This window comes from Arvicanthis niloticus, chromosome 3 (genome assembly GCF_011762505.2).
Source record: "Arvicanthis niloticus isolate mArvNil1 chromosome 3, mArvNil1.pat.X, whole genome shotgun sequence".
Taxonomy (NCBI): domain Eukaryota; kingdom Metazoa; phylum Chordata; class Mammalia; order Rodentia; family Muridae; genus Arvicanthis; species Arvicanthis niloticus.
The window spans coordinates 21,941,654-22,013,742 of record NC_047660.1 but is presented as its reverse complement, the minus strand read 5'-3'; the positions used below and the strand labels follow the sequence as shown (position 1 = coordinate 22,013,742).

Genomic DNA, 72,089 nt, shown 5'->3' with positions numbered 1-72,089 from the left:
CACGTGTTTGCTATTATGTATCATCACTATTAAAATCAAACTTGAGTGGAAAATGAAAAAAAATATGAATGGCAAATCATACATAGAAATCAAATTGGTTCAGCGCATAAAAATATTCCATTTTCAAATGCCTGGCATTATAAATGAAATAGATTGAGTAGTGCTATTTTAGGGTTATCTTCTGCTCAGCATTTGTGATGAGCTTTGTAGAAATCAGGGCAACATTCAGCTTTCATTCAAATGCTCCTGAAACTTCTTATTGAGAGGACTTTAAGACATTTCTTAAGAAATTAATACTAAAGAAATCCATGTCAGAATTATCATTGTGTTTAGGTAACTTATATCTTGAAGAGTTGAAATCAGAGCCTTGATTTTTAAAATTGTACTCATGAACTGCAGGATAATAGTACATTTGTTTGTTTGTTTGTTTATTGGCAAAAAGGAGTTTGGACATTTAGGTGGATCTATTACATGGCAAGCAATATATTCAACCAAATATTAGATAAACTCATTGTTTCATTTCCAGTCTCATCACAAATAGTTTACATTACTAAATTGATGAATAAGGTAGTCAAAAGATGACTCAGTGGTTTAAGGGCACTTTTTGCTCTTACAGAGGAGCCAGATTCAATTTCCAGCACCCACATAGTGGTTCACGACGATCTCTAACTCCAATTTCAGGGGACCTGATGACCCCTTCTCACCTTTGCAAGCACCAAACATGCATGTGATTCACATACATACATGAGCCAAACCACTCTCATATAAAATACAATGGATAAATCTAAAAGTTCATTAATTCAGAACTGAACTAACTTGTATTTGTTGAGTATGTGCCAGGTGCTATAAAATTCAGTATATAAGTCTATTATAGATTGCAATCCTTGTCAGCTGAGAGCCTTTTGCCACATTGGGAAAACAAACATGAGAGAACACATTGAATAAAATCTTTTGTGCTGAAGGTCAAATTATAAAATCCATAATACACGAGGTTTGGGTAGCACACCGAAATCTCTAGGGGCCCTAGAAAATGTGCTTGATTCGAGTCTTATAAAGGATATAGTTTGAAAGGAGAGTGTGGCATTCTAGAATCCACAGAGAAAACCATAGTTTTCATGTGATAACCTAGAAAGGAGTAAAAGAGGTGTGTCATCTTCTTTATATAGTCATGCACTTAATTGCGTCTTAATAAAGGCTTATTTTCACTATAATTATGATAAGTTGCATATTAATAGTTAACAACAGTTCACTGTGTAGTACAGTTGACAACTAGTTGAGTACTAAAATTGCTGAAATAACTTATAAGTGATGTGTTAAATCCAAATGCTTCTGAAGAAATACATTTGGTTAGGACGAGAATCTCAACTCTGCCTCTTATGAGCCCTCATAGAAAATTATTGAACCTGTTTGAATTTTAGTTTCATCTGTACATGGATCCAAGTTCCTTCCATCCCAGAGTCATCCAGAAAACTAGACTATTCACCATTCCTGATTACTCTTGAGCCCATTGAGGACAGCCTGATAGAGTTGTACTGTGTAGATACATGTCAGTGATGATAGGATTTCAATGCCCTTTTATAATCTCCCTCTTTAACACTGACTCATTCTTTGAGTCTTACCTGAACTTGGTGCCTTCATGTTTTTACAGTTAAAAATACTCTTTTGATATGCACAGGACTGTGTAGGGTATTCATATGCTGTGTGGGCAAACAGTTTATGATTATTACAGTAATAATTTAGGACATCTAAAGATGATTCAAAGAAGCAAAGTTTTCAAACTGAAGAAGACATAAATGCACTGTGTCAGGAACAAACAAGGCCTTCCTGCTTAGTTCTTGTAAAAACTTGTGTTATAAAGGATATAATTTGTTCAAAACAACATTTTGCATCTAGAGATAGAATTTTGCTTATACTGTGTAACAAGCCAAATGAGACTTGTAGAAACAAGAGCATAATATGTTGGTAAATCACAATCAGGCACAATTTGGGAAATTAAGAATTTGAAATTAAAAGCCATGAATATTCAAAAAGAGAATTTCATACAGTTATATTAAAAAAGAGTGCTGACATGAATTTTTTTTTTTAACAGAGAAATAGTCTCATCTATGTCCAAAAGGGAAAAACTTATATAATGACTCCATGTTGCTGGCATTATGGTCAACCTATGATGTTTAAGGGAGTGGTAGGAAAAGACAATGTCTTAGGGTTTTACTACTGTGAACAGATAACATGACCAAAGCAAGTTGTATAAAGGACAACATTTAATTGGGGTTGCCTTACAGGTTCAGAGTTTCAGTTCATTACCATCAAGGCAGTGTCCAAGCAGGCATGATACAGGAGGAGCTGAGAGTTCTATATCTTCAACTGAAGGCTGCTGGCTGAATACTGACTTCCAGTCAGCTAGGACGAGGGTCTTAAAACCCATACCCACAGTGACACACCTACTCCAACAAGGCCACACCTACTCCAACAGGGTCACACCTTCTAATAGTGCCACTCACTGGGCCAAGCATACACAAATCATCACAGCCAACATCCTCTGATGTGAGGAACCCATAATAATTCTGCTTTGTAAGTGATCAAATGTGTGTTACAAAGGGGATTTCCACTTACACCCTAGCTATGAGGCAATGGCTGCAATTTACAGTATAAGCAATGACTCAGGACATAGGAGTCATTGCTTCAGGACATATCCCCTGAAGTCAATTTTATTCTCTCAGTCTCAACCCTGATGAAATTTACTGTTCTGCACAGTTCTTGTATTCTCTTGTACATTTTGACGTGTATCAGGCCTTACGGCTGTATAGTAAGTAATCTTGTTTCATTGCTTCCTTTCCTCTCAGAGTGACTTTGTGACTACTTGTTTAAGGAAATCTAGCAGTTTTTATTGCCACACTCCTCAATACTCCAGTTTTTCATATTTTAATTTTTCATATTAGAAAATAGCCATATCCTAGGCCTGGGAAGACTTACATGCCATGATACAGAAGTCAGAAAGAACCTGATTCTGTGAATGACCATAGAGCCAAGCTGCCTAACAAGTTTGCAATGGTCTACATGCTGGGTGGGGAATAAATTCAAGCTGTACTTATGCCTATGAATTGCTTGTCCTTTTGTTCAGTCCATTTGGGCTTTACACTAATTATTAAATGTTTTGTTTGTGACTGATTATTAGAAGGTCCAGCCAACTGGCAATCAGAACAATCTAATGGGAACTTCTTAACATCAGTATTTTCTAAAAGACATATATAGTAAATTATGAACTTGTGTCTCTTTTGTAATTTGTTGGCAGTCAAGTTTGTTTATTTACTTATTTTATGTATGTGAGTATTTTGCCTGCACGTATATATGTGCACATGCATGCTTGGTATCTGTGAAAATCAGAAAAGTATATTGAATTCCCTGGAACTGGAGTTAAAGAGGCTTTTGAGCCACCATGTAGGTGTTGGGAAGTAAACTCAGTTCTCTGCAAGGGCAACAATGTTGTTAATTATTGAGCTACCCCTTCAGCCTCTGTTAACTTACCAGTAAATTATAAAAAATATTTGAATAATTTCTGTGGCTAGAATTTTTCATAAGAAATGCTAGTCTACTAATATTTGTGCATAATTTTCTTATCCCCAATCATATATACTGTAGTAATGTATAAATGAATATATTTGAATATAAATATATTATATAACTATATGTATTTTATATATACACAGAGAGAAGACACTAAAGGAAAAATTAAAATAAAGTTTTTGATTTTGGTAAACACACCTTGAAATAACCCCTAATGAGTCATATCACCATATAACCCATGCCTACCTTGAGTATGGGAAAAGTTTGAGTGAAGATATTGACTATGGGAAATAGGGGACCTCAGGTCATGTTTGTGTTACATTAGACTTGTCTAGGTAGTCTGCAGTAGAAATTATCCAGCTGGCTTTGTAAATATAAAAGTTTGTGATCAAAGTACTCTATAATGAGGAAGATCTAACAAGGACCTTCTGTAAAGACTTTCTAGATGTAAGAATGGTCTTTGTCTGATAGGTAGTAAGAAGTTAAACTTTGCTATTCAGCTTTAGGAAAATGAATTCTCTGTATTGGATTACTTATTAGGGGACTCTTCCATGGCAGAGGCTAATTCTCCATTCTTCAGCAGTTACTAGCTACCTGTAGTACTTTGTTTACAGATGGAAGCGTGTAAAACTTCTTCCTTCCCCATTAGCACATATATTGGCATTGGCATTGTTTGGGTTTTGTTTTGACAGTCATATTGCTGAATTAACATAAGTGTAACTTCCCTGTCATTTCAAGGAAACACAATCTTACAACAGACGTCATGGTCATCCAGCCCTCACAGTCTTTCCGTTCTTCTTCCAAGATGTTCCCTGAGTCTTAGGTACAGGAATTCTCTTGTGCTACAATCATATACACCCAAGCCACATTAAATGGACTCAGCAAGTTATATGTATATATTTACACAAGTATGTTTAAAAACAGTAATAAAAAATACACTGTCAATTTGAGAAGAAGTAGTTGAAGCTGGAGAACAGAAAGGGAAGGGAAATAAAAATGAATTCTCTCAACAATCAGAATGGGTGTGACTTTAATTTTTCCCTACTCAGGTTTTCTAAGGAAAGCAGGTGTAGTCAGTGCCTTGAATACAGCTTCATGGAAAACTGACACTACCACAGACCCTACGATGCAATGAATAGCTGCATGTGGCTTACAGTTGCCAGCACTGTGGTAAAATTTTACACAGCAGTGAAAAACAATGTACCCACGGTGATGTCTTTTATGAGAACAAAGACAAAAGGATAAAAAATATAAAACCAAAACCCCTGCTTCCTAACAAATTCATTTTGAATCTAGATACCTAGAATTTCTACCATGACATTGCGTTTATTGTCCTAAAGTGTCAAGATAAAAACAATGAAAATAGCCACTAAAATAACTGAACTATACTGCAGAGATAATAACTAACAGCTCATCTCCTGTTACCTCTCCATCTGGATAGCTAATTTTAATGATGAGATTTCTTCTATTTTACTCTTTAAACAATAGTCATCTGTAAACCAAAATTATTTTGACCTGTTTTTGCTTCCTCTTTTAAATTATCTGTTGCTCTTTGATGTAGCTAATTGTAGTAATGACAGAGAGAAAGGAACTATTTTAACCTTGGGAAAATGCTTTTAACATTTTTTTAGAAGCTACAGTTTTTTTGTAGTTATTAGTTCATTAGTGGAAAATTTATTCTCCCCTCCCTTTGACTTTTTTAAAAAATTTTTTATTAAATTATTTTATTTATTTATGCTCTAAATGTTGGCCCTTTTCCAGGTACCCCCCTCAGAGTTTTTCACCCATCCTCCTCCCCTTTGCCTCTGACACAGTGCTCTCCCAGCCCCTCATCCACCCTCCGACCTCAAGTCTCCCAGTTTCCCAGTTCTTTGAGATATCAAGTCTCTACAGAATTTGGCACATCTCCCACTGAGGCCAGACGAGGCAATCCTCTGCTACATACATGCCAGGGACCATGGACCAACCCACATGTGATCTTTGGTTGCTGGCTGAGTCTATGGGAGCTCTGAGAAGTCCAGGTTAGTTGATACTGTTGGTCTTCCATGAAGAACATCTCCTTCAGCTCCTTCCCCTAACTCCTCCATAGGGGTCCCAGACGTCAGACCAATGATTGTCTGAAAGTATCTGCATCTGTCTCAGGCAGCTGCTGGTAGAGCCTCTCAGAGGACAGCCATGCTAGGCTCCAGTCTACAAGCACAACATGGCATCAGTAATAGGGTCAGAGTTTTTTGTCTGTGCATGGATGGATCCCAAGTTGGGTCAGTCACTGGATGGCCTTTTCTTCAGTCTCTGCTCCATTTTTGTCCCTGCATTTTCTTTGGACAGGAACAATTTTGGGTCAAAAAATGAAAGCAGGTGGGTGGCCATGTCTATCTACTGGAGGTCGTCTCTTGAGGTTCCATCTTCCCACTGGTGGTCATTTTGGTTACCATTTTTTATGTTTAAAAGAGGCATTTGTCTTAAGAAACCATGGATACAAAATATTTATAATTAGATAGACTTAAACTTTGAAAATATTACTAAATTAACAATCCGTAGCTTTGAGGCTTAGAACATTATTAATTTGGTAACATTTAGTAAATATCAAAACTCATTATTCTCCAAAGTCATGTCTAATAATAGCAAAATTTTGTTCTGACAAAATGTAAACGGAAATATATACGGGTATAAATTTTTAACAGGATGGCTATTAACTCAGATGGTGTACTCTGTCTCTCAGTTCTTCAATTCCATCTCTGTTATCAGAGGTTTCAGTTTAGCAGGTCCCTATGGCTTCAGAAATGAAGGCAGAGAAAGACAAGTTGCTCAGACCCCTGAGGTTTTAGTAAGCCTCCCTGCAGATTCTGAGGAACTCTTCAGTCTGAGAGCCCCTGTCTTATTTAATCTCAGCTCAGTAGGTCTTCTGTAAAATCCAAAGATTCCTGGTGCCTCTGGAGTGGCAAGAACTCATTTCCTGTTACCAACTTTCAAAAGAAATGTTGCTGCTTCACTTTTCTAGAATTCTCAGTAATCAATATAAATCATGTCTCTCATTAGTAGGTCATCTGTCTCCTGTATCAATAATTGGAGTCCCTTGAAAATAGAAGGAAGAGAATGAGAAGGGGCAGGTAAATTCTCCAGTGTGTGAGTGCCTTACTGTCTAGCCTGTACTCAGCTTTCCAGACTCAGGTCTCTAATCAGATCCCTGAGAAACACTCTCCTTCCTTGGGACAGCCATGGGACACTAGATCTCCACTTTTATACTACCCTAATAATACTGCTTCAATGTGCTTCTTTACCATTTAGAATTGAGTTTTCCTTTCACTGGCGTGAGGCATGGGGTTGTTGAGATTTCACCTGTGGTGCTTTAGTGCAACAGAGTGTGTGGTTTGGACTCATTCTCAATACATGCCAGAAACAGGAATGTGTCAGTTATAGAGACAATTTAATTTGAAAAGTGTGTAAGAGCAAAGAAAAGGCCTATGGGTGATATAATAAACCCAAATGTTTTATCTGTACTCTTTATTTATTTACAGTTGGCTTCCGATGGCAGTTTATGAAACCACTCATTTTTCCATTCTTCTTGTTTATCTTTTTAATATTAATCATGAGGCATCCCTTTGATGTTGCTTCATAGTGATATAGCGGTCAATATTCTTCTTGATGTTGGAAAAAATGGTTGAAATATGAGTATGATCATAATTATATTTCTTGGTCCCTTATTTGATAATAAAAGTCAGGCATGGTGGTATGTACCTTACATCTCAGCATTCAAGGAACAAAGACAGATAGATCTCTGTGAGTTTGAAGTCAGCTTGGTCTACATAGTGAGTTTCAGGCTAGCCAGGCATGCATAGAGAGACCTTTAAAAAAACAGATTTAATTACTTTTCTAAGGTGGACATAGCTATATAAAAGAATGAATCATTCTAAGAAATCGAGGAAATTCATCAGTTTGGGAGCTTCTATTAGGTCTTGTACACTAGAGTAGAAACCCATCTTTAGGTTATTTGCTGTAATTCTCTTATCAACATTTGGGATAGGCATAGTCACCTACAAAGGTATAACCAGTGCCAGTGAATAAAAATTATCTAGGAAATTACAGTTGCTGAACATTTGCATTAAAATTTGAAAGCAGACATTCACTACCAAATTCTTGTGACCTGACCCATTAAAATCCTGCACTAACTTTATTTGAAATGGTTAGAGCAGCCCATGCAAAGTGATATAAACAGTATATGTGTGTGTAAGAATGACCTTGACTGCTGTTCCTCAGGTGACACGTCTCTTACTGGTCTGGAATTTACCAAATAGGCTAATATCAGTGGTCAGCAAGTTTCAGGGCTCTGTTTTTCTCTGTCTCCCCTCACCTCACCTGGCCTTTTTAAATTTGGGGCTTGGTGAGTGAGCTACAAATATCATGCCTGTCTCCCTACTCCCCTTACCAGTCTTTTAACTTGTCAGCACTTGCACCTGCTGCAGGAAAGATTTTTGCATAACTCATATATTTGGTTTCACAACATTTTGAGTATTCCAACACATTTTTAAATAGCAGACACCACATTACATCCAGTAATCATCCCAAGTCCTTGAGACCAAGAATGTCTAAATATTAAATAGCAACTATTACAATATTTTTGCCAACTTTCTAAGTTATACCAATACAGCGAGGCATCATTATTTCATATATACAGTAATTTGTATTAATATATGTGATTTCTCTACATATGAAAATTTAGTTTATGCACCATCATCTGTTTTCATTTCCTTTCATCATTGATTTTAATTTCTGAGGTGAACCTCACTCTAAGCTGGTCTAGTTTCTACTCCTACAACTAGAGAAGGTGGTTTGGTTTCCTTAGCCTTGATCATTTCCTTTACTGAAACAACCTATGTCTGTGTCTATGTATATCTAAACACCATTTTCTTCCTAGGGCCATGTGGACACACTACTGTGCATTGTGTAAACATTGGTGAGAGGAAGATGATGAAACCTGGTAGTAATCTCACTTTGTAAAGTATAAAAGTGAAAGGAGGTATTGACCAGGCAGGCAAGCAGTGATACCCAAAAGCTTATTGTCTGAAGAACATGTTAAAACTTAGTATGTTTTAACTAAGGTGCAGGAAGTTCTACACACATGATAGGTGATTTCTATCTTTGAAGTCTAATGGGATTACAGTCTACTGGTGACGTAGAGCAAGATCCTTGCCAAAAGCATGGAAATAGAGATATAACTCATCCTTGTGAAAATTTGCTTGCTAATACTTAATTTTCTTTCAGCTCAAGAGTTAACAGACAATGTTAAGGATAGTGTCTTAGATCTATAAAGGGACTGAAATGCAAGCAGTATAGCCAAGAGACAAATGATCATGAAAATTGGGATGCAAATCCAGCTCTGATGGCAAGAACAATGGATGAATGCTGGAACTGAAGGATCAAACTAACCACTATCAAATTTGCAATCTATTAAACACTTACTGAGTCATATTTGTATATAAGAAGTTATCCTAGACAAAATAAATATATTATTGTTCTTTTGAGCAAGGAAGAAGGATGGCTTCCAAAACTTAAGTTGAACACTATTACCCGATATTATTCAACAAAAGTAGTTGAATGAACATTTGTATTTCTATCTTACAAAGCCTCAGATCACATGGACCATGACATTGTAAAGGACCAAGAAAACTACATCTTCCTATGTCTGCTTTTTGGAGAATAGTTTTTGCTGTGAAGAAATTGGCACCAAGATGCCTCCCGGGGTTATGCACTAGTGTGTCATTCGTGTGAGTTATAGTCATAGATTTGTATGAATAAATGCAGCTTAAAAAGAATGGAGGACAATGAGCATACTGTAGAAATGAAGTAAGACTTAATCCATTAGTTAACTGGTTTTGATATCTAGCTTCTTGTGTATTTCTTTCCTGGATTAATCTAATTCCCACATTAATAAGTAGCCACTAACATTGAAGAAGCAGGTGTAGACGTGAGGGTCTCTGTGGTGACGGAACTGAAGGAACAACAGGAGAAAGGAGAGCAATCAGTCTGTTTCTCCAGAGTATTTTTATAATAATGTTTTAAAAGTACTCATTTCACCATTCTTCCCTTTTCTTTACTCCCTCCAACCCTTTCTTGTACCTCCTTTCTTTCAATTCATGACATCCTTTTGGTTTCATTGTTGTTACAATATATATATTCCTTAGAATGACTATATATTCATGTATATTATGTAACAACTATATATATATATATATATATATATATATATATATATATATATATATATATTCTAAAGAGATAAATACAACGTGATCCATGCACTCTAATATAAATGGTGTTTGGAATCATTTATCACATTTCTCATTCTCCTTTGAACTAACACTGCTTGGGCCTCAGCATCATGGAATTAAGAGAATGAAGGATTTAGTGGGAAATAACAACAACTGGTCCCCATTTAGGGAAACACATGCAACAACTAATCTGAGTTTGTAGAATCAGCCGGTCTAGACTAGGAGCTGATGGAGACAAATTGAGATTAAAAAAATGTCAATAGATGCAGCCTCTATAGGATGGGGCATGGAAACTAGGTAAGGAAGAGACTCACTCAATATAGCAGAATTCTCAGTGGCACATTGTAACTCAAAAAAAGAGAAAACACTAGTTCATTAGTTATTTTGGTCCTATTCGCTCCTTTAATCTATGCAGATTTGATTTTAAAGAATGCTGTGTTGATTGATTGAGCATGTATTTTTAGAACATACTTCTCTCCAATGCTTACTTCACCACTTTGACACCAGATTTGAGATGGAGAAAGCAGATGCCCTACAGAACTGAAGTTAAAGGAAAACTGAATCATAGTGTTATTTCTTAAGCTGTAAGTCGGTATTCCTTTTTAGAATACTTATCTAGGTTTCTTCAGTTTTTAGAGATTCTGGGGGCCAACAGGATCTCATGTCACCTTGATCTTGCTCATCTCCATCGGCTTTGCATAATGTTTCCTTCCTTTGCATAATGTTAACCACAGCTTCCAAACAGGTAAGCCACCTTCCCATTAAGGCCTTTGGTGTTTCTTTTGCTCATAAAGTATGTCCTTCAAAGTACTTCCCACCATTTGCATTTTTACTTCACCAAGATCTTTCTCGGAGAGGAGGAACTCTGCTGTTTTGGTCACTTTAATTTTCTCAGCATTTATAATTATGCCTGGAAAATAAAAGGTATTCCACAAATTCCTACTGAATATTTGCATGGTTACCAAGGCCTGAGATACATCTGTCTACCAAGACTTGCCAAGGGCAAACGGAGCTCCCTGCCATTTGGTGTTTTTTAGTATCTAACAAGTCTGAGTCTGTTTTTGCTCCGGAGTGTGTCTGGAGCAATTGAGATCATTAAAGGAAGGAGAAACAAAGTTGCATGCTGCATAATTTTTATGTTACCCATTCAACTTTATTTCTCCTCCTCCCCCTCCCCCCTGCAAACTGGGGAATGTATGCACTTCCCAATTTTTATTTTATTTTTTATTGGATATTTTATTTACATTTCAGATGTTGTACCTTACCCCATTTTCCCAGCCCCTGTCCCCAGGAACTCACTATCCCATACCCCCTCTTCCTGCTATGAGGATGTGCCCCTACTTACACCCCCAACTCCCACCTCCCCACACTCAAATTCCCTTACACTCGGTGTCCAGTCTTCACGGGACCAAGGATCTCCTTACACACCTATGCTTACAAGGCCATCCTCCCCTACATATACAGCTGTAGTCATGGGTCCCTCCCAATGTGCTCCCAGGCTTGTGGTTTAGACCCTGGGGAACTCTGGTTGGTTAGTATTGTTGCTCTCCTCATGGGGCCACAAACCCTTTCAGCTCCTTCAACCTCTTCTCTCTAACTCCTCCACTGGGATCCCCTTCATCAGATCAATGGTTAACTGTGAGCATCCACCTCTGAATATGTCAGACTCTGGCAGACCTCTAAGGAGACAGCTATATTAGGCTCCTGTCAGCATGCACTTCCTGACACCCACATCAGTGTCTGCCTTTGGTGACTGCACATGGGATGGATACCCAGGTGGAATAGTCTCCTGGTGGCCACTGCTCCAGTCTCTGCTCAACACTTTGTCTCCTTGTTTGCTCTAATGAATATTTTGTTACTCCTTCTAAGAAGGACCAAAGCAACCACACTTGGTTTTCCTTCTTCATGAGCTTTATGTGGTCTGTGAGTTGAATCTTAGGTATTTCAAGCTTCTGGGCTAATATCTAATTATCAGTGAGTGAATACCATGTGTATTCTTTTGTGACTGGGTTACCTCACTCAGGATGATATTTTCTAGTTCCATCCATTTACCTAAGAATTTCTCAAATTCATTGTTTTTAATAGCTGAGTAATACTCCATTGTATAAATGTACCACGGCCTGGGCTATACAGAGAAACCCTGTCTCAAAAAAACAAAGAAAAAACAAAAACAAAAGAAGAGATATTAAAAAAAATGATTGTTGCTTTCTGTTATTTTTGTTATTAGTGGTGGAATTATGTTTGTGTAGCTATCTTCTTTTGGGGTTGTTGGAAGATACTTCCTTGCTTTTTCTAGGTTGTAGTTTCCCTCCTTGTATTGGAGTTTTCCATCAATTATCCTCTAAAGTGCCTGATTTGTCAGAAGATATTGTGTAAATTTGGTTTTGTCATGGAATATCTTGGTTTCTCCATCTATAGTAATTGAGAGTTTTGCTGGGTATAGTAGTCTGGGCTGGCATTTGTGTTTTCTTAGTGTCTGTATGATATCAGTTCAGGATTTTCTGGCTTTTATGGTCTCTGGTGAGAAGTCTGGTATAATTCTGATAGGTCTGCCTTTATATGTTACTTTGCCTTTTTCCGTTACTGCTTTTAGTATTTTTTTCTTCATTTTGTTCATTTGATGTTTTGATTATTGTGTGACAGGAGGAATTTCTTTTCTGGTATAGTCTATTTGGAGTTCTGTAGGCTTCTTGCATGTTCATGGACATTTCTTTCTTTACATTAGGGAAGTTTTCCTCTATAATTTTGTTGAGGATATTTACTGGCCCTTTAATTTGGGAATCTTCACTCTCATCTATACCTATTATCCTTAGGTTTGGTCTTCTCATTGTGTCCTAAATGTTTTGGCTTAGGAGCTTTTTGCATTTTGCATTTTCTTTGACAGTTGTGTCAATGTTTTCTATGGTATCTTCTGCACATGAGATTCTCTCTTCTATCTCTTGTATTCTGTTGGTGATGTTTGCATCTATGATTCCTATCCCTTTCCTAGGTTTTCTATGTCCAGGGTAGTCTCCCTTTGAAATTTCTTTATTCTTTCTACTTCCTTTTTTAGATCCTGGATGGTTTTGTTTAATTCCTTCACCTGTTTGGTTGTGTTTTCTTGTAATTCTTTAAGGGATTTTTGTGTGTCTTCTTTAAGGGCTTCTACCTGTTTACCTGTGTTCTCTTTAAGGCATTATTTCTTTACTTCTTTAAGGGAGTTATTTATGTCCTTCTTAAAGTTCTCTATCATAATCATGAGAAGGGATTTTAATTCTGAATCCTGCTTTTCGGGTGTGATGGGGTGTCCAGGGCTTGCTATGGTGGGAGAACTGGGTTCTGATGATGCCAAGTAACCTTGGTTTCTGTTGCTCATGTTCTTGCACTTGCCTCTTGCCATCTGGTTAACTCTAGTGCTACCTGTACTCACTGTCTCTGACTGGAGCCTGTTTTTCCAGTTATCTTGCTTGTGTCAGAACTCCTCAGGGTCCAGATATCTCTGTGATCCTATGATCCTGAACTCCTGGGTGGAAGAACTCCTGTGACCCAAGTCACCTCTGGGATCCTGAAATCCTGCTGCTCTGAGTGCAGTGGTTCCTCTAGGATAGCTCAGGATATGGTGTCTTCATGGGGGTAGACTAGCTAGGTGTTCACTGCTCTGAGTGTAGTGGCTCCTCTAGAATGGCTCAGGATATGGTGTCTTCATGGCAGTAGACCAGCTAGGTGTCTGCCCCAGCCAAAAAGATCAAGCCAGGCATGGAAGGGAAGTGATATTCCGGAGGAACGAGGTTTGGGTGGCTGATGGGTCCTGAGAACCCCAGGCTCCCAGTTGTACCTCTGGGGTGTAGGGTAGTGGGAGGGGATTCTTACCTGTTGCTTTGAGTGCAATGGCTCCTCTAGAATGTCTCAGGATATGTTGCCTTCATGGGAGCAGACCAGCTAGGTGTCTGCCCCAGCCAAAATGACCAAGTGAGGGGCCTCAACTTTATTTCTAACATTGTTAGATCATAAACTTATTGAAATTGCTTTACCCCAGACCATAATAGAAACTAGGCAAAAGCTGGCCATGTATAGATATTCAATGTCATTTATCAACAAATGGCTGATTTTCTATTGGAATGCCATAGCACATGGTTGAAAGAATTTTAAAATTAATTGTCCATATTGACTTCTGTACAACACAATTTAAATTCTTATTAATTATAAAAGGAAGTATTGTGTTATTTCTGAAATTAAAAAAATCTTAACATTATTCTGAAACAGAAAACACCATGATTTTCATTTATATAATTGAAATGACCTATCACAGGTTTATGAAGATGAAAAGAGTTAACACATGCCATGCTCTTAAAACTACTGGGTGAGGTAAGAGTTCTGAGCAGCCATTGCTATCAACAGTACCAGAACGGAATTTTATCTTCCCTTTCTTTCTCTCAGTCACACACACACACACACACACACACACACACACACACACACTCACACACATTATTTATTATTATTATTATTATTAAATTAAAAAATTTTTTCTTTGATACATTATATCCCAACCACAGTTTGCTCTCCACTCACTCCTCTCCTCTCTTCTCCTCTCCTCTCCTCCCCTTCCCTCCCCTCTCCTCCCCTCCCCTCTCCTCTTCTCCCCTTCCCTCCCCTCCCCTCTCTTCTCATTTCCTCCTCTCCTCCCCTCTCCTCTTCTCTCCTCCCCTCTCCTCCTCTCTTCTCCTCCCCTCCCCTTTCCTCTCCTCTCCTTTCCTCCCCTTTCCTCTCCTCTCCTTTCCTCCCCTCCCCTCCCCTCTTCCCCTCTCCTCTCCTCTCCTCTCCTCTCCTCTCCTCTCCTCTCCTCTCCTCTCCTCTCCTCTCCTCTCCTCTCCTCTCCTCTCCTCTCCTCTCCTCTCCTTCCCTCCCCTGCCCTCCCCTTCTCCCCTCCCTTCCCCTCCCCTCTCCTCTCCTCTTCTCCCCTCCCCTCTCCTCTTCTCCCCTCCCCTCTCCTCTCCTTTCCTCCCCTCCCCTTCTCCCCTCCCCTCCCCTCTCCTCCCCTCTCCTCTCCTCTTCTACTCTCCTCTCCTCCCCTCCCCTTTCCTCTCCTCTCCTTTCCTCCCCTCCTCTCCCCTCTTCCCCTCTCCTTCCCTCTCCTCACCTCTCCTCTCCTCCTCTCCTCTCCTCCTCTCCCCTCTCCTCCTCTCCTCCCCTCTCCTCTCTTCTTCTCCCCTCCCCTCTCCTCTCCTTTCCTCCCCTCCCCTCCTCCCCTCTCCTCCCCTCTCCTCTCCTTCTATCCTCCCCTCCCCTCTCCTTCCCTCCCCTCCCCTCTTCTCTCCTCTCCTACTCCCCTCCCCTCCTCTCCTACTCCCCTCCCCTCCCTTCCCCTCCCCTCCCCTCCCCTCCCCTCCCCTCTCCTCTCCTCTCCTCTCCTCTCCTCTCCTCTCCTCTCCTCTCCTCTCCTCTCCTCTCCTCTTCTTTCTTCTTCTCTCCTTTATATCCACTCCCATTCCATTTCCAGAAAAAAATCAGGCCTCCCAAGGATACCAACTGAACATAGCATAACAAATTCAATAAGATTAGGCACAAATTCTCATATCTAGGCTGGGTAAATCCAGTAAGAGGAAAAGGGTCCTAAGAACAGGTAAAGGAGTCAGAGATACCCCTACTCACACCACTAGGAGTCCCACAGGAAGACCACACAATCACAGCACGTATTCAGAGGACCTTGTTCAGACCCACAAAGGCTCTGTGTTTGCCACTTCAATCTCTATGAGCCCCTAAGAGGCCTGCTTAGTTAATTCTGTGGACCATATTCTCCTGGTGCCCTTGACATCTCTGCCTCCTACAATTCTTCTTCTCTCTTGTTTTCTCTTAATCATTCTCCTTTTTCTCCATTGTCCTCTCAAATAAAAAGTGATGTTTTAGCAGCATGATCCCTATGATATATTTTTATGTACAAACAGGAAACATGATATAAATCTGTCAGATAAATAAATTATTGCATTGAAATACATTTTTTATTTGTTTGCAGAACATGAAACAGAAACTTTTTCATGCTTTGGAAAGTTGCTGGTTGGTACTCTACTTGGCATAGAGAGTGAAGGACGGTAAAGCAGCTTTGGCCAAGGAATATGAGCCTTAGGATATGACAGTGCTGGACTTCAGTCCTGCTTACTAACTATACTTGTATAGAGTGGCTTTTTTATTTCCAGTTCTCAGATTGACCCTCTATAAAATAGTTTATCTCAAGGATTGAGAAAGAACCACCTAAAACAAACAGCACCTAATTTATACTTTGTACTACCAACCATACCTGGCCAGTCACAGTAAGTGTTAGTTACTTCCCACAATACTGTGACAAATGCCTGATGAAAAGCAGTTTAACGGAAGAGGGACTTATTATTGCTTATAGTTTGAGAATAGCATTCAATCATGGCAGGAAAGTGTGAAAGGTACCGTGATGAGAGAGAGTAGACAGCTAGCTGAGCATAGTAAGTCCACAGTCAGGAAGCAGAAAGAAGTGAATATTGGTGCTCATCTCCCTCTTCCTCTTCCATTCCCTCTCCCTCCCCCATTCCTCTCTCTTTCTTTTCAGTCCATAATTCCAGCACATGAAATGGTGCTGCCTACAATTAGGATGGGGGTCTTTTCGCTTCAATTAACCTAATCTAGAAAATTCCTCAGAGACATGCTCCAGTCTTTTTAGATCTTGTTACTTTGACTATTAGTAAACCATCATTGTAGGTATTATTATCATTCAAGAATCCATAACTGTATCTTGTAGGAAGTATAAAAATTTAACAAATGTCACATGCAGTGCATTTCCCCTTTTAATGTGGTTCTTGGATTTAAGAACATTGACAATAAAACAGCAAAAACTATTTCACATTTCTTCTTCATTTTTCTAGTTCATCGTGCTTTACGTTAAGATTCCTGAAAGCCTATCTTGCATTATTTTGAGGAATTTGACTGGTTTGACTTGTAACCCACAAAGCAGATTTGGCATTAGTGAGAGACTGGCCTTGTCATATTAATTCCTAGCTGTGTCAGCGACTCTTCTTTACTTTGTCCATCCTTGTACTATACAAGCACTGAATGGCAGGCTGTAGATTCCAGAGTCTAGTCTCACTCTACACATGCCTGTTAGCAGTGGAATCACAGAGAGGGCTGGAGGCTATCGGTGGAGCAATTTCCTTCTACATAGCATGAACACAATAATCTAAGTGCTCTCGAAGGCCTGTTGTGAGATGAAAATGGGGTAATGCATGTATAAGTGATTTGTAAGCTGTCAAATGTTGTACAATTATGAGGTGATACATGAGTCATAAATCAACAACGATTTATTGATTAAAGCTGCAGTGAGCGACTAATTCCATCACTACCTGAGGCATTTAGCAAGTTATCTTTGGATAGTAATTTCACAATTGACACTGCCTGACTTAGAATACTTTTACAAATAATTATTTTGGGAAAATGATCTCTAAGATCCCCTTTATCTATCTATCTCAAGTCTTACATTTAGACTTTTTTGTTTTATTTATGATCTTTGGGGTTTCTTCTTATGTCAGAGTATCATTAAGGACAAACAGCCAGTTTGTGGTTTAGGTCTATATCTTACTTGAGAGTTCTGAGAGAGGACTTACTACTCGGGCCAGGGAAGAATGGAGAAAAACTACATTTTGATTCTTGTTTTGTTTTTTTCTTTTTTTCTCGAGACAGGGTTTCTCTGTGTAGCCCTGGCTGTCCCGGAACTCATTCTGTAGACCAGGCTGGCCTCGAACTCAGAAATTCACCTGCCTCTGTCTCCCAAGTGCTGGGATTAAAGACGTGCGCCACCACCACCAGGCTTACATTTTGATTCTTTATTAGACCTTTTAAAAGCCAATGTCAACTAAGTGATCTGTGGCAACCATCTGAGTCACAGTCACTTCAGAGAAATTAGACTGTCACAAAGTCTGCCTCCACAGTGACACACTTCCTCCAACAATCTACACCTACTCCAGCCAGGCCACACCTCCTAATAGTGTCACTGTCTATGACCAAACAGTCAAACCCATATGTCACCACAGATGAGGAGCTCAGGTAGCAGAGAACTCAGATGGAATGGAGTGAATTTGTTATCCACAAATTTTAAAACTATCATGGAGGAAATAAAAATGACCAAACTCTGGTACAACAAGACAGGAACCAAGGCAATTTTGAGTTGATAAGCATGGAGTAACTGATAACGTTTTAGGGCTGATGTCTCCTCCTCTTGTCTCCTTCCCTTCCCTCCCCTTTTGCTTCTCTTGCTCTGTCTTTTCTCTTTGATGTACATTGTCTTGAATACCATTCTTCCACACCCTCCTAGGTGTTGGGACAACAGATCTGCACCACCATACCTTGCTTTGCACATGTATTTTTATGTCCACTGACTTATCTCATTTATGAAGTTCCCTCTATAACTCTTTTTAAGAGTTAGTATATACTAACTTACATACTTGATCAATATTAAATAGAATTTCTTTTTATACTAGTTCTATAGAATTACATTCAACTATATGTGTAATTTTTATATGTTTTTCAAAATTTACTTTACATCCAATTACATCTTATCCCCCATCCTCTCCTTCCATTCCCTCCCTTTCATCTCCCCTCCCCGTAATCCTCCTGCCCCTCTTTATCACCAAAAGAAGGCAGGCCTTCCATGGATATCAACCTGCCTTGGCATATCAAGTTGCTCTAGGAATAGGTATGTCTTCACCTATTATGGTTGGGCAAGACAGTGCAGAAGTGGAAAAGAACTCCAAAAGCAGGCAACAAAGTAAGATACAGTCCCTGTTCCTGCTATTATAGGAGTCCCACATGAAGACCAAGCTACACTTTGTTACATATGTGCTGAGGGTCTATGACCATACCATGCATGTTATTTGTTTGGCAGTTTAATCTCTCTGGGACCTTATGGGCCCATAGTTGATTCTGTATCTTTTCTTGTGGTGTTCTTGACTCCTCTGACTCCTTCAACCCTCCTCCCCTGCCCCATCAATAAGATTCCCAATGCTCTGCCTAATGTTTGGTTGTGGGTTTCTGCATCTGTTTCCATCAGTTGCTGTGTAAAGCCTCTCAGATGACAGTTATGCTAGGTGGCTATTTGCAAGTATAACAGAATATCCTTAATAATGTCAGGGGTAGGCTGTCTCTCGTGGTGTGGATCTCAAGCTGGGCCTGTTATTGGTTGGACATTCCGGAAAATTCTTCTCCATCTTTATCCTTGTACTTCTTATAAGCAAGGACAAATTGTGTGTCTAGGTTTTGCGGCTAGGTTGGTGTCCCTGTTCCTCTATTAGAAGTCTTTTCTCATTACAAGAGATGGCTGTTTCAGATTCCATATTCTCCATTGCTAGGAGTCCTAGCTAGGGTTATCATCATAGATTCCTGGGAGTTTCCATTGTTCTACGTTTCTGGCTGGTCCCAGAGATGCCTTTCCCCCATTCTAGTTCTCTTTCCCCACCCTTACTCTCTGTTACCTTCCCTGACTTGATCCTCCTGCTTCCCTCTTCACCTTATCCCTTACCGAGTTCACTCCTTTCATGTGCCCCCAGTGTCTATTTTCTCTTCACAGTCAGATTTAAACAACCCCCATTGGGCCCTCATTATTACGTATTGTCTTTGGATCTGTGGATTGTAGCATGGCTATTCTGCACTTTATGGCTATTATCCACTTACAAGTGAGTTTATACCATGTTTGTCTTTCTGGATCTGGGTTACTTCACTCAGGATATTTTCTAGTCCCATTCATTTGCATGCGAATTTCATGATGTCATTCTTTGTATGTCCTGAGAACTATTCCATTGTGTAAATGTACCACTTATTTATCCATTTTTCAGATGAGGAACATCTCAGTCGTTTCTAGTTCCTGGCTATATGAACATCATTGAGCAAGAGTGTTTGCGGTACACTGGAACATCTTTTGGGTATATTCCCGGGACTGATATAGCTGGGACTTGTGGTAAAATTATTTGCAGTTTTCTGAGAAACTACCAAATTGATTTCCAATGTGGTTGTACAAGTTTGCAGTCTCACAAACAATGGAGTAGCCTACTTACTCCATAGTCTTGCCAAATGTCATGTTGCTTGAGTTTTAATCTTCATCATTCTGATAGTATAAGATAAAAATCTCAGAGTTTTTTCAATTTGCATTTTCTTGATGATTAAGGATGTTGAACATATCTTTAAGTGCTTCTCAGCCATTCGAATTCCTCTGTTGAGAATTCTCTGTGTAAATTTATATCCTGTTTTCAAATTGGGTTATTTCATTTATTGATATTTAAATTCTTGAGTTCTTTATGCATATATTTGATATCAGTCCTAGGTTATATGTAGGTTTAGTAAAGATCTTTTCCCATTTTTTAGGCTGCTGGTTTGTCCTTTTGATGGTGTCTTTCACTTTACAGAAACTTTTCAGCACAGTTATTAATTGTTGATCTTAGTGCCTAAGCTTTTGGTGTTCTGTTAAGAAAGTTGTTCCTGTGACAAGACATTCAAGGTTATTCCCCACTTTTCTTCTATCATATTTAGTGTATCTGTTTTTATTTTGAGGTCTTTGATCCACTTGAACTTGAGTTTTGTACAGAGTGATACATATGGCTCTGCTAGCATTCTTCTACATGTAGACATCCAGTTAGGTAGATATTTCCATCTTCTGATATTTTCTTCAACTTTGTTCTTTAGAGACTTGAAGTTCTTGCCACAAAGGTCTTTTTTTTTTTTTTTTTTTTTAACTTGGTTAGAGGTATACCAAGATATTTTATATTATTCGTGGCTATTGTGAAGGGTGTTGTTTCCCTTATTTCTTTCTCAGCCCATTTAACATTTGTATATAGGAGGGCTACTGATTTTTTTTTCTGATTAATTTTGTAACCAGTCACTTTGCTGAAGGTGTTTTTCGGCTGTGTGAGTTCTCTGGTAGAGGTTTTGGGTCACTTATATAACTATCATATCATCTCTGAATAACAATACTTTGACTTCTTTCTTTCCAATTTGTATCCTCTTGGTATCCTTTCATTGTCTTATTGCTCTAGCTAAAACTTCAAGCACTATGCTGAATAGATATGGAGAGCTTAAACAGCCTTGTTTTGTCCCTGATTTCAGTGGGATTGTTTTAAATATCTCTCCATTTATTTTGATGTTGGCTATCTGCTTGCTGAGTATTGCCTTTATTGTGTTTAGATATGTGCGTTATACCCCTGATATCCATAGACTTTTATCATGGAGGCATGTTGGATTTTGTCAAAGGTATTTTCAGCATCTAATGAGATGATCATGTGTTTCTTTTCTTACAGGTTGTTTATATGGCAGATTATATTGATGGCTTTTCATATGCTGAACCATTTCTGCATCTCCAGAATATATTTTCAACAAAATCATAAAAAATTTCCAAACCTAAAGAAAAAGATGCTTTAAACATATAAGAAGCATGAAGAACATCAACCATATTGGATCAGAAAAGAAAATCCTCCAACCACATGATAATCAAATCTCTAAATGTATAGAACAAAGAAAGAATATTAAAAGTTCCAAGGGAAAAAGGCCAAGGAATATATAAAGGAAGACCTATCAGAATTATGCCAATATTTTCAACAATGACCCCAAAAGTCAAAGGACCTGGGCAGTTGTTTTGCAGTCTCTAAGAGAATACATATGCCATCCCAGACTACTATATGAGGAAAAATTTTCAATCACCATAGAGGGAGAAACCAAGATATATTCTATGACAAAACCAAATTTAAATAATATCTACTCACAAATCCTGCCCTACAGAAGATAATAGAAGAAAAAAACTCCAACCCAAAGAATTTAACTACACTCAAGAAGACATAGGAAATAATTACACACCAGTAAAACTAAAAGAGAGGAATGACACACACGTAGACTACCAACAGCAACAACAACGTAACAGGAATTACAGATCATTTGTCATTAATATCTCTCAACATCAATGGACTCAATTCCCCAATAAAAGGACACAGGCAAATAGAATAGATGCAAAAATAGGATCTATCCCTCTGCTGCATACAAGAACTACATCTCAACAACAAGGATAGACATTACCTCAGAATAAAAGGCTAGAAAAAGATTTCCCAAGCAAACTTACACAAGAAAAAAGCTGGAATAGCCACACTAATATCTAATAAAATAGACTATCAGTTAAATTCATCAAAAGAGATGGGAAGGACACTCTATACTCAAAGGAAAAATTCACCAATTTGACATCTCAGTTCTGAATATATATGCCCCAAATGCAAGGACACCCACATCCATAAAAGAAATATTACTAAAGTTTAAATCACACATCAAACCCTATACCTTAATATTAGGAGACTTCAGCACCCCACTATAAACTATGGAAACAATGACTTTTGGAGTCATTGTTGAGAATATTGGCATAATTGTGATAGGTCTTCCTTTATATGTTCCTTGGCCTTTTTCCCTTGGAACTTTTAATATTCTTTCTTTGTTTTATACATTTAGAGATTTGATTATCATGTGGTTGGAGGATTTTCTTTTCTGATCCAATATGGTTGATGTTCTGCATGCTTCTTATATGTTTAAAGCATCTTTTTCTTTAGGTTTGGAAATTTTCTATGATTTTGTTGAAAATAGATTCTGGATCTTTAAGCTGGGAATTTTCTCCTTCTTCTACACCTATATTCTTAGATTTGGTGTTTTCATAGTAATCAGATTCTCTGGATGTTTTCTGTCAGGAACTTTCTGGATTTAGTATTTTCTTTGACCTATGTATTGATTTTTTTCTATTGTATCTTCTGTCTGAGATTCTCCCTTCATCTCTTATATTTTGTTAGTGGTTTTGAGTCTGTAGTTCTTCTCTTACCTGGGTTTTTCATCTCCAGGATTGTCTCAGATTGTGGTTTCTTTATTGTTTCTATTTCCATTTTCAGGTCTTAAACAGTCTTACTCATTTCCTACACCTGTTTGATTGTATTTCCCTGTATTTCTTTAAGGGATTTACTCAATTCCTCTTTAAAGGCCTCTGTCATCTTTATAAGATTGTATTTAAGGTCATTTTATTTTGCTTCTCTTGTGTTAGGATATCCAGGACTGGATGCAGTAGGATAGCTGATCTTTGGTGATTCCATATTGAGCTGCCTGTCATTGATTATGTTTTTAATGCTGGCCTTTAGGCATCTGGGTTTCGTAGTTATTATAGGCTTCGATTCTGATTTCTGAGTTTATATTTGTTGGATGGGTCTTTTGGAGTTTTTTTTTTTTCCACTTGTTTTTTTCTGTTTCCTCTCTATCTACTGACCTGAGTGGCCTGTGGGTCCAGTGATTAGCTAGTCTTCACATCTAGCAAGATGTCTCCTCTGTAATGTCACCTTTGTGGCCTGCAAAGTCTCTATGGATTTTGGTGCTAACCTTCCTTCTGGGGTCCCTAGTACCAGTGTGGCCTGGGGTACTTGTTGCCAGTGGGGCCTCCAGGAAAGCAGGTGGCATTGTGGAGTGTAATATTGAGCACATGGCATGTGTTTTATGGCTGTTGGGTGTGCTTTCAGGTGATTTGATGGGCAGGGGTTTGTGGGAAGGCGCTTACCTGGTGCCAGACAGGCCTCTGGGAAAGCAGAGTTGGGGACAGGAAAAAAAATCTAAATCAGATTCCTTTTTTTTCTTGGTAGCACTGAGGTTTATGGGAGCACCGTAATACAGCTGGGACTTACTCATGGTGCTCTTGATGTACAAAGCCTGGATATTTTGCCAGGTTTTCTTGATCAAGGACACCAAGATATTGATAGCCAGGTGGATGTTGTAAACCAGAGCATCATCAGTCATCTTTACGTGGCCGAGAGTAACAGCCAGACACACCACCTCCTTCATCTGGAACTTGATTGTAGATTTCATCTCATCTGTTGTAGCTCTCATGTTTCTATTGTGTGTCTGCAGGGAGTCGAACTTGCCTTCCTTGTTTGGTCCTAAGCCCATGCTTGGTCAGAGACTCAGAGGACAAAAAGGCATCCTATTTCTTGGCCAGCTTTTGGACCATCTTCTTGTTCTTATTAAGCTTCTTAACCTCCTCCATGTCCATGTGAGGGATCCCATGACCTTGGCTTTAGCACAGTGCTGCTGGTCCCCAGGACGCACACCCAGAACTTGGGGCAAGGGGTGGACTTAGGTTTACAGTGACAGAGAATTGTTTGTCCTTTGGAGGGTCATAGTTCCTCAGGGTGATCTACATCTCCACCGTTTCCAGGAACTTGTAACACTTGTGCTGGTTCCCGTGCAGGACTTCCTGCACTGCAGCGTACACTGTGTTTGTTGTGTGAGGCTTTGCTGCTAGTGGGCTGTTGCTACCACGGAAACTGGAAAAGCTAAATCAGATTTCGCTGGGGTGGGGGTGGTGAGGCAGGGGATGCATGAGGGCAGTACAAGGGAGCACCCTCTCAGAGGCAAAGGGGAGGGGAGGAAGTAGGGGTGAAGAACTCCGGAAGAGTGTATCACTAAGGGCAACATTTGGAACGTAAATAAATAAAATAAATAAATAATAAATAAAATAAAATAATTTAATAAAAAACGTAATTTCAGTGCAAAGAATCATATCCTAGTAGAAAAAAATATGTTCCATGAAAATACAAGTACATTCATTTATAAACATGAGAATTAGGTAACTAAGTGAGATGAACAACTTGAGGAATATGAAAAATATCGAATTACAAAATGAACTTCAATGTAACTATTACTCAGGTTCCAAAATTACTGGAGAATTTCCATTTAGTCTCTGACCTTCCCTTCCTATACCATATTACAGTTAAAATTCTACTAGGATATCTCTCTACTAGGATAGTTAAACAATCAAGAATTAGGAAAGAATCAATATTAATTAATATATATTTGTATTAATTATTTGAACATCTTATACATGGATATAATGCTTGAATTTAAAGCTCTTCTTCATATAACTTTTCCCATACCTATCACTCACTCATATTTTTTTCCCAACTTCATGACCCTTTTCTGTTTTTATAATCCAATGAATCCAATTTGTGTGACCCACATATGCATGGAGCATGATAGCATACTTCTGATGCAAAGAAGGGAAAAATTAGTAAGTACCTTTCATTATTAAACCTAATCACAAACAATCTGCACTTTCCAATAAAAAATGTGGATTGGCTTAATGAATAAGAAAAATTAAGGCCAACTCTTTGCTGTTTGCAAGAAGTCTATATTATTTGGAGAGGGGAGTGTGAACAAAAGAGGGTAGTGTGGACATGAATAAGCTCAAACTGCCTTATACACATGTATTTATTTCTCCTCCAGTCATTAGGGAAGTCTCCTTTCAATTTAAGATTATTACCTGGTATTAGCTTTTCTTTTCAATGTTTTCAGCAAATTTTAGATACTGTGCGTTAAAAAAGTCTCAAAGCTCCATATCCTTATAGGCAGAAGGTACTTATTTCCTTGATTTAGTGAAAAGCATTTTCTTGTATTTGTGCTATAGTTTGGTCAACCAATCCTCTCCCTGGATGTCTGCATTGTCTCCATGTTTTGCCATTATAAATAATGTCACAAGGAATAACTGCATACATTTGTCACTGTTTTTTTTTTTTTTTTTTTTTTTTTTGCTAGGATATTGTTCTCCTTTATAAAGTAAGAAAAATAAAAAGTCTCTCTAGATTTGTTTGGAGTAGAAAATGTGATAAGGTATCTGATATGTTTGGTGTTATGTCTGGCATATAATCATCTTGGCCGCAAGTAACTAATAATGTCAACATGAGACAATTTATTGCAGTGTCTTACGGAAAGACCACAGTGCTGTGGGTGCTCATGTGGGCTGGATACAGTAAATGAGAGTGAACGAGGTTAGGAAAAGTGATATTTTACCTAAGGTTAGTTAGAGTCCAAAAGGAGTTTTGGTTAATGGGAGCTTTTCTGAAGATCAGATTGTGAAAGAGAAGAATGATTTTAAGTGCAATAAGTAGAACTTGGGGCATAAAAGACACCAGCCAGGATGGTGATCTGATTTGGGAAGCAAGTGTTGGATCCTGAAAGGATTTTTCTGTTATTCCAGTGTCCAGTTTCGGAGAGTTGGCAAAGGACTTACAGCAAAGAGGGACTTGAACACAATTTAAAAAAGAATAAACAACTTTTGCTATGGTTTCCTCTGGCATAAGGCGAATTCAGGCAAGAAATAGGAGGAACCAACTATGACTCTGACTGAGCATTTTAAACACTGGTGGCCTAGCGTGTCCTCCATTTTATCAAAGAGGAAATAAGATGTAAAAAGCCACTTAAATTGCCTGAATCATAAGCCAATAAAGGAAGAGCAAAGATATTAATCCAGTTAAAAGTCTGTGTCTTTGACACTTTACATTTTCTCAGATTCAAATGTGTTAAATATCAAACTGGTGTGAGGCGCAATTTGAGGACATCACTGTGCATGAATAACTTGACCTGGTGTTGGTGGGAGTCAGGTTATATTACCCTCAAATGAGCCACTGGGGCATCGAGGAAATAGTAGAGACTGGAAGGCCATGCCCACCTTTCCCTGCCATCTCTCCTAAAGCAGGCCACGAAACTTATTCTAAAGTATCCTCCAAATACCTGAAAAACCCAGGGACATAAAGAACACAGAGGGATGCTGAAGAGAACCTCACTGAGTATGTCTCCTCAGGTCCCTGTGGTTTAGTTACCATTAGGCCATTCTCTCTGTGGTGGCCTTCTTCATCAGACCCACCACAAAAAACATGCCTGTTTCCTTCTCCCTTTAGGACCTCGGATATGTGAAGGCTCTAGTGTCACATAAAAAGGTACACACAGTCAGGTTGTCTTTTGCTAATCTGCCTTTTGATCTGGGGCCCCTCCTACAGATTCAGTGGCAGTTAATCTGTAGTTTGATCTAGGGTTCTTCCCCTAGACTCAGTGGCTCAGTGATATGCTAGAGGTACCAGGGATTTTCTAGTAGCTTTTAAAACAAGATTTTTTTTTTTTTAAAGATAAAAGCACTTAAAAGGAGAAGTCATAGTTTCCAGAGGGAAACTATTGCAGGCTTTAATTTTGACATATTTTTTCCAGTACATTTATTAATGACTTCCTGTTTTGTTTTAGTTGCATGAGAAGATAAAAGTGGTTTGACGTGTCTACATTCTATTCATAATCTAATAGACATGACAGGAAGTACAAACAGAGTTGACAAAAGCTGGTGGTAACCCACCACTGTTAGAGGAAGCCTTGCGATCCAGCTGTGGGTTGGAGAAAAATCTGTGGAGAGAGAAAAAAATGTTACTTCTATCTATCTACCTATCTATCCATCTATCCAAATGTTACTACTATTTACCTACCTATCTATCCATCCATCCATCCAAGTTTGTTCCATTTGTTTACTCTATGGGAAAAATCAGATTTAAATCAAATTTGTGGTACTCCTTTTTAAACAAAACAAAACAAAAAAAAACAAAACAAAACTTTCTATTGATTCTTCACGAATTTCACATCATGCACCCCAATCCCATTCATCTTTCCCTTCTCTCGTTCGGCCCTCCACTTTTACAGCCCCTCCCCTAACAGAAAAAAAAAAACTCATTGTGGAAGCTGCAGTGGATCACTGCGTTTCCCACAGTACACCCTTTCCTTCATTCTTCTTTGCTTGCAAATCTTCGTTGTGTTGAGTCATTGGTCTGGTACCAGGCATCTGGTTTCTGCTACACTGTCAATACTGGATCCTAACTGAGACTCCTCTTGGATATCCTGTTGTTGCCTTGTGTCATGGAAATCCTATATGATCTATAGGATCTGTAGGAACTGCCCCTTCATGTACTCCAGCGGTTCATCAGTGGGGTAAATGTTGGGTGGACCAATTCAAAGTCCTGAATCTGGGTTTGAGAGGTACTTGAGCTGGCTATCCCATTTGTTCTCCCACTCTCATGCCCTTGGGACCAGCTTACCAGAACTGCTCCCCTCGACACACACACACACCACCATGGCCAGCTCTACCCAGTTGCATAAGCGAGGTGCAGAGCCTGCTTTCCCCAAGTGCTGTAGCTTGTGAGAAGCATGATCAGCTTTCCTGCCTGCCATAGACGGTTAGAAAGGAGGGAGGGGAAGAAGGTATCTACCTCTCATCTGAACCACCACCCAGAAGACAAGAGGTAGGGCCAGATCTCCTGAGCACACTCTCTGGTTTTGCTGAACTGCAACCCCCACATCCAGGGACAGCTCTACTGATCTGTCCAGACAAGGTGCAGGGCCAGATCTTCAACACTTACGACCCCACAGCCAGTTCTCCCATGATGCACAGGTGAGGAGTGCGGCCAGTTCTTTACAGCTTGTAGACATTAACATGTCCCCGGGTGGCAATCCAGATGGGAAAACTGTATGGTTTTTGATAGAAACAGATCCCTGCTGCTAGAGGGTCATGGACCCAAACATGGCCCCTTATGGCAGCACAGGCCTGGATCCCGTTATGGTCCCAGGTGGCATCACAGGTTACTCACATCGGGCTGTTCCTCACTACCCTGGAGTCTCCAGTTCTACCTCTCTTCATTGTGCCCGCATCCTTCTGTTTCTCCTTCTCTTTCGTTTTATCACCACTTACTTGCTGTTCTTAGTGGTTCCCAGAGTCTCTGAATATCTGGGGTCATTTCAGAAGTGGTCTGAGGAATGCTATGCCCCATTCATGCATTGTAGAGACAATGAGGGCCATTTATGGAATTATCTGCCCTCAAGATTTACATGGCAAAAGACTGGTGGTCATCTCAGTCTAGCTCCTTGTGCAATCCCCATGGAACTGGTCTGGTGGTCATCTTAGGACCACTTCTCACTTCTTCTCATCTGTCCCCACCAGCCAGTGGCCCCTTGCAAGAGTTGTCTCTGCTAAGTTTTCCTTCCCCCCCAGGGACCTGTGGTCCAAGGTGGGGTTCTCCTAGACTCTGGCTTGCCACTTATCCTGGAAGCCTGTGCAAGCTTGCCTGGCACCAGAATAACTCCCCTTTCTGGGCCCCCTGGTGCCAGACTAGTGGTCTTCTCAGACCTGCTTTTTATTTTTCAGGGAATTTTAAGCTACTGGTCATTCAGATGTTCATAGGTCAGAATATTGAAGGTAGACAGAACCTCTCTCCTCTGCCACTTCTGGATACACATGTGACACAGCAGCCACACCTACCAGACTCTATGGGTAGGAGGTTTATGTTTTAAATAATTACTTTAAGACTCCTTAAAAATTCCTGTTGTAACCTTTAAGCTCAGTCAAATAATGAATGTGCTCAGTTTGGTTGAAATTGTATATAAAAGTCATACATTTTAAAATTTCACTATTCCAATAAAATTGCACTTGATGTGTTCTGACACTTGTCTGCAAAATAAAAGCTTCAACCAGTTTGAATTTGCAGGTGCGCTCTGAGGTAGTGTGGCTACTGGCTTGTGTTTTCTGAAAGGACCAAACAGCCTCTGGCCGGAGAACAAGTTTTTCTGCCTTCCGCTCTGCCAAGAACTGGGTGTTCTCAAGTTGTCCCATAGATCACTTAATTTCTTATTTAAATTGAAGGGCTAAATTAGTTGTAAAGTCTCCTCGGTTCATTACATTATTTGGATTTAATATCATTTTTGTGAAGCCCTTGTTAGTGGAGAAGACAGTGGCAGCATCTTCATTGTACCTTTATAGAAAACTTTACTGGATTAAAAAAAAATGGTAATGTTCTAATTTTAAAAGTCAGGTCATAGTGTCCTGATGCTAAATTTGGCTGAGGGCAGCCAATTTTTAAAAAGAGGAGAAAGACAATGAGACAAAGGGAGGAGGATAAAGAGAAAGGAGGAGGGGAGGAGGAATGATAATTATTTATTCCATACTGAGTATAGTCAGGAGCTTTAAGACTATCCCTCCAAGGACTTGACATGTAGCATTTGAGTCTTGAAGGTGGGGGACTGCTGATAAATTCTGTCAGAGACTACAGGTAGGGCAGTCTCCATCTAATGGGAAAGAGAACAAGGTCGTTCTAGAATACTGGTTCACAACCTGTGGGTAACGAGCCCTCCAGGGGTCGAATGACCCTTCCACAGGGGCCACTTAAGACCAGTGAAGAGCACAGATGTTTGCATTACAATTCAAAACAGTAACCAAATTACAATTATGAAGTAGCAACAAAAATAATTTTATGGTTAGAGGTCACCACAACACCAGGTACTGTATTAAAGGGTTATAGCATTAGGAAGGTTGAGAATCACTGTTCTAGAAGATTGACAACAAAGTCTTGAAAAGGAAGGGTGTGCTTTTATGCAGTCAGTGACTACCTGAAACAGAGCTCCAACACGGTGGCTGGAAAAACAGGACCAGTGGGAGGAGGCTGAACTTTTGGCTGACCACAGCGGAGATCAGAGAGTCCATGGTCAGCAGAAGTAACACACAAGTCTTGGAGAGCTACAGGTAGAATTCTGCATTTCTGTCCTCTTAAAAATGGCTCCCCAAAGCCAGCCAATGACATAGGGAAGATTGTACCAAACCCTTCTGTCTAAGACAAAGGATTGATGCCTCATGACTCCTTCTGAGGCCAGAGCTTGTGATGTTTCTCTAGGGAGTCTTGCCTGCTTGTTCTGATGCAGACTAGTGAAGGTGATGTAGCTGCAGTTTCCCGGGAAAGTAATAATATTATGTTCATATGTGAAGATATATTCATAATCTTATGAGTGACAATATTCTAGCACACTTTTTATACCAGAAATAACCTGAGTTGCAAAATGCTTTAACTTGATGGCTAACAAAAATTAAACTTGTTTCCCTGGTCTGGCTATTATCACACCTAACGTGAAACTTCTCTACTGAGAGAAGGGGACAGGAAAAGCTGTAAGATGCACATATGGTTTAATGTAAGAGGAAGACTCACAAACACACAGAGAAGGATTAGAAGGATTTTCTTAGAAGGATAAACCCCACAAATCTTGGTCGTTTAAGTATGATTATTTCATACCAACCACAGGCACAGATTTATTATCCATTATCAGAAACCATAATAAAATATGATGATACATGAAAATGGGGATGTAATCTGAGACATACAAACTACCTCACAACTAAACTAAATATCACAAAGACACCGAATGTTTCTCTATCCCTTCACTTCAATTGCACCTCTCTTTATTTATGTATAGACTGTCCAGCACTTGGGATGCTTTTTATGTAGTTCGGGTGTATGAAATCAAGTCCATAGTAGGGCTGAATAGAGGAAAATGTATCTGTGAGTCAGAAGTCTCACAACTACCTCCATTGCTATCACATTTCTGCCACACTGATCCAACAGAAAGTAGAGAAATTTCCAGTTAAAGTGCATCTCTCATTTGTCACAGCATTTCGTGCTTCATCTTCAGTAACATCCGTTATTTTGTGGAAGTAGATATTTATTTGATAACAGATGAAAATGAGTATAGTGTAAAATTAAATAGTAATTACCTTTTAAATAATTTTCAGCAGGACATAAGAGTGCTTACATGTCAGTGTTTTCATATATGTTGAAGTGTTACACCAATCACTCAATTTCTTAAAACATTTAAAAATAAGAATATTCAACGACTGCCATGATTATAATGTTTATTTTAATTCTTAAAATTCTCAACTTTGTTTAGATTTTTATATATTCATCTTTGCTTTCTTCATCCTTTTCATTCAGAGAAATCCATGTTTTTCTTATAATTTAGATCACGCCTTCTCACTGACCTTAGGTTCCTTCCCATGACTTTTTGGTGAGAAGGACTTACTTTCTCTTCTACTTGTTTGTCATTCTCTCTTATGACTTCTACTCAGCCTGGCAAAAATAAAGACCACACCACCTTCATGCTTTTGTATTAGGACAAAAGTGTATCTTGACTTTTGCATTCATAAGTTGTTACTGTCTGATCATCAGCACTGGCAATTGTTTCCAAGGGGTCAAATTCAGTGGATGATTCTTAGTTCTTGTTGTGCTCATGATGATAGGGCTACCTTAACAATAGGGGGTTCAATTTTTTTTGCTTTTAGGAGAATAATTTTCTCTCTCTCTCTCTCTCTCTCTCTCTCTCTCTCTCTCTCTCTCTCTCTCTCTCTCTCTCTCTCTCCATGGTCTCATGGGCCTGTATTCAGCTGAGGGTCTCATTTCTTCCCATGGTGACTTGTGGCCACTGGCTCCTTCTTTATTGATACTCTACCATCAGTTGAGTCTATGGAATCAACAGTGTCTACACAAGAAAATATAAGTAGGAGATATACTATCCCGTTCTCTGTAATATTGGCACAGAAAGTCTGATAAGAACTAACAAAATCAAGGCACTAACATGTACACATAGGGAATCCAGTTCTGGCAGAACCATTGACTGAGATGAGGCTTTTCACTCTCTCACACTCCAGAATTAAATGGCATTTAGCTTCTCTATTAGCTACTGAATGCCACTGCAAATAGTGAAATCCTGTTGACAATCTTTCTTTCCCTCATTAAAAAAATTCAACCTCTAGATCTCAGAGACCATGACTGAGATGACCCCCCAGACTAGCATCATGTGGCCCAGATGGGAAGAGCATGCCCCAGATGAACCTCAGCCCAGTGCCATGAAATCCTAGGCCAGCAGACCATAAATAAGACAACTTCTACCCAGTGCCAAATGGCAGAGATAGGGCATAGCACTCCTGAGGTAACCCCAGGCACTCAGTGGCACTGGTGCTACTAAGATGAGCAAATAAGCCGTGAAGAGACTGGAAAGAAAAAGAAGCAGAAGGATGTGTACACAGTGAAAAGAGGCAGGAGGGGAGGGTAGTGAAGAACAACTTGAAGTGAGTGACCAGCGATAGGACCTAAGGCTCTGTTGATGTCCTGGCCAATGATGACAACGGGGGCAATGTCTGAGTTTGCAGACCTTCAGAAGTTGGGTTCTGTTACAACTAAAGGCCAGGTGGATGTTCCTGGGCACTCTGGCAGAGCTAGCTCCAAGTCATGAGAGCAGGAGACCTGGCTCAGCTTCTTGTTAGCTGAAGTGTTCTGGAGAGCAGATTGTACCTTTCTCAGGAATCTGGCCCTGATTGTGAAGATTTTGGGTGAGCAGGTCCCAAGGGAAGGTGTTGGAGAGTTGGCCCTGCCCCTTACAGGTTGCAGCACTTTAGAGAGTGGGCCCTTTAGAGTCACTTTAGAGCACTTTAGAGAGCTGACCCTGGTGGCAGGGATACAGGTGAACCAGATCCAAGGGTGTGAATGTGGGAGAGCCAGGCACACCACTTTCATGCTGTACAATGGCACAGGCAAGAGAGAGATTACCCCACCTTGCCCATTGCCATTTATGGCAGGATGGAGAGCTGTTCTTGAGCTCTTGAGAGTGAGAGAGATGGCCTTGCCTCTCACCTGTTGCAGCACTTGGGAGCAGCAGGCTCTGCACTTCACTTGGACAGTGAAATAGAGCTGACCCTGCTGGCATGGGCTTGGGTAAGCCAGGTCCAGGACGTGAGAGTTGGAAATCTGGGTCTGCCTCTTATAAGCTTAGTTGGCTTACACTTCCTGTTCACAGTGCATCAGTGAGGTAAGTCAAGTGCAAACCTGGAGTCAGGAACCAAGGAGAATGCTTGATGGCTCTCATTCCCCACCCCACCCCCTGACTTGCTCACTAGCTAATCTATACATGCTAACACTACCTGCATAAGAAATGGTAACAACCACACTGGTTTGTGCTTTCCTACATCAAATAATAATGGTATTATTCTTCGTAGACATGACCACAGATCAACATGGTATGGATAGCTATAGATAGAGTCTTTTCAAATGAGTTCTAGTTTGAGTTAAATTGACAGTTAATGCTAATATGGGCAGCTGGCAAAGCAATATATGTGAATATATATGTGAATATATACGTGTATGTGTATGTGTGTGTATGTGTGTATATATATATATACACACACATATATATACATATACACACACATATACATATACACACACATACACATATACATATATGCTTCTGGAGGATATTATTATTTAATGTCAGAGGGCTGAATGAGGAAGGTGTTCTTATCCACTGCGAGTGGGAATCATCCAGTTGTAGAAGACCCAGGGAGAAAGGCAGAGAAGAGGAAAGGTATGTGTTCTTTCTTATATTTTCTCTCTTTCTCTCCCTCTGTCCCAGAATTAGAATGTGCTTTTATCCTTATAGCCATCAGGACTTTAGAATCTCTGTGTGCTGGGTGTTGGGACTCTGGGAATCCAGAATCACTATCTCCTGGAGATTTCATGTTTTTACCTTTGAACACAATGATACCTGGTTTCGAAGCTTTGGGCTTTTGCCTGAGCCATGTTACTAGCTTCATTAGGTTTTCGGTATAGAGGACTTCTAATGCTCTGCAATCATGTGTGTTTACCCTTTGATAATTTTATTTTAATATTATCTGTATCTTTACACAGTCATGCACTTCTAAACAAATTTACACTTCTGCCACATAAAAGTATATAATATAAATTATGTATAACATATGATATTTAATAATGTTAACAAATAATTACAATATTGGCTTTTATAATTATTATTCTATAAATCTTATCGTTATTTTAAAAGTCCATGACTACTCACAAAAAGATTTTAGTAGTGTGTCTTTTGATCCTGAATCACAGAGAAATTTATTTTAAAACAGTTCTTTGCTATATTCATACTGTTGCCACTTATTTAAGGCAGGAAATGTGTATACTAATGAGGTGGGTGTTCATGTTTATTTCTGTATGAAAAATAGTAATTTTAAAAATTCTTTGAGTGTTTGATACATGTAAATGATGTGTTTTAGTCAATTTTTATTCCCCTCTCTTCAGTATTATTATACCTTATGCTGGCAGAGGCCACATCTATATGACGTTTATAGTGTCTCTTGACTGTATCAATATACCATGAGTGAGTGACTGACCATCCCATTTAGGCTTATATGAATATACATATTGGTGATTGTTGCACAATGATTAAATTGCCCAGTGACACATTTCCAGGATTTCCCATCATTAATAGCACAAAACTATATGTCCTATTTGTTCCGTCTATCCAGATACTCCAGAATATATATGTACAATATAGCTTAAAGTACTTTAAAGTAAAATAAATTGCTTAGAGTTTTAAGAATGTAAGATTGCCTAAATGAGAAATTAACATTAATGAATGCAATTATTAATTAGCTAATACGGTTACAGAAGCTGAAGACTTCCATCATTAGCAGTCAGAAAGCTAGATACTTGAGTTGACCCTAAAGGCATGAAAAATAAAGAGTTATGAACAGCAAGCTAGAGACGCCAAATTCTTCATCATTCTCAGTATTTGTTCCAGGTAGTCCTTCCACAGATTGATGAAACCCACTCATGCTGGAAAAGACCATCTGTTTAATTCATTCTACCGATTCAAATGCTAGTCCTATGTGGAAACATCCTCACCGAAGGATCCAGAATGTTTGACCAGATATCTGAGCACTCTTCAGCCTTGTAATGTTGATATAAAATTAGCCATCATATTAGTATATCAGGAACATTTAGTATATAATGAAATGTTTTATTGCTTGTATTTCCTCAAATCTTATTGACATTCTACTAGTCACGTAAATTATTTTTCAACAAGAAATTGTGACTATTTTCTAATGTAGGCAATATTATAATGAACATCTGCATAAAAACTGTGGTTATATAAATATATGTGGGAATATATCTACATATGCAGACACAGTGGAGAACTGTATTGGTGCTCCTTGCACACCCTCCCCTTACATTGTCTAATGTGATGTAGTCTAATTTACCCTTCACTTCAACTCCATTCCCCCAGAATAGAAACCAGACCAAGCTGGCCAACCAGAGGAATTCAGCTCAGAGCTCAGGGATGGTTCAGAAATGGTCCTGGGCACCATGAGTAGTGACTTGAGGGTGACCTGAGACTTTGTTGATGCACCTGTCACGAAAGTCAGACATTTTACGTTGTGATTGCTGAATGGTGGGGATGTGGCATAGCTTGTAATGGTTCTCAAGCCTTGTGGATGGAATGTTTCCACAGAATGAGGTCAGGATATAGAGGAAGTAAAGTTAAAAGATGCTAATAAAGATAGCTGTCCCACAACTTTATTGATTCCTTAAACAATGGTGCCCATTTCAAAATTAATCCTCAAATTATCACTCAAGCTAATAGGTCTACTTAACTTCCATAAATTATGTCAAATCATAGAGAATTTCTTTATAGACTGTAAGAAATTTTATAACTGACTAAATGATATAATCATGTCCATTTTGAGAATTATATTCATTCACCTGTTTTATAGCAAAGCACTGGAATGCTTTGATTAAAATAAAAATATCCATAATAATACTAACAAAATACCATTTAAATAACATTTAAGTGAACACTACTTTGTGCCAGGCACTAAGGTTAAATATATATTTTCCAGAATTAATCATACATGTATTTATTTTCCATCCCTACATGCGTTTTTTAGCTAGGAGTACTGACATAGGTATTATAGAATGGGTATAATCTTATATGTACATAATAAATTATGGACATGGGTTTGTGCTTAGTCTTACTGTAACTTCTTGTGTTGTAGTTGCTTGATATTCATGGCATTCTGGAGGGAAATGGAGTAGAAGTGGATCTGAAGGAGAGTGAAGGTAGGAGGTACTGGGAGAACTGGAGGAAGGGGAAACTATAGTCAGAATGTAATGTAAGAGAGAAGAATAATTAAAAAGCAAAGCACAGACTGCAGGTTATTTTATATGTCTTTTCTTTTGAACTTTTAAGATAAAAATAACTTGCTTACTTGCTGCCCACTAAAGAAAATGAACAACATAAAATGAAGCAAACATGATGTCTTAGTAAACCTATTATTATTTGCCTTCATATATAAATATCCTAGTACTTCAGAGACAGTGTATATCATCCACATGAGTGCAATGCGATGATGCTGAGTGCTTTGCAGACACGGAGACAGTGGTATTACAGGGCTGCTCTCTGTGGAGAGGGACGGTTGGTCATTCCAACTCATGTGACAGATGTCCGTTTCTTCTGTAAGATGGGGGGCATGTGCAGACATTTTGAACCCTAATCCACGTCATTATTTGTGAGTTTAGGCTCACAGAGTCTTCTTATCTTCAGCACTTGGCACCCAGGGGCATGGGTGAGGCCATGCAGAAAATCTGTGGACCATGCCTGGAAATGAGGCAATTATGTTCCTCCACATCCCACTGGCAAGGGCTCAGTGGCTCGGCCACATCTAAATACAATGGTGACTTCAAATTGTAGCCCAGTGAGCATTCAAGAGGAATGGGAAAATGATACAGCAGCAGGCAGCCACTTGTATTCTATAGCTAAGAGCTAAAACAGATACACTACTGCTTACATATTCATAGAAACATGAGAATACTGACTTAGAAATAAAATTATAGATTGCTATTGTGTTTTGTCTCATCTTTTGAACATGGTATTCTGGTACTTCTAAATTAGTCTTAAAGAAAATCAAATATGTTCAATAAAACCTGTTACTACTTAGAAATTTAAAGTTATTGCTAACATTTTTCATCGCATTATTTTCTCAGGACCCTTGTGCCTAACCTCACTTCATTTGACAGCTTTCTATAATGATGATGATGATGATGATGATGATGATGATGATGATGATGATGATGATGATGGTGATAATAATATTAAAAACAGGCTTTAGAGGTAAGAAGATCTTACTCATAGTACCAATTTTCATTTATGTGGTATCAAATATTGAAAATTATCAAAACTTTACAAACCTCAGTTTCCTGACTTATAAAAAAGGAGGCAGATGCCTATCTCTCTGGCTTGTCATGAGAAGTAATTAAGTTAAATGTAGAACATGCTGACGTGAGTAGTTCAGGGCCTGCTATACATAGTAACATTCATTCCTTTCTTATACAGTGTTTGCCTTCTCTGGAATATACTTCCATAATTGCTACTGCAGGCAAACGACCTCTCACTGTAATTAATAAAACATGCCAGTTAGAAATAAATCATATAATCTGAGCTTACAGAAATTATGGTTATTAAAGTGTTTGTAAAAATTATTTTTCTTCAAATGCAATTAACAAATAATTTGATGAAATAAATGACATCATACAATGAGTTCATTTTTCAAGAGATTTCTGATATTTAGTGTGAGTTTTGGAATGAAAACTCCAATTTACACTGCAAACTAGATTTAGTTTTTTCATAAAAGAAATGAAGAAGTATTTTAATATATTGCTAGCCTTAAGAAATGTGAGAGTGAAGAATGATGTAGAAGTAGGTGGACACTTGTATAACTGCACATCTGGGTGAACATTTATGGGCATGCCCATAATTGGTTATATATTTTTGTGTATTGGTTATATGTATATGTGTGTGTATATATATGTGTATATATACACATATATGTATATATTTATGTGAATATATATAAAATACAATATATGTATATAGTATATATATTGTATACATATATATGTGTGTATGTATATGTGTATATTTCTATGTCCATTTGTATGTATGTTCATATGAGTGTGTGTGTGGACATAGTACATACATGAGAATAAGTATTTGATCTTGTTTGCACATGAGTTTGACGCTATGCATATATATTGGTATATGAACAAGTCCAATCACGTGTGTGTGTTTTTGTTAATACATGCATTTGTTTTCATTTGGTGTGTATATGTGTGCTGCATATATTTCTACTTGGGAGTTTTAAAGGTACTCATATTTAAAAAAAATAATGTTCTTTCAGGTAGTCTAGACTGTCCTCTCCTTGCCTTGACCTCCTTAATTCTGGGGCAGCACGCATACACTACCATGCATGACTCTTGAAGCTACTTTTTAATAATGTATCCTAGGCATCTGAAAGCCAGGGAAGTCAAGAAAAACACGTTGCCACATGGGTCAGTTTTACCTCCAAAAAGCTAAGAACCTGTCAATTTGCTAGAACCTTGAATACGATCATCTAAAGGCACACACGAGTAATTTTTCGAAGCGTAGTTACCACTGAATCTTGATTTTAAAGGAAACAAGAAGCCCCTCCTTTAAGTTCCCATGTGTTACCATATTGAAGCATATCAATGTTGACAATTTAAAATAATATTAAGTGAGCAGTATTATTCCAGCTTTTGGTTTTGTTAACAATGCTAGGAAATCTTCTTTGACTTAAGAAAAAAGAGTCTATCTCTTAAAGATTTGTGTCTCCTTCTTGATGGTCAGCAACCATGGTGTCACTGAAGATGGGCCCTGTGGATCCATGATGTTCAGTGTAGCTTTTCCTGTGAACTTCTTGTGTGTCAATAACTCCATATTTATGCATCTTATTTATTCAGGTTCAAGATCCAAACTTCATATTCTGATGAGCGAATCTAGATCAGGATATGAAGAGTGAAGACTAGAAAGGTAATTTTTATTAATTTAATTTCATTTTTTTACTTATTCACTTTGCATCCTGCTCACTGTCCCCCCCTTCCCCCATTGCCCCTTAGAAAGGTGATTTTTGGTGGTAAACATATCTTACCCGAGACATTAAGATCAACTTACAGTATACTAGTTTTTTAATTTAGAAACATAAACGATGGTAGTTTTGGTTTGCATAAGAACTATTATTTTAATTGCATACAGATTTTTCTTCTTGGTGGCTATGTGCTTTATATATAGCATTGGGTGGACCAAAGGAAACTTGTGTTTCTTTGTGGCAAGGCAAAATGTTGAACTAGTTTGATCAGTCCAGTGGCTCTATATTTGTAATTTTAAAAAGAGTAGCAGAAAAAGGAGTTGTGGTCTGTTGCCGTGTGTACAGGGATATCTCTCCCATTTTTAGTGCCCTTTAAGTCAAAAGTGATATTTAAATAAATTATAGAAAGTTGTGAAAGACTCACCAAGGTTTCATAGTCAAAAGTCATTTTCTTGATCAAACAGTTGCTGAATAAGAACCTAAGGATTTAAATAAGACATTTTCTCAAGAGGAGCAGCTCTTGTGGCTAGACAAAAATGTTTGCAATCCTTCCTTGAGGTCGTTGGAAGTTCTCATGAAGACAAATGATTTGGCAGAAGGAGCAGTCCACAGAAATGTTGACTTTACCAATTTCACACCCTCCTTTCTTTGCAGTTAATGTAGGCCTATTTTCTGTACCCACTCTTGGGTACAGAAGATCTCTAGTATGGTTAAGGCAGAACTGGGAACATCAAACGAATGAACTTTAGTTAAATGCTTGCATTGCTTGTGCAGCATGCAGGAAACATTTGTAGAGGGCACAGGCAGTACTACTTTTGCTTCATGATTAAGATGTTTCAATTCAGTTAAACAAAGTAAGTGTCCCATTAGACTTGATCCATTCATTCTATGACTGAATTTTCTAAAAGAAAATTGGAATTGATTGCAAAAGAAAGTGCTAGAAGGAATTCATCCCAATGTTTAGAAAATGAAAGAAGAAAATGTTATTTTATTTTGTCAACGGAGATGAAATCTCCATTATGGGACAAACATTGAACTATGAGAGGTGGTATAGGCTGATGTAGGCAAAATAGAACAGCTGATAAAATTTTGTACTTTGGTGTAAGACTGACATGTGAGTACACAAGAAAACTTTTATAGTAGATTCCTCATATTTTTCCTAAATGCTTATGGTAAGCTTTCATGTGAAATTTAAAATACATTTTTTTAAAACAGTAAATGTATCTTGAATTGTGTCCCTTATTTTATTCTAGAATTTGCCTGTGTTTTCCATGTCTTCATTCTAGCATATATTTATATCCTCTTTGAGTCCTTGAGCATATGTGTCTGTGTGTGTGTGTGTGAGTGTGTGTGTGTGTGTGTGTGTGCGCGCCATTTTAAGTTCATTGTCTTGAGTTTCATCTATGTTGCTTCTTTCAGAGACCCTTAATATGGGAGGAGACATTTGCTGTGGTGGGACCTAGGCATTTTGAGTTAGGTGGTTGGTAGAGTTTTGGGTCTGGATATCTGTCCTATTTTTTTTTTTTTACACTCCAGATTTTATTGCCCCCCTCCACCCTCCAAGTGTGCCACATCCCATACCTCCTCCCCCTCCCCCTGTCTTCATGCAGCTGTCCCCTCTCCTCACTCCACCTGACCTCTAAAATCCCTGGGGCCTTTAGTCTCTTGAGGGTTAGGTACATGTTTTCTGACTGAACACAGACCTGGCAGTCCTATTCTGTATATGTGTTGGGGGCCTCCTATCAGCTGGTGTATGCTGCCTTTTTGGTGGTCCAGTGTTTGAGACATCTCAGGAGTCCACATTAATTGAGAAGAATTTTTTAAAGCATAATTCTTTTCAAAGGTAATATTGTCATCCTACCAAAATCAACACTAGTTTTACTAGTTTTTCTCATTCCGTGTGTGTGTGTGTGTGTGTGTGTGTGTGTGTGTGTGTGTGTGCTTAAGCACTGATCATGGTTGAGCTGATACATTTGACAGAATCGTTTGGTTTGCCAAAGGAGACGGTAGGTTGTGTTTTTTGTTAACTGGTGGGTTCTTGACATGCTATAATTTCTATTGTGTTTGAGAGACACTAAAGGCTTTTTTATCAAGCCTTGAGTTGATTCAATGACAAGACTTTTCCTGATGTTTCTCTTGAACCAAAATCTCCTAATTCTCTTTCCTCCTAGGCCCCTTGGCTCTTGTTTTCTGAGATAAATCACTTTCTTTTTTTTCCTAAAGCAAAATGAAAGGGGCAATTATACCCTTGGTGATTCTTAATGTTCCCAATTAACTAAGTCACTTTCTAGAGTCTGAGCTGAAAATGGAGTTTTGAATGAACCTTCAATAAATGGAATTTGTTAAGTCAACTTGAGCCTTTTCTTTCTTCAAGAAAAGCCAGCTACTTGAATACTGAGCTGTGTCACACAGTACTGGTGCCCTAATTTAGTGCAGAATAAAAATAATATTCTCTGTATAGCAACCCCTCTTTGAGTTAAATCAAAGGAACTGAACCAAATCAAAACAAACTAAAATCAAAGCTGAGTATCTTTGTATCAACTATCTACTTAAAACCTAGTTACCTACCTACCTACTATCTATCTATCTATCTATCTATCTATCTATCTATCTATCTATCTATCATCTATTTATGCATACATTCATTTGTATATTTCAGTCACTAGAATAGAAGAAAAATGTAAATAGTGATATATATTTTAAAATTATTATTTAGTCATTATTGTTTGTATTGTGGTTATTTACTTTGGCTATACTTTGAATCCATAGAATGCAGGCTCCTTCAATTCTGTCCCTCCTGGTTTTCAGAACTGAATGGGGGTTTAAGTGAACTCAGGGACTTTTCTCATTCGCTTCCTCTTTTTTCTTTTTTCTTTTTTTTTTTTTTTAATGTTCTTTCTTGAATCAGAGGGCACTCTCTTGAATTTTAGAGTACTTAACATGCTTTATTTAATATTCTTTTAACAAGAATCTAGCCCTTCACAGTCCTTGTTTTCAGCAATGCAAGCAACACACTGAGGACAGTGGAGACCCCGCTTCACTGTGGTTTCATTGCAAGCCATCACCTGTGCCCCTTTTTCTTAAGAGTTTATTTGTCTTGAGTGAATGAACTCAACTCAGATCTTTTTTGTAGATCTGCACACATGAAGAAAAAAATTTTGTTTTATAAAAAGCCTAGGAAGCATAATAGACATGTTTCTTTCTTTTGTCATATTGTCATGTTCCTGCAAAATAGTGTCACTCACGTAAAGAATTAAAGAGTTGTCAATCAAGGAGCTAATGGTTCTTTCATATGTAGTCCTTTAAATCATAAATTAACATTTTTTCTTAATTTGTACAAATTTGTTTGCCAATATTAATAAGTAAAATAATTAGAAGTCACAGCATAAAAAGCACTGTGCTAGCCTAGTAGAGAAATTAAATCTAAGGATATGCATTGTTGAAAATCTAGTCACTTATTAATGCATTTATTAATGACTGTGATAATAATTAAATGTGGTTTTGAGACATTTAAACATTAGCACTAAGATATTTAAACACCAATCAATCGGTTCATCTAACATCTATTTGTCTGTCTATCTCTCCATCCATTTATGTATCTCAATCCCAGGATCAGAAGACAACAAAAAATAATATCCATGAATGCAAATAATAATAAAAAGAGAACAGTAAGAAAATAAAATTGCATTCTTTTAAAAGGCAAAGACTCTGAAGAATGTTTAAAATCCAACTGTATATTGTTTTACAAGGCACCTAGCTAAAATCAACCAATGCAGAGAAGTTTCTATTAAAAAGATAAGACAGTCTTTTTTATATAAATGCAAATGGAAGGAGTGGCACTTCTGTTTCCAGTAGCAAAATTCACATAGACAATCAGGAGATACACTTTGACAGCAGGCACCATCTGATATTATTAAGTGGAAATCCCCTGTTATTCCAGCAGTCATTTGTCAAAAAAGTATAACATTTTAATTTAAAACAAATGAAGAAACTAGCAGTAATGAAGACCAATGAAGTTGTGGGGGGAAATTAAGGATGGTGCTCACTTATTCAGAAATACACTCATCTCTGGCATTTGCTTAGACACATTTGATGGAAGATGACTCCAGACTCCAGAGCGAGCAGGCATAGTTTGGCCCAGATTAGAGTACACTGTGGTCTAGGAAGCCCCATGATCAACAGGAAGCCCTAGGTGCTTTCAGAACACAATTCTCTCAAACCACACCCTTGCATACTCTAGGCAAGGATTCTGTATCCAGATCCTTAGTCCTCAATTGTTTCAAAGGAAAGTTTGTCTTGTAAACAAAAACCTCAGAAATATTTAAAAATAATGACTAAACTTTATATTTTCATCTAGAATTGTCTATCTGTTTCACCTTTTATTTTTATCACCCTTTGACTACATTTCTTTGGCTTATTTGTATATTTTCAGTGCTCAGAGTCTGTTATTGGCTTATTGATTATTATTTGTTATATTATTTTAGTAATGCACTAAGTATTAACAAAATCAATTTTTACTTAATCATAGTCTAACTATATAATATTACTTCCTTATATCACTTTCTGTTTAGAACCTTATAGGAGTACATTTTTCTGTTGTTCTATTTCTTTTCTGTGGTATGTTATTTAGTAGTCCTTTGAGAGTTTCATGTTTATACACTGTATTATAATCATACCTAACCCACTCCCTCTCCAACCCACCTTAGATCCCCGTACTACCCCTCTCTCCCAATTTTATGTCTTTTCATAACTCATTAAGTCTAGTCAGTGCTTTCTGTATGTGCACAGATGTAGGGGCTATCAACTAGAAAGTAAAAGATCTACCCAGGCCACTTTTCTAAAGAAACTGAGTATCTGTATGTCAGCATCTTTCCTCTTAGTTGTTGTTCTGTTGCAGTGAAGAGACACCATAATCAAGGAAACTAATAGGAGAAAGCATTTTATGTGGAGTTTGCTTATAGTTTCAAAGGGTTAACCCAAGAACAGCATGATAGGGAGGATGGCCGCATGTAGATAGGAAAGGATGACACTGGAGTAGTAGTTTAGAGTTTACATCTGATCCAAAAGCAGTGAGGAAAGACTGGGCCTGAACTTTACAAACCTCAAAGCTCTTCCCCCAGTAACAACCACCTTTAAAAAGGCCTCCTAATCCTTTCCACATAGTCTACAACTAGGAACTAAACATTGCTGTGGGGCTGTTCTTACACAAACTACCATAGCCTTCAAGTGCTGCAAGTATCTCCTCAGCTAGGGCTCAAGTCTCATAATCCCCTTCCTGATGCATAGTGAAATTTTGATTGGTTTGATCTTGTGCAAGTCCGTGCAGGCAACCATTGACATTGTGAGTTCATAAGTATGACAGCCCTTCGTACCTAGAAGACATTGTTTCAGAGAAGCTCTGTCCAACCTCTGATATCATATAGGGAGGGAGTATGATACAGATGCTCCATTCATTTCATTTCTATATATGTTGTAATCTCACTCTAGTTTGCTCCTTTTCAAATTATTTCTTAAATTTTATTGTAAAATAATTTTATTCATATAAAATAGTGTAAAAGTAACGTATGACTTTATGGAAGTCATTTATCATTTCAGTCAGTCCTTCTTGAAAATAAGGATAATGATCAAAACAATGAAGTTAATGTAATGTTTTACCATTAATGAAATTTATTAATTTTCCACAATTTTTTTTCATTTCAAACTCTACCCTGACTTTCTACATAGCATTTATTTTATGCATCTTGTTATTTCCCTCTAATCATTGCTAATCTAATTTTGAATATGATGGATTTTACAATTACTGGTCAGTTACGCTAGAGAGACAATCTTGCTTTTGGTTTGGCTGATGTTTTCCTGGGCGTGCAATGTGCAGCTCATCCTCATTGAACATTCAATACTACCCCTGAGGTCCATATCAGGGTGCATGACATCAGTATGTTGTGCTGTAAGACCTATCAAAGGGGATCATTTCACCAAAATATTATCTGCTAGAGTCTTCCTTCAAGATGTTCATTCTTATGGGGTCAACCTTTTTTTAGTTTATAATTTCTTTAACAATGAAAAACTTGGATTTTATTATCATAGTGTATTTGTCTGTCCAAATTAGTAGGCATCTGTCCAATTAGTAGGCATACTTCTTGTTAAAAACAGATTTACTAAAGAGAATGTTACCACTTACTTATGTATTTATTCTTTTTAAAATTTATTTTTACTCATGAGTACATGTGTGTGCCTGCTTGTCTGCCATTGCATCCTATGCATGGATGCAACCCATGCAACAGTCCAGAAGAGTGTTTTGGGTCCCCTGGAACTGGAGTTTCAGACAGTTGTGAGCCACTGGATGAGGATGCTCTGAACTACACCTGGGTCCTCTGGAAGAGCAGCAAGTGCTCTTAACCACAGAGCCATTTCTCCAGCACCATATGTTTAATTTTATAATCTATGGACCAAACACTGCTTTTCATGGTTACTTAGGTGAGTTCTTTCTTTGGTACCTCTTCTAGTGTTGCTTGTTATCCATATACAAGGCAATTGATACTGTTTTGTATTTTACTTTGGGTCTTCATACATCCAATAGCACAGTTTTGATGATTTTAAATTTTCAATTGTTTTCACTCTTAAGTGATTTTGCCTATTGTTACATTAGATTTTATTTTGCTTCAAATAAGCAAAACTATACATGAAGATATGTTATGAGTTAGTTAAGAAAATTTTTATGTGTCTCACAGTTGGGGCTTTCTATGAGGTAAATAAGAATATTTTTATGTCTCTCACAGTGTTGTTTTCTGAGTAAGGAAAACCAAAAGCTTGGTCAACCTTGGAAATTTTAAGACACTGGACCCAGACCCATTTGTTACCACTTGGGGAGCAGTAAACTTTTGCCTGGGGGCAAATGCTTGTAGTCTAGAGGAGGGTCCTTCTTTTTATCTTCTAGCTGGAGTTCATCTATATTATATGTTACTCTTTCTGTTTTAAATTTGAATACACAGTAATAGCTTTCCTTATGGTATGTCCACACATTTTTTATCTTGTTGATGCCCTCCACCACCCCCTGCCCCATTTCCCTGACCTGATTTCCTGTTTGTATCCTTTCTCCATCAGCGTCCCCTTTTCACTTTCCCATTACCTGTGGCCTATGCCCCTCTTTCCCTTTCTTATGGCCTTTTCACATCTCATGAGCCTTTTTATAGTTGCATGATCCCTACCTACACCTCTTCCCTGATAAATACACATGCATATGCATTATGTTTCTCATCTGAGAGGCAACACGAGGCACTTGTATTTCAGAGCCTCTGTTATTTCACTTAATATATTTTCCAACTGCATCTATTTGCAAATTTCAGAATTTCCTTATAGCTGATTAGAGCTCAGTTGTGTGTGTGCACGATGTTTTTATTATTCACCCATCTGTTGATGGACATGTAGACTGACTGCATTTCCCTGCTTAGTTGAGTAGATAACCAATAAATGTAGAGCTCAAATGTCTCTGTGCTGGGAGACAGAGTGTTTTAGACAGATTTGTTTCCGAATAACATTTTAAAAATTTTCTGTCTCTTTATTGTAGTAGTCACTTCTTTCCTTTCATGATTTCAAAGCTGGGAACCAAAATCACCTCATTAGCCTTGAAAGCGAGTGCTTTACCTACTGGGCCATCTATGTCACCAGTCCCGGAGTCACTTCTGTTTTTCAAAGTATTACATAAACTAGAAAGGAAAGAAACACTACCCAACTCATTTGGTGATGTCAGAATTCTTATCTTGATACTAAAACTGGGTGAAAAAAAACTGAACAGGAAAGAAAGAAGAGGAAAACTACTGAGCAGATAAAAGCATAACTTCTCATCAGAGTATTTACCGACCAAGTTTAGGGACACAGGGAGCAGATCACACCTTGTGACTGAGTGGGTACCATTCTTGGCTTACATGGTTGGTTACTAATGTCCCTCTTTTTCGTCTTCATCAGTATTTTTCTCTTTTGATCTGTTGCTCCCTGCTTACCTGCTTTTGGCCTAGAACTTCTTTAGTTGCTGTTTTTAATCCTTTTGAATTTATTTTGCCTAACTGATATTGTTTATAATTCTTTATTTTTTTTTTGAACACGACAGCATTCATAATATATTTAGTTGTTACAATGCTCACTCATCTAAAGTCTAGGTTTTAGCATAACTGTAGGATTGTGCAAACTTTTCTACAGTGATCATTAGCATTCCTTACTGCTTTTGTCCTACCTATAGGTAATAACTAATTTGCATATCTTTCTCTGTGTGGCTGACTTTGGTATTTACAACATTTTCAAAGCTTATATATGTTGTGACACAGATGGGCACTTTATTCCTGTCATAGGTTGGTAATATTTCACTATATCGATATACCACACAGCTTATTTACCCATTTATTGTTTTATGAATAGACTATTTATCTTTGGATCTGTTGTAAATAATTATGCTATACACATCTGTAATCAGGGTTCATGTGAAGATTGTATATTGAATTTGAATACATGATTAGGTGTGGACTTGTTAGGTCATTTGACAAATCTATATTTAACCTTTTGAGGAATTACCAGGCTTTTATTTTCTTTTCTTTCCAAATAGCCTCCTCACGTTTACTACCCCATTAGCATCATGGGAGCGTTCCACCATCTCCACATCCTTATTACCCTGTTATTATCAGTCTTTATGCTCTAGCCACATCAGCATCATTTTTATGTACAAAGTCGAGATTCCTATAAATATTGTTTTATAATTTGCTTCTTTTTCTACTTTACAATATATCCTGGAAACAGGCCCAAATGATTTTAAAAGGACCTTCATTTGTTTTATAGTGAAACAATATCTCACTAATTAAAGAGATCGTAATTTATGTGTCCACTATCCTAGTACAGATAGTTGGTTTATTTTCACTATCTTGCAAATAAAAACAGCAAAATAAGTAACTGTGAACATACACTTTTTTCTTATTGTTGGAAGAGTAATACCAGATTATATTCCTAAAAGTGGGATGGCTAAGACAAAGGGTAAATATATATCTGTATTGTTAAATCTTGCTAATTCTTATTCCCAAAGCCACCTACACACATGAGCTGTGTTTGCAAGTGCCTGCTTCTCACTACTCTGATGGAACGCCCTGTTGCTTCCTGACTTTTACCAGTCTGATATGTTGAAAATGGCATCCTGGAGTTTTAGTTCCCATTGTGCTTATTTCAGTGAAATTAGGTACTTTCATGATTTCTGGTCCCTTTCTAATCTTCTGAGTGACAATTTTGTTCTTTAATCTACATTGACAAGTGTCAGGTGGTTACATTTACTAACTTGTTCTTTCAATCTTCCTCCTTCCTATCCTGTATCCTTTCTTTTTCATTTTGAGGAACTTCCTCCAACATTTTTCTTCTCACAGTCCTGGTAACACAGTGTTTTCTCAGCTTTCTAAAAATATGTTTACTTTTTCTCCAACAGGTATTTTGGTAGACACAGAAATCTAGCTTGCTGATTATGTTATCTGTCCCTGGCCTTACACTCTTCCTGACAAGAAATCTCCAGGTGTTGTTTCCAGGCCACTCCCAGATGGGCCTAGTCCATTCTGTTCTCTCTTCCTTGTCTCTGGAAAAGGGTGTTTTGGGGACATACTCTTCTGCCCTGTCTGCACACCTAGAAGCTTTTATCCAGAGTGGTCAGAGAGCATGAAGAAATGTTGACTTTGAACACACTCTTACAAAAACATATACACACATACACAAAAATGGGGTATGCTATAACAGCAAGTTAGAAGCAGCTACTCTGTGCTGGCAGGATTGAGAAAGGTCAGAAAAAACAAAGGGTGTACTGTATTTTAAAGACTGAGAGGGGGAAAGGCATCTGAAATCATTGAAAATGGAAAAGCTCCAAACAGCAAAACCAACAAACCAGTCCACTGGCTCCCCAGTAAGAGTAAGGAAGCTAAAGCCTACACAAGGTAAGCAATGTTGGTTTATTTAAAAAGAGACTACCATAGAAATTCTGCGGGGTATTATATGCTATGGACAGCTATAACCAGAGCAATGCCAACATCTCTTATGCCTTTGACACACACACCAACACACAAATTGTCCCTAGGCTACTGTTCAGGAATGAGGATTCCTACACCATCCAGATAGACTACAACCCCAAGGATAGCCTTGTCTATGCCTGGAACAACGGACACCAGGTCACCTACCATGTCATCTTTGCCTACTGATACACTTGACCCTGCAAAAAGAAAGCGCAGAGGGGCTGCTAGCACCTTGTGTGTGTCTGTGTGCATGTCTGTGTGTGAGATTGTGCAGGTAGGTGTGTGCTGTTTTAAAATATATTATTTTGTATAATATTACAAATATAAAATGACAATTTGGGTCTATTTTTTTTTAATATGGATTGTAGATCAATCCATATGTGTATGTGCTGGTCTCATCCTTCACAATTTAATTTTGTACAAATGAACTTCTTCTGACCAGTAACTACCCTCTTTCATGCTCTGAACCTCTGGCTCCTGAGCTCAAGGGTTGAAGGGTTTCTTCCTCTGGGCCTTACAGCCAGGAGCAGGAGGGTGGGGCTCAGGAAAAAAAAAGTGCTAAGAGGTGGCAAAGTTTTTATGTATTAGAGAAGTTCTTAAGACTCAGAAAAAAAGAATACTTTTTTAAAATAAAAGAGATTTTAAAATCTAAATAAATAAATAAATAAATAAATAAATAAAGAGTCTACCAGGCAATTCTAGCTCAAGAAAGTCACACAAGCTTTAAATGAAGGAGATTTTGTATGAGTGCTTCCTTTGTGACACATCACCATTGGCAAAGGCTGTTTTTTTAAACTCTGTTCCTGATAGAGCAATATCCATGTTCTGGCTTGAAAGGAGGCTTGAGGCTATTTTGGGAGTCTGAAAACAAGAAATAACCGCAAATCAGAGCCCCTGGGAGTCCATGGGTGAAACAGGGCTTCATGACGTAGTTGTCAGCCACAAGAGGGTTAGACACAAGTGTGACAAGACATTCAGGAGGCCGTCGACACAAGTGGGGAGCGACTCACTGGTGAGGTGCCCTACCCTCTTTAAAGGGATATAAACACTGCACTGACAATCACAAACTAGAGGGCTGTGGGTAGCCTACTTAGAATACCTTTCTCTCATTCGGTCTTCCCAGTGCTCAGAGTGCTCCAGTGGAGGGCTGGTGCAGCCTCCACTCTTCTACAGAGGGGTTAATACTGAACAGCATTAGCTAGGTTGTTTAATGGCACAACTTGGATCCCCAGTCTGCCCCCAAACCCTAGTATACCCAGGAAACACCTCTTTACTTAAACATCAGCCTCAGCATGGTTTATAAATGAGCATCTCTAGACAAAGTGGGGGTATGTCCTGCCTCAGAAGCCACCTCCACAGGAGGATTTATGTCAGGTAGTGAAGACCCCCAAACTCAGGAGACCCTTACTCAAGTCTCAGGAATTCACGGCCACCCAAAAATCGCAAGACACCATACCTGGATGCAATCAGCAGAGGTTTATTAGGGAGAGTTGGCTAGCCAACGGTCAAATCGCTTGTCCATGCAGGAGCTGAATTTGACAAAAGACCAGCAAGCTGAGGGGCTTTTTAAAAGGGAAAACTGCAAACCAGGGGAGTGGGGAGGGGGAGGTGAGGGGTTGTCAAGGATACATAACAAAAATAGTGGAGAATTCTAGAGGAACACAACCTAAGTGAATCAGGGTCATGTGGAAAACACTCTGTATACCCATTCCTCTCAAAAATGTGGTCTTGTCATTTCACTTTTTCAACTATTTCTCAGTTGTTGTCCTGTCACTTGCCCAACTATTTCTCAGTCTCACCTAGATGACTTGCATTTCTCTTTGTGGTCAGGAATGTGTATTCCTGCTTTGGGCCTTCCCCACCCACAGGTGGGTTCTCTTCCCTGAGGCTTGAGGAATGTTAATCCAGCAAGTGTCCTCTGACTCAGGGATAATGCGTTCCTCCCGTAATGTATCCCGAGGCAGTGAAAGCCTAAAATCTTACATTCAGTTCTGCTTTCTGGAACTAGTGAACCTGCATTCTTTTGCTCAGGTCTAGGGGTAAAGAAAAAGACTGTATATATTTTATAAAATGATCTTTATAATTTTTCACTCTACAGTAGGTTCCTCAACCCCTCTCCTCCCATGCCTCTTGTGATTTCTCTTATTCTGCACTTTATTATTTTTGACATTGTTTATATATAAAAGGAAGATCATACGCCTTTGTCTGTTCTTACTATGTTTATTAAATTTGCTTGTGCATTTTTAATTTTTTAAAAAACGCTTGCTTTCTTACCCTTTCCCATGATGCTACTGTCTTCTGCTTTTTAATAATTTTACTTAACCTAGGCTTCTCTTTCCCCTTCCCTAATTCCTGCCCCCTTCCTTGTTTATATTCACATATTACCTTTATCTTTCTCTAAGTAATAGGAAACTTCATAGCTTACTCTGCATGATTTCTTTCATTTTATTATTTGATGGTAATTGGACATAGACTGGATGGCTTTAACCAAAGTCTATTTCTGTATCTGCTTTCAATCAGTGTTGTTGCTGACTGCTCCTTTCTCATAAGTATTGGAGATTAAGCCCTGGCTGAGGGTTCACTTAGAGTTGACCACTATGAAGGCACAGATATCTCAAGCAAAGTTTGGGATTTGCCAAGAGTCACTTGAAATAGCAACTATTCATAAGGACCTTTCTGATGAGTTCGTAGAAACGTTATCTATCACATGCCTTTTCTTCCTCTGTCTTATAATGCAAAATTTAGAAAGCCTGCACAAGCTCAGTGGATACATTATTTTAAATAACTGATACTTGATAATAAAAATCAATATGTCATAAAAGACACTCTAAACATAAGACAGGAAAATACATTTTAATACAACAGAATAAAACATTTATGGCAATTAAGGTGTCACCATTTGTAGAGGATTCAGGGTTGAACTCAGGTTGTCTGACTTGGTATAAAGTGTTTACACTCTGGGCCCACCCCACCAAGCCCATTTCCTAGTTTTATATGTTTAATATAGCAAACATAATAAATTTAGAAACAGAAGACCTTTGATGTCCGTAATACTCTTCCTCATTATCACTTCCCCCTTCCTTCCTTTCCTTCCTTCCTCACTCCCTCTTTCCTTCCTTCCTTTCTTCCTTCCTTCTTTTGTCTCTTGAGATAAGATCTTGCAATACATTTCAGGCTAAAGTCAAACTCATGCGATTTTTCTCTCCTTTGGCTCTGAGTGCTAAGATCATAGGCACCTACCAACACGCCCAACTGCCTTCAATAATTTCTTTGCTTAACCAAAGAGTACATATGGAAGGACCCATGGCTCCAGCTGCATATGTAGCAGAGAATGACCTTGCCAGGCATCAATGGAGGAGAGCCCCTTGGTCCTGTGAAGGCTCTATGCCCCAGTATAGGGGAATACCAGAGTGGGAAGGTGGGAGACAGTGAGTGGTTGAGGGAACACCGTCATAGAAGTAGGGGGACAGGGGATGGGAAAAAGGGTTTCTGGGGGAACTGGGAAAAGGAATAACATTTGAAATATAAATAAAGAAAATATCCAATAAAAATGTAAAAAAATAATAGTTTCTTTTTTCTTCATGTCCTGAACTTCTTTTAGAATTCTAGAAAAACTGTATAAAATGTTTTCAACAACCTGTCAATCATGCAAAGCAGAAATTCAAACATTTTATACAAGAAGAGAAAAGTAGCATTGCTGTGATGCCATCAGTAAACCGAAAGCTCCATTTACTCAGGGCAGGCTGGGGGCCCAGGATGAGATCCAGGGCATCATTGTTTCTGCTCTTCTTTCCTAATTGTGTGAAAAAGAATCATAGATCATAAGTAAAGGAGCTGTTGGTTTTGAGACTACCATTGACTGCCAAAAAGTGGTGTGTACGTGAGTGTGTGTGTGTGTGTGTGTGTGTGTGTGCACACGTGCGCCCACGCGTGTGCGCGTGTGTGTGAGAAAATGCTTTTCATGACTGAGTATTTATGTAATTGCCTGCACCATTTAAACTAATTTTATTCAGGAAAATTTGAAAATTCCTTTTGTGTTGTTAATTTGGCTCATTATCAGTTATAGTTAAAAATGAGCTAAAAGCTCAAGCAGATAATTCAGGTTCTGTTTAAGAAATCATTTCATATTTTTTTATTTCAATGAAAAATTAGGAAACATTGTTTAATGGAACTCTGGCATGTCTAAAAATTGTAAAACAATTCCCAACCAATGACTCATAGCGGCATATTATGATGGTCTGAAATATTTCCAGATGACTCTAAAATATTGTAAGGATATCTTTATGTGTTTTTTTTCTCATAAACTAGTTAGATTATCTTATTTCATATTTGATTAATTGAGGCTGAAATTTAACCTTCTTCAAAAAATAAAGCCAAAACAAATTTTAGTCTTTACATTTCAAAAATATGTTGAGTTTTCAAGTCAAAGGAATTCTTAACTTAATATTGTCTTTAACCATTTTCCCATTTGTTTCCATGCAGACTCTCTTAATGTCTCTCAGTATTTTCTCAGGTCTGTTTGACATAGGTACCAAGACAACCTTAGCTTGTGTAAATTTATTGCTTAAGAAAAACATGACTATTCAGAACTAGGAGAAGGTACACTGCATTAAAAAGTTATGCAATAGATAATTTAGCTTCAAATATAATTAAGTCTTGTTAATGTTCACATTTGATGATAAGTGTAGGCAATGCCAAATTTATTGCCAATGTTTTTCATTTCTTAAACTCTAATCTACTATCTAAGTACAGAAAATTGGACTTGGGTAACATATCTAAGCCCATAAATGGCAAAGGTTTAAATTATTTTTTCTCTTGTTCATATAGATGTCAGTTGGTACTTGATTCCCTTTTATCATTAAGAAAGCATTGTTGGAAATACTTTGCTTAAGAGTATGGTCCCCTGGAACTACCACACTGCAAGTTTGATTGTCTATGTTGGTTTGAGGGACTTTATGGATATTTCTCAGTATTTATTGGAGATTTAGGTTTGGTTGACTACTATATTAATTCCTTCATAGCTTCAAAATTTATTTACATAAAAGTGAAATTTAGATAGTAAGGTTGGCAAACAACCTGCTTCAGAGCAGATAATGGCCTCAACATTTATCTGATTACTTAACAATACACTTGAAAATAGTGAAGTTGATTAATTCTGAACACCTGCACTGGTTAGGAAATACTCATCTGGTATTTGTTTTTCTTTCCTTTTAAGTGACAAAGCAGAAAGACAGTAAAAAAATCTGAAAGAAAAAATGTGAATTAATATTTGTCATTAAAGATATTAGAAAACATCTTTCTTAAACTTATGTTCAGTTGGTGTAAAACCCAGAGGGACTCACCTCTGACTCTATCAAAAGATTATGTTACTCATTCTTTCAACTTTACAGGAAGACAGTACTCCAGACTCTCAATTATGTTATACCCTGACAAATCTTCCAAGAAAATGTTTCATTAGTGACTTTTAGACAATATGCCATGTGGTTATGTTGAAAGACACAGTCCTTGGCACTTACAGTCATAGGAGCACAACATGTAACTAGCAATAAAAGACTGAGTTTACAGTTTAAGATAGAAATGCTTTAGTCCAGAGAGTGATGCAGGACATAAGGCTTAATCTGTATTTTTAGGGAGGGCTAGCACTCTCTAAGTGAAGGCAGCAAAGTAGAAGTCATTGTAGGCAGTTTGATTGAGTAGAGATGTGAAAGAGTGTGCATATTACATGAGAGGAAGATGCTCTGACAGGGGAGGGTGATACACAACATTTTCACTTTCACTGACTTATGATTCTGAAACCATTACCATGGTATTTCCAAGTTACTCCACTGTTGCAGTATATCACTCATAGTCCTGTAACTTACAATTCTTACAAGTTTATTTCTTCCTGTTATTCATTTTATTTTTGAAAGTATTTCCTTTCTAACTTCTGTTCCCACATTTTAACTTTATATATAGCCAAATAGAAGTTGTTTAAGGGTGTTGATAGAACTGTTTTTATGGCTTTTTTTGCTGGGGCTGCTCCTGGAAAGACATCATATTCTGACCCATTCCACAGGATTCTCTGCATTCAGAGCAGTTGGTAAGAACCCTCTCCCACAACCTGAACTGCCAAAGCTGCAACTGGGAGCCCAGTTCACTAGGGACCCATCACCCACAAACCCTGCCCTCCCAAATATCACTCCCATTCTGCCCCCTCCACTTGGTCGTTTCTGCTGGGGCAAATTCCTAACTGGTCTGCTCCTGGGAAGACACCATATTCAGACCTATCCCGGAGGATCTGCTGCACTCAGAGCAGTAGACTTCTAGTTGGTCGGCTCCTGTGATGACACCATATTCTGACTAATTGGCAAGGCTTCCTTCTGGTCTGAGTGGGTGCCTTGAGCAGACCTCGGGCACTAGCTTTGCAACTGATCCCACAATACCCAGAGGAAACTGGACTTTCAGGAGCTTTAACACGTCCAGGATCATAGAGGAAGCTGGATTCCCAGAGGCAGCCTCAGTCCAAGAAGCTCATACACCCAGGATCTCAGGATCACAGAGTCAGCTGGTTTCTGAGGAGTTCTGAAATAACCAAGATAGCCCGAGAGACAGGCTCCAGTCAGAGGCAGTGAAGGCAAGTAGCAGTAGATACAATCAGATGGCCAAGGGCAAGCACACGAATGTAAGCAACAGAAACCAAGGTTACTTGGCATCATCAGAACCCAGTTCTTCCACCATAGCAAGTCCTAGATAACTCATCACACCAAAAAAGCAAGATTCATATTTAAAATCACTTTTCATAATGATGATAGAGGACTTTAAGAAGGATATAAATAACTCCCTTAAAGAAATACAGGAGTACACAGGTAAACAGGTAGAAGCCCTTAAAAAGGAAACACAAAAATTCCTTAAAGAATTACAAGAAAAACACAACCAAACAGGTGAAGGAATTGAACAAAACCATCCAGGACGTACAAATGAAAGTAGAAACAACAAACAAATCACAAAGAAAGACTACCCTAGAGATAAAATCCTAGCAAAGAGATCAGGAGTCATAAATGCAGCATCACTAACAGAATACAAGAGAGAAAGGAGAGAATCTCAGGTGCAGAAGATACCATAGAAAACATTGACACAACAGTTTTAAAAAATGCAAAATACAAAATTCCTAACCCCAAACATTCAGGAAGTCCAGGACACAATGAGAAGACCAAACATAAAGATTATGGGCATAGAAGAGAGTGAAGATTCCCAACTTAACGGGCCAGTAAATAACTTCAACAAAATTACAGAAGAAAACTTTCTGAATGTAGCAGGATATTTATTCCGCTACATTTTACAATAAAGCTAGGTAATTTGGGAGTAACTAATGTGGGAGGAGTAAGGAGAGGAAGAGGAGGAGTAAGGAAATGAAGGAGAAGAGCAGGAGAGAAGACTGCTGGAGGCGTCCAAGTGTCTTTAGCAGTCTCAGGTAGTTATTCTTATGTAGGTTGGGCTTATGATTCTAATTGTGTGGGCATCTTGTTAATTGAGCATTACCAAATATATAAAGCCTTTAAATAATCTTTACGCACGAGAGTCTTCATTCTACCTGGAGCCTCAGGCATGGTGAGTTTTGTCTGAGGTTCAGTCAAGCATTGTAGATAGTGTGGTTGATTGACAAATCTAGCCATCACAATGGCCTCTTGTGGGTGCCAGGGCCAGTGTTTCTGGCTGGCCAGAGCCATGGTCTTGTGGGTAGCCTGAGCTAAGCAGAGCCTCTGCCAATTAAATAGTTGGCCTGCGCTGTGGCTTTTTAAAAATATTAACCACAACAAATGGCGCCTAAATTGGGGCATAAACTCACTAGAAATTTAAGACTACTCATGCGAGAGTAAAAGTTGTAATTTTTATTTTATTTTTGTAAAGTGAGTAAGTAATTAACACTGATATGAGTCACATGACTCCAGTGCAGGAGAACTGAACAAAAAAACCTGCTTGCAGGCAGGTCCTCTGCTGAGAGACTTTGCAGACTGCTACAGACAGAAAGTCAAATAAATAAGCCTCCAAAGTTTTAGAGCAGTTACTGATTTAACTGTGAATTTATAAAATGGGGACTATTTGCTTTTAGGAAAGAATTTATAAACAGATTTGTCTGATTCATGTGGGAAATTTTGCCTGTGGTTTAGAACTTTGATAGGAGTAATTGTCACTGAAACCAGGTAAAGAGTACAGTGCATAAATAAAGGCTGCTCCGAGCAAAGAGAGCCAAGTGAAAAGGCCTCTGTCTTTGGAAGATACTGATTTAACTGAATTTACAATGTAGGGATTATTTGCTTTTAAGAGGTATTTCTAAAGGGATTTGTCTGAATCATATGGGGAATCTAGCCCAGGGTTTGGAACTAAGATAGGAAAAACTGTCACCACCTCCAGGTACAGAGTACAGTGGTATTCATTGCCTGCTTTGATCAAGTACTGAAATTTGTCTGTACCTCCTATAGAGAGACCTACAGATAATACATAACAAGAAGGCTGTTCTAGACAGAGAGCCAAACAGATAGATAATATAAATAAAAAGCTGTTCTAGGTAGAGAGCTGAGCAACAAGATAGTGTAAATCAGGTGTATTAAGATGATATAAAGTTATATTGCCTCACAGGAGACTCTGTCTAACATGGGCCCCATGGAAATTCTGGGTTTATTTCCTGCTTGGCAAAATAAGAAAGGCCTAAGAATAGGCACATACAGTACATTTGTCTTAGATTGATTTACTTTTCAAAATGACAAGAACTTCAAGTCTCTGAAAAAAGAAATGGAAGATCTCAGATGGAAATATCTCCCATGCTCTTGGATTGGAAGGATTAATGTAGTAAAAATGGCCATCTTGCCTAGAGCAATCTACACATTCAATGCGATCCCCATCAAAATTCTGATGCAATTTTTCAGAGAGTTAGAAAGAGCAATCCGCAAATTCATTTGGAATAACAAAAATCCCAGAATAGCCAAAACTATTCTTAACAATAAAAGAACTTCTTGGAGAATCACCATCCCTGACCTCAAGCTGTACTACAGAGCAAAAGTGGTAAAACCTACATGATATTGGTACAAAGATAGGCAAGAACATCAATGGAATAGAATTGAAGACCCAGAAATGAACCCACACACACATGTTCACTTGATTTTTGACAAAGGAGCTAAAACTATCTAGTGGAAAAAAAGACACTATGTCCAACAAATGGTGCTGGTTCAACTGGAGGTCAGCATGTAGAAGAATGCAAATTGATCCCTTCTTATCTCCTTGTACAAAGCTCAAGTCCAAGTGGATCAAGGACCTCCACATAAAACCAGGTGTACTGAAATTAATAGAAGAGAAAGTGGAGAGGAGCCTAGAACACATGGGCACAGGTCAGAATTTCCTGAACAGAACACCAAAGGCTTATGCTCTAAGATCAAGAAATGATTGACAGTCTGGCGGTTCCTTAGAAAACTGGACATAACATTACCTGAGGACCCAGTTATACCATTTCTGGACATATACCCAAAAGATGCTCCAACATATAACAAGGACAATAACAATGACACATACTCAACTATGTTCATATCAACCTTATTTATAATAGCCAGAAACTGGAAAGAACCCAGATGTCCTTCAACAGAGGCATGGATATAAAAAATGTGGTATATTTACACAATGGAGTACTATTCAGCTATTAAAAACAATGAGTTCATGAAATTCTTAGGCAAGTGGATGGAACTATAAAATATTATCCTGAGTGAGGTAACCCAATTACAAAAGAACACACATGGTTATGGTATGCACTCACTGATCAGTAGATATTAGCCCAAGAGCTCCCAATATCCAACATACAACTCATAGAAAACATGAAGCTCAAGAAGTTGGAAGACCAAAGTGTGGGTACTTTGGTCCTACTTAGGAGTAACACAATACTCATGGGAGCAAAAAGGAGACAAAATATAGAGCAGAGACTGGAGCAGTGGCCGTCAGGACACTACCCCACCTGGGGATACATCCCATGTGCAGTCACCAAACACAGACACTGTTGTGTATGCCAGAAGTGCATGCTGACAGGAGCTTGATATACCCGTCTCCTGAGAGGATTCACCAGAGCCTGACATATACAGAGGTGAATGCTCACAGCTAACCATTGATCTGATCACAGGGTCCTCAGTGGAGGAGTTAAAGAGAAGACTGAAGAAGCTGAAGGGTTTGCAGCCCCATTGGGAGAGCAAAATACCAACCAACCAGAGCTCCCAGGGTCTAAACCAGCAGCCCGAGAACACACATGAAGGAACCCATGACTCCACCTGTATATGTAGTGGAGGATGGCCTTGAAGGGTATCAGTGGGGGATGAGGTTCTTGGTCCCATGAAGGCTGGATGCCAAAGTACAGTGGACTTTGAAGTCGGGGAGTTGTGAATGAATATATGGGTGAGGGCACACCCTCACAGAAGCATGAGGAGAATGTATGGGATAAGGGGTTTCTGTGGGTGAATGGGTAAAGGGAATAAATTCTGAAATGTAAATAAATAAAACATCCAATTAAAAAACATATAATTGAACTGTCTATTGCAGTCGAGCATTTGAGATGTTTTTGTCAGCAATTTATTGTTAATCTTATTACTGGGATTCCTTATAATTCTCAAGGACAAGGTATTGTGGAAGGGGCCCATAGAACTTTAAAACAATATCTTCATAAAATAAAAAAGGGGGGTGTATTCCCATATACCACAAATTTATTTAAATCATGTTCTTTTTATTTTATTTTTTTTTTAAATTGGATGCCAAGGAACCTTGTGCTGAGTGTCTATGGCACCCTACAACTAGACATATGTATTCCTAGGTGAAAAGGAAGGATCCACTTACAGGCTTATGACATGATCCTGATCAGGTATTTAATATGGTGAAGAGGGCATGTTTGTGTTTTTTTTTTTTTTTTTTCTTTTCTGCAGGATGCTGAAGGAGCATGATGACTGCCAAAGTGATTGGTGAGACATGCTGATGCTGGGACAAAGAAAGAGGCTGACCTGTAAGCTCCTTGAGTGCCCTGACAATAGTGACTGGGAAGCTATATTGGACATATTTTCCTGACCTATCCTTGCTTGCCTATATCCTAGATGGGATAAACTGCCTTGCCTCAAGATTTTAGACCTTGTGGGACAGAGAATCAAAAAGAGAAGTTAAAATGACTCTTGTATTTTTCTTAAATGTGACCAGTTATTCAGACTCAATCATGAACTTGTCTAGAAATCAATCAAATATTGGAAATAACAGTCTCCATTTGGAAGGCTGGATCTGTACTTTTTCAGAGACCTATTTGGAAGTTAGCTGCAGTTCTCTATGATGTTATGTTATCAAGAGATAAAGTTGGGACAGAATCTGGATTTCAAACAAGTATTAGTACATGTGTTAAGACTCTTTTAATTGTCAAGTTAAAATTACTTTTCTTTCTTCTACAGTATTTAATGTAAATTGCATTGATTGTATACTAATTGTGTTAGTGTGTTGAGACCTGGCATGACTCTTATGGGGGTCTACCAATCAGCTTTTATTTTATTGCTCTGAGTAGTACAGGACCTTGGTATTCTGAAAAAAGCTTGCAAGTACTGGAAGAAGTGAGTAGGGCTTTAAGCAGAAGCAAGAGGGCATTGGGATTGATTATTGCTGGTATAACAGCTATAATTACATTAACTGCTAACACCAGTGCTTCTGCAATTGCTTTGACATGAGAAGTTAAAAGACAGCTACTTTTGTTAATTATTTAGCATAAAAATGTTACTAATGTGTTGAGTATATAAGAGGATTTAGATAAGCATTTAGAACAACTGGATTGATGTTCTTTATCCAATTCAAATTATTGGAAGGAGGTTCAGAGTTTAAGAGTAAGTAGCCATCTTGAGTGTCATGTCAAATACCAACGGATTTGTGCTACTTCCAAATTTTACAACAAGACACTTGCATGGTATTTGACATAATTCTAACAGCTCTCTGGATGTTGTAACTTTGCATAGTGAGATTATGAATTTAAAAAATGATGCTCTGTTGAGTTTTGATGCTGCAGATACTGCTGATAAAATTATACCTGGCCTGAGGTCAGTATTTCCATTTTGGTCAAGCTTCAAGAATGACATATGTAGCTTGATCATGCTAGTCCTTTTTGTCCTGGGAATACTTTTATTCCTGCCTATTGTGTTAAAGTTTGTCTTTAACAACATCAACATGTTGGCAGCCAAAGTACATGGCTTGAAACTGATAACAGACCCCCAGACCCAGTTATTAATTTAACAGGCTGGCAAGCTAAGGATTGGTAAGATTCTGCACAGAGCTTTCCCAACCTAAGACAGAAATGCATTGTTTTTGATAATGCACATTCCACAACAGGTAAGGATGGCATTCTTGTCAGAAGGACCTAAGACAGACTCAGTCTTCTTTATGAAATAAGAAGGGGGAGATGTGGAGCGATTTGGGGGCTGCTTGGCAGGAATCTGACATTGACCAAGGGCAAGGAAATGGGATTCAGGCATGAATCTGAAATTAGGCTAGAACAAAGAAGTAATTTCAGGCAGGAATCTAAATCTTATTGTAGAACAAAGAAGTAGCTTCAGGCATGAAAATAAATTTGGGCTAGGACAGGGAAGTAGGCTCAGATATTTTGGTCATCCTGATAAGCCCTTAGAAACAGTGATCATGGGAGTAATTATGTGACTTTGTTTATTGCCTTTCTTGTTCTTTGTCTATTTATGTTTATTGTTTGCTTATTCCTTGATAATTTGCATCCATTATATTGCTGGTTCCTCAATGTAGAACTGACTTTAATACTTGCATGTAGTTAAAATGGTATAAAAGTAGATTGGGCATTTTTTTTTTTTAAAAGAACTGTTTTTATGGAAGTCCTTTCATTAGACCTGGTGAAGACAGGTGAAAACTGGCAGTGGTGTGAGAGGTTCATGGTGATTGCCATGGTGGAATACCTTCTGAAAGAAATTCTCAACTTTTAACATATGCTTATATCTTCAAAGGGGCTATTTACTATTAATTAATTAAGGCTTATACTATTAATAGCATGTTAGAGGTCTTTATATTAAATGAGTAAAAGATGTATTTTTTAAAAAGGCTACTTAAGAAACAGTAAAATGTCATGATAGTCAAGGCAAATAAATTTTGAATATAATTTCACACTCAAAAATTGAGGCTTCATGCTATGTAACATTATAATTGATTATATGCTAAATCATAATGTGGCTGTGAACAGAAACTCAGTATATACTTTTTCAGGATATAGGGCAACACTAAGCTTACCTACTTCCTTTTTTGAGGGCTAGGAATAAAATCCAGGGCTTTACACATAATAAACTACAACTGAGTCACACACCCTGTCCCAAGATATTATCTTCATAGTCTATTTAATATTTAGGGAAGTTATGGAGCAACTGTCTTCTATTACTATGTCTCTCTTAAGCCCTAGTTACTATTCTTGCTTTTAAAAATCAGTCTGTCCAAATTCCCTAGACTTTTAGTAAGTCTAAATTTTCCAAACTTTGTTTCCAAAGTCATTATATATTGCTGTTTTCCAACTTTGATTTTGACTCATAGATGATCGTATAGTGTTATCAGGTGTCCCAAATTAATGAGAGACTGATTTCAAAGTCACTCAGGGAATGGGATTGGTTCACTAATGAATGTTTGCAAACAGGGAAGAAGACTTTTGCTGATGTATACAAAACCAAGCAAGAGTGTTCCCTAAAACATACATCTAACACACCTGCATTTCTACCTAAGCATAGAAGCTCCCACAGACACTCCATTTCAATTTATAATTCTTAGGCATCTCTGGAGCCTTGTTCACATGGACATATACTATTTATGCACAGAGAGAGAGAGAGAGAGAGAGAGAGAGAGAGAGAGAGAGAGAGAGAGAGAGAGAGAGAGAGAGACTAAGCTGAGGTATGTTCTTGTCATTGGACTGATCACGTCTTTACTTAGATGCAACTAATAATGATGTAGTCAAGTGGTTAAGAGCATGGCCAGCTTAGCTGTGATGAGAAATATGTTCATTACTTAGAAAAACATAAAACAGAATTCATCTCATTTACTTATTGAATTGAAATATAACAATTACTTCTGTTTACCATGAACTATTTCATGTTTGGAAATATACATATATGTATATGTGGTATATAATAAGTAAACTGAGATAAATAATATTTGTATTACATTATGTATTTTATAAAACATTATGTATTTTATGTTTTATAAAACTTAGGAGAAAGAAAATCCTGAAAAAGTAAGAATGCATCCAGAAAATACAAATATAATCTTACTCAGTTTACAAAAGGAAGTAAAAGTTTAATATTCATAATTAAATATCATTCATAACTAGAAGCTTCTTTTTCCATTTAAGAATTGACTAATATGTTGACTGTTTTAAGTGAGTTTTCAAGGTTAGCAAAAAAAAAAAAAGTGAGGAGTGTCATTGTGGCATCTTCACATGTATGTGTCAGTACACTTGGTGTTCATCTGTCTCCCTCCCAACTCCCTCCCCTCATTCCCTGCCCACCTTCTCCTGGTCCACCATTTTCTTGCAGTTACTCTAGCCTTCTGCTTTCTTATTTCATGTTTTAATATTAAAAATTAAGTATAAGTCTATTCACTTTCTTGCTGGAATTTGCTTTAAAAAGACAGGTTTTTTATTTGTAGTTCATCTTGGTCTAGAATGTCCAATCCTCCTGCCTCATACTCTTAGTGCTGGGATTACAGGTATTTACTACCATACTTGATTTTTACAGTTTCTATTTTAGACTCCAAGGTGTACATTAATTCAAATACTGACAAAAGTCAGATGTTATAAAAGTATCATTTTCTTATTGAGCACCATTAGTTCTCTCTCTCCTCTCTCTCTCCTCTCTCTCTCTCTCTCTCTCTCTCTCTCTCTCTCTCTCTCTCTCTCTCTCTCTCTCTCTCTCTCTCTCTCCCTCCCTCCCTCCCTCAAGACAGTGTTTCATTAAATACCTCAGGCTGTCCTAGAACTTACTATGTAAACCAAGTTGGCATTGAACTCACAGAGATCTGCCTGCCTCTGCCTCTAAGTGCTGGAATTAAGGAAAAGAGCCACCATGCATAGCTCTTCAATTTGGATTTTAAAAAGCTCGCCAATTATGCAACCTTTAAAAGAAATTCTTTATTTCTAAATATCAGTAGTTATTTTGTTGTAAAAAGAAGACTTAAACATTACTATAAAGAATATAAAGAACATGAGGAAGGAAGAAAGAGCTGTCTCTAGAAATATATTTAGAAATAGAAATATCTGATATTTCCATTTATTTTTCTTTGCTTTATCAGTTTTATGGATTTCAAATCAAGCTATAAATACTATTTCGCTCTCCATTTTTCTTTACAGTAGGAAGCAATCTTTAAACATGCTTTAGTGGAGCGAATACTTGGTATGTGTGGACTAGTGAGTGTGTAGAAGGAAAACAAGAACCCAGATCTGAATCTGTGGAATGCACACCAGGGGGAAAGCCAGAGGAAAACCCCTAGGGAAGTCAGCTGCAGGAAGATTTTCTAACAGAGGTGGTGGAAGAGAGGCCTAGATTGTGGACCTCATGGGTCACAGCCAGCTGGGAAGGAGCCAGAAAGCTGGGAAAGCAATTGAATAAAAAATAATGAAAGTAACACAGCCCAATGCTTTTGGTCATCAGGCTCCTGGCAATGTCATTAGCAAACGGTTTCCTGTGCAGATCAAGGGAGAGGGGATGCATGAAAGGTCTGTCAGGTAATGTAAAGAGCCTGTGCTCTAATTCTATGCATATGTACAAGCAAAATTTCCACTCTGTTTTGTAATATCAGGTTTAACCAGAAAACAGAAAGAGTAGGTTTTGGCACATGCTTATAATTTTATTTAATGTATTTGATCATGTCATGAATTTAGCTTCCTTCTCCCCAGGACACTGTAGTAAAGACAAAATCTTTATGACAGATATATGACTGTTAAGAAGTGGTGTGTTAGTAAACAACTGACCACATATCCCAAATCTCCATCTAAGATTATACCACTGTCTGACATAATAATTATTACTATAAACTCATGAAGACTGCAGTTATCAAATGTATCTTATAGGATGAAACCTGGTTCATATAATTCACAGATTCTAATTAGACTGTGGAAGATTCTTAAAATCAGCATTTGGTTTAATTTCTTTGCTTGATTCTTTCCCCCAGAGGTCAGAAAGAATGGACAGCTGTGTATACTGACTGTGGGGAAAGTTGCTATTCTAAATAGAAGTTTTAGAAGGTGTTTCTGGAAATTTCTGGAGTTGGCATTTTCAATCATATGCATCCAAATTTTACAAGGCATACATCTGGAGTCAGAGGACAACTTACTGGATTAAATTCTTTTCTACCATGTTAGTCACCAGGAAGGCACAAATTAAATAATCAGGTGTGGTGACAGGTGATTCTTTTCCCCTCAAAGAATACATTTTATTCTTGACAAGGGCTATCACATTTAGCTCAGGTTAGCCTTGAACATATTGGCCTCTGGCCTCCAGGTTCCAAGTACAGGATTTGTTACTTTCAAATAATTGTACTAAAAGACTCTGATGAGCTTTAGCCACCTGGGACCCCCTGAGTGAATGAGATGAGGAGCCAGAGATTGATGCAAGAGCAAGAGGAGTTTATTTTTCCAGCATACTGGGGTCTTCCTGCACCAAAAGAAGAGGCAATGACCCCGGGCAGCCCATTCAGACAGTTTTTAAACAGCTTTCAGAGGTAGAATAGAGCAACAGCCAAGAGACACAATGTGATTGGCAGAACAGTGTGACTTTTAAACTGATTGGTCCTTAGGTCTGTCTGTCCTGAGGAATGAGTCTATGTGCTCTGGGCTTCCCTTATCTGCAGGTGGTCAATAGTCTCCCTGTGGACTTCCTGAGGAATGTGCTTAGCCTCTCCCTTCCAGAGGGGAGGAGTGCCTATGTGCTTCATGACCTTTCTTTTCTAGGAGGAGAGGGACCTGGTGGAATTTTTCAAAGGCTCTGAGCTGACCTCTTCAGTATTAGATGTTGTCTTATTTTTTTTTTCCCTAAACTCCCATTTGCCACCATCACTATTACCCAGTTTGATGATTTTCAGATTTTCTGACTGTCCTAGCATATGACTGGTATCATGCCTTAATTTTCCAAGTGCTACATTCGATGTTTGTGTGTTGGCACATAGCTTGCTGTGAGCATTGCATTGACACAATGAAGGCTTTCCATCTACATTCTTCCCACACTTGCAAAAAGGATTATGTTAAATGATGTAATCTATAGATAATAAGATTCTAATTTACTTTTGTTTATTTGTTTTGCAGTGTTGAAGATGGAAGCAAGAGTATTACAGGAGATAGGTACCCAACTATTGAACTACATTCTCTACCTTGAAAAAGGTTCTTATTTAAAAAAAAGAAAACATTGAATCTGAAAGAGTGAGTGTGTGTGTGTGTGTGTGTGATGGATTAATACCAGTGCATTTAAAACACTAGAGTCTCAAGTGGTGAGAATAAAACCACAATATTTTAATCAAACATACATACAATTTAGCATTTATATAAAAACACAATAGTTCCTAGTGCCCAACACTGTGAAAATATTTTCAGCAATTAAGAACTACCAGCTGAAAGCCACCATTTGGTACTATATTCTTAGAATTACGGTTTTTGAGAAAACTTAAAAACGAAGTAAATACTGTAGACCTCATTTAATCCCATAGACAAGAATAAACAAAAGCTTTACTCTCCTTTGAGTCTCTTTATTAACTAAATAAGAATTGTCCATCTAGTGCTCCCGAACCGAGATGCCCAATTTGAGCACATGTGGCTATATGAAACCTTCAGAGGAGAGTTGAAGGTGGAACTTAACGGCTATGCTGAGTAGTTTTATGTCAACTTAATAGAAGGCAGAGTCACTTTAGAAGAGGAAACCTCATCTGAGAAAACGTCTTCACCAGATTGGCCTGTGAGCGAGCCTGTGGTATTATTTCTTGCTTGCTGATTCTTGTGATAGGACCGAGTATATGGAGCTATCCTAGGGCTTGTGGTCCTCGGTTCTATAAGAAAGCAGGCTGAGAAGGCCATGGAGAGCAAACCAGTAAGCAGCATTCCTCCGTGGCGGAATTCCTCTGCATCAGCTCTTGCCTCTAGGTTCCTGCCCTGTTTGAGTTCCTGCCCAGATGTCCTTCAACATTGGACTTTTACCTGTTATCCAAGTTATTCTTGGTCACGTTGCTTAATCACAGCAATAGAAATCCTAGTTAAAACAATTAACTAAGACTTTTGAGATACTTGTAGACATCCACTTCCAAAGAGATAATGTAAATGATAGACATGATCAGCTTTATTTTGTTTACTTTATTATTCTATAGCTATTACATTTCAAATAAGTGTAAAATGCAGGGTGTATGAATTTTATTTGGCGAAGCAGTGTTACAGAATTTAAATGAATAAATTCTTCCTTATTTTGTTGTATGTTTTCAAACTAATAAATAGTTTACTGATGCATAGATGAGCTATTTGTTATTACTCTTATGTTTATGACAATAAAACAAAATAAAATGAATAGGTATCTAGGTGTCTACTCTAATTCTGCACATGTAAACCGTGCATATGACAAAGGAAGCTTTGCATATTATCTGAAGTTTACTTGCTAGTTTAAGTACAATTTGTTTCAGCCAAAATATTTGTGGGAAATTCTACTTGATAAAGCTGGACCATGAGACTTTTTAAAAAAGCATTTAGAGAAAAAAAATATATATATATTCATATACCATAGGAATCTTTTTTAAATTCTCAAAATAGATTTAAAAACGTATAATTAGACACAAATTTCTAAAGTCATTCTTCCTGTGACCTTTAGTAACAGGATTCTAATTCATCATTTAGGGTTAATTAAAACAACCCTCGTGTTGTTAGGGTAGATTATTAAATGTGACTGCTACAATTTTTGTTATAGTTTCTTTTTAATTTGTTCTTTATTTTTTTCAGCCCTGTTGAATGGTAATGTAGTTATTTGCCAGACAACGGTGGCTCAGGAATGTTGTCAGGTAACACATAAAGAGAAAATATAACTACAATGTGTGACCTCAAGAAATGTCAGGTGCCAAGGAACAGACTTGGCATGGGAGAGGTGTCTGACAGAAGGTGTGTCTGGGAGTGGTGCAAAGAACAACTCAAAGTCAAATTGTAGGTCCAAGCTGATGACCTGTGTCCTGTCTGATACAGCTTTTTCAGTCTGCTTCTATGTTCTTCTTTCTATCTTGATATTTCTCTGTCTATATTCTGCTTGCCTGCTATTCAAAGAGATCTATTTTTGTTTATGTCCTGCGTGTGTGTGTGTGTGTGTGTTTCATTTCTGTAAACAGTTCTCTCTTTCTATCCTGAAAAATTCTCTGGATAGCTGATATCCTACAGAGCATAGGTCCAGTCTTATTTTACATATCAATCCAGTCATAGTTTCTTTTTGATTATCCTATCTTGTGTCCCCTTTTATTCTTTAGAGACAGCAAGTATAATTTTTTTCTTAACATTAGAAAAGAATTCAGTGATCTCTCTGCCTTTGTTACGCACAGATAAAAAACTAGATTGGTGGAACCCCGTCATAAAGTTACCATATTGACCATACCTGGGCCTGAACTCTCTGTGTCCTAGAATGACCTTGAACTCCAGAATCTGCCTGCATTTGTATTTTTCTGACAAGCTAGCTCATACGTGTACCTGAATTTGTTCCTTTAGATTCAGGAAGCCCCTCATATAATTCATATTGCATCCTTATATTTGCATAGTTAAGATTATATATACATATACATATACATATATATATACATATATATACATATATATATAACTTATGTATTTAGAGCCTTAAGTCATATGGCATAAGCCATAGCCTTAAGCACTGTCCTGAAGGTCCCAGCATTTACCACTTTGCAGAAACATTAGCCATACTCATGCAGTCTTAGATCATGATGGAGTCATTAAGGTTTACAAAGAGGACATTTCTCAGCAGGATTTGAAACTATGTACATTATTACACAAATAAGCCTTACTCCCACTGCAGATATCAACACTTGTGAAAACTCACACCGGAGCCCTTTCCCAGGGGCAGGAACTATGTGCCTCTGATCCACACCGGGCTTGACAGTCAGGTGTTCTAATGTAAGGAGAGAGCTGGAGGTAAGATGCTCAACAATTCCGAAAGAGAGGGATGTCTGTGGGATTTTGTCTTTATCAAGAACCCTTAGCTTTTCTTATAGGTGTTGTGGATTGGAGGTCTTAAGGAAAAGCCATGAAGAAGGAATGAATTTGCATTTCTGCCTCTTATGTTCAGTAGGCTCAGAAGTTGTGAGCAGGGCTGTTGGTTTTTGAGTCAATGGGATGAGGAATTTATACCGAAACCACATAGGGAAGGCAAATTTTAAGTAGGCCAGAGGTTATAGATCTACTGGATTTGGAAAAAAAAAAGTGATTAAACATGGATATGGATACAACTATTGTACTTAACAAGTTTATAATTGATAAATTAATAGCCAGGTATCACTTCTTGAGTTTTAATAAAAACTGATTCCTGCCAAAAGCTTTCAGTCATGAAACCTTTATTTCTTATCACGAATAATTAGAACATCATCAAACAGCCTACATAAACATAAGTTTTTCAATGCTGGGTGCGCCTTGGGGCAGAGAAGCAGAGGCCAGAGGATGGACAGGCTGGGGATACAGTGTGCTTCCCACTCTAAAACTGAAACTATTTTCCCCAAGAAATGCTTTGAAAATAGAATGGTCAGTTTAAAGAAAAGGAAAAGTTGATAGCTCTTTCTTCTCTTTCAGCATCTGATCAGCATTTCCAGTTTGTTCTTTAGTATTTTGTACTCATTAAATTCTTGAAACCTACTTTGTAGCAGTTAATATCATAGATGTTGTTATATTCCTCTATCTGTGATTTACATACAAAGCATACGCACAAAATTCCCTTAAAAGAAAATACTATGTATTGATTTTTCTCTAATCTTTCTAATCTTTTCTCTAATCTTTCTAATTTTTCATGTAATTGGGAACTTTGAAAAACTACTGTACAAGTAAAACTTGGGGTTCAGTTTTCAGTAAGCTCTCCATTAGAGATAAAGCAATGCAAAAGGAAACTGATGTTCTACAATGATCACTCAAGGCAGCAAAAAGTAGTATTTTCTCTTAAGTTGAATAACTCAATAGTCAGACATGCATCTGTCTCCATAATAGTCCCCATGCCACAATCATGCCTTTTAACCTGCACAGCAAACTCTACTATAATTAACCTCCACTGTGAAATTAGAGACAGGTCTGAAACAAACCCCCTTGCTCTCATTCATTACCTCTCTGCTGCGGCATAACCGTGGGACTCTGAATTAGTATGCTATGGGGGATAATCTAATGGGAAGGGGATTTATTAGCGTGTGCCTGCATATATCTTATTATCTTTTGAAAGTCTTAATGATAAGCAGTCACTTCAAGTTTTATAGCTCGTAATCTGACACATGTAAATAAAACTCAGAATTCTTGAAACAAAATCATAAAAGTAGCATATTGCAATCAAAGAGCAGATGTTTGTGGCATCAGGCTGAATAGAGATGGCCTCAATTTGAGCCATCTCTGAAAATGACAACGGAACACAAATTATGTGAGTATCTAAAGGGGGTAATTTAATTAGAAAGATGTTGAAAACATGACTTGGCAAAGAAAAATAAGAAAAAAAAAAGTCACTTCCCTCCAAAGAAGGAATCTAGTCAAGTCTGAATTAGAAAAGTCCTCCAATGTCACAAAGATTTTTGGATTACTAGTTGTATCAGTTTTCCTATTGCCACGGCAATATACATTGACAAAAGCAGTTTAAGGGAGAGGGAGTTTAGGCTACATTTAGAGGATGCACCCTATCGTAGACATGGAGTCACGACTACAGGAGCCTGGGGTGGTTGGTCACATTGCAATCGTAGTGAAGAAACAGAGACAGAGGAAAGCTGCTACTCAGCTGACTTTCTCCCTTTTGTTTGTAATCTAGAACCCATTTTAACCTAATACAGTACCAGCCAAATCCCTACTCATGTGTTCCGAGTCTCACACAAAACCAGCATCTTGTCCATAGAACTCTTTTATTATTGTTCTATAGTTGGAAATATTTTTTTTATGAAAAATGATACAAAGTAAGCATCATCTGTAGGTTGCATATGAGGAAAAAAATCTCAGCTTATAATCTCATGAACAACAAAACAATTTTTCTTTGAACCAAGAGAGGAACGCCAGCCATATTTTCTTCATTGTCTCATTAATACATTGACAAACTAGAGTCATGATCCTTCACCTGTTTATTAAATCTGTATTTTCCTACTTAATTTCAAATGTTAATTTTGACAAAATGAAGATATTTCTTGGCTTCTTAAATTCAAAAACTATTTTTGTATAAATTTATTGCCTTCACAGTGTATATAGAATAGTAATAAATTTATCATTTTAAGAGGGCTAATTTTCGATCTGCTTCATACTTTATATTGATTACAATACTCATTTTTAATATATTGAAGTGTTATATAAGCAATGTTAAGGTAATCCAGTTGTTATAGCTTTCATGATACAGGATATCCCATCATAATTTGTATAATATGATGTACTAACACTATGACACTAAATATGTTTTACTTGGAAAATCAGTATATTTTCATCACAGTGATCATGTTACTGGTTTCTGACCAGAAAAATCTAGAATAATTTGGCATAATTTTTTTTCTGGAATAGAAGGATGGGCCATGTTTAGTTTGAAATAATTTAGGTCAAAGATAGAATGAAAAAACCTTAAGAAAGGG

The 72,089-nt window shown here is 38.0% G+C and overlaps 1 non-coding gene and 1 pseudogene across 1 annotated transcript; both read right to left on the bottom strand.

Annotated features, from left to right (window-relative positions):
• Positions 1-23,381: 23,381 nt before the first annotated feature.
• On the bottom strand, positions 23,382-28,074 carry LOC117705162 (large ribosomal subunit protein uL1 pseudogene; annotated as a pseudogene).
• A 761-nt stretch (positions 28,075-28,835) lies between these two features.
• Positions 28,836-28,964, bottom strand: LOC117706433 (small nucleolar RNA SNORA17). The gene has a single exon (XR_004606537.1). It is a non-coding gene; the product is annotated as a small nucleolar RNA SNORA17 (small nucleolar RNA).
• Positions 28,965-72,089: the final 43,125 nt, after the last annotated feature.